The sequence below is a fragment of the Aethalodelphis obliquidens genome, unplaced genomic scaffold (assembly GCF_003676395.1).
Source record: "Aethalodelphis obliquidens isolate GAN/ISIS:26980383/991018 unplaced genomic scaffold, ASM367639v1 scaffold8, whole genome shotgun sequence".
Taxonomy (NCBI): domain Eukaryota; kingdom Metazoa; phylum Chordata; class Mammalia; order Artiodactyla; family Delphinidae; genus Aethalodelphis; species Aethalodelphis obliquidens.
In genome coordinates this window covers 64548556-64612954 of record NW_020837952.1, presented here as the reverse complement: position 1 = coordinate 64612954, position 64399 = coordinate 64548556, and the positions used below count along the sequence as shown (strand labels likewise).

General features: G+C 59.8%; 8 protein-coding genes across 23 annotated transcripts in view; 5 read left to right on the top strand and 3 right to left on the bottom strand.

The window, feature by feature from the left end:
- Nucleotides 1-4007: 4007 nt before the first annotated feature.
- CIMAP1B (ciliary microtubule associated protein 1B) lies at nt 4008-5987 on the top strand. The gene is made up of 5 exons (XM_027108159.1): nt 4008-4731; nt 4997-5101; nt 5411-5532; nt 5624-5764; nt 5907-5987. Exons 1-5 carry the CDS (start codon nt 4344-4346, stop codon nt 5985-5987), a joined length of 837 nt encoding a protein of 278 aa, XP_026963960.1. The 5' UTR covers nt 4008-4343.
- An 867-nt stretch (nt 5988-6854) lies between these two features.
- Nucleotides 6855-9280, top strand: TYMP (thymidine phosphorylase). Its single transcript, XM_027108160.1, is given in 5 exon segments — nt 6855-6993; nt 6995-7037; nt 7487-7528; nt 7530-7589; nt 7984-9280. Coding segments are annotated over 5 exon segments (447 nt in total). The 5' UTR covers nt 6855-6874; the 3' UTR covers nt 8167-9280.
- A 275-nt stretch (nt 9281-9555) lies between these two features.
- Nucleotides 9556-11474, top strand: SCO2 (synthesis of cytochrome C oxidase 2). 2 transcript variants are annotated; one of them, XM_027108157.1, is made up of 2 exons: nt 9556-9835; nt 10635-11474. In XM_027108157.1, exon 2 carries the CDS (start codon nt 10647-10649, stop codon nt 11445-11447), a length of 801 nt encoding a protein of 266 aa, XP_026963958.1. In that variant the 5' UTR covers nt 9556-9835; nt 10635-10646; the 3' UTR covers nt 11448-11474. The 2 variants fall into 2 exon arrangements, with proteins under 2 accessions (XP_026963958.1, XP_026963959.1); XM_027108158.1 differs by lacking the exon at nt 9556-9835 and adding an exon at nt 9846-9995.
- Nucleotides 11475-11618: 144 nt separating this feature from the next.
- Nucleotides 11619-22052, bottom strand: NCAPH2 (non-SMC condensin II complex subunit H2). Of its 8 annotated transcripts, none has more exons than XM_027108149.1 (20): nt 21844-22050; nt 18438-18539; nt 16026-16081; nt 15859-15943; nt 15715-15783; nt 15536-15615; nt 15315-15454; nt 15143-15229; nt 14553-14683; nt 13743-13814; nt 13475-13541; nt 13225-13332; nt 13081-13134; nt 12860-12930; nt 12686-12779; nt 12528-12599; nt 12375-12430; nt 12195-12296; nt 11951-12100; nt 11619-11885 (listed from the first exon to the last, which is right to left on the bottom strand). In XM_027108149.1, the coding sequence occupies exons 1-20, from the start codon at nt 21949-21951 to the stop codon at nt 11745-11747; spliced, it is 1845 nt and encodes a 614-aa protein (XP_026963950.1). In that variant the 5' UTR covers nt 21952-22050; the 3' UTR covers nt 11619-11744. The 8 variants fall into 8 exon arrangements, 7 of the variants coding, with proteins under 7 accessions (XP_026963950.1, XP_026963951.1, XP_026963952.1 ...); XM_027108150.1 differs by having other exon boundaries at nt 12528-12596; XM_027108151.1 differs by having other exon boundaries at nt 15321-15454.
- A 185-nt stretch (nt 22053-22237) lies between these two features.
- Nucleotides 22238-28126, top strand: LMF2 (lipase maturation factor 2). 3 transcript variants are annotated; one of them, XM_027108147.1, is made up of 14 exons: nt 22238-22386; nt 22943-23196; nt 23348-23376; nt 23519-23733; nt 23808-23986; nt 24466-24607; nt 24761-24886; nt 25015-25120; nt 25194-25290; nt 25373-25555; nt 25692-25860; nt 26023-26134; nt 26207-26303; nt 26382-28126. In XM_027108147.1, the coding sequence occupies exons 1-14, from the start codon at nt 22293-22295 to the stop codon at nt 26670-26672; spliced, it is 2094 nt and encodes a 697-aa protein (XP_026963948.1). In that variant the 5' UTR covers nt 22238-22292; the 3' UTR covers nt 26673-28126. The 3 variants fall into 3 exon arrangements, with proteins under 3 accessions (XP_026963948.1, XP_026963949.1, XP_026963947.1); XM_027108148.1 differs by having other exon boundaries at nt 22252-22386; nt 25689-25860; nt 26995-27150; XM_027108146.1 differs by having other exon boundaries at nt 22253-22386; nt 25689-25860; nt 26382-26942.
- A 7140-nt stretch (nt 28127-35266) lies between these two features.
- MIOX (myo-inositol oxygenase) lies at nt 35267-37801 on the bottom strand (the record flags this gene model as incomplete). The annotated part of the gene is made up of 9 exons (XM_027106033.1): nt 35267-36079; nt 36157-36269; nt 36454-36503; nt 36591-36658; nt 36736-36845; nt 36974-37041; nt 37195-37357; nt 37435-37515; nt 37709-37801. Coding segments are annotated over 9 exons (855 nt in total), but the record flags the coding sequence as incomplete, so codon positions are not given.
- A 644-nt stretch (nt 37802-38445) lies between these two features.
- Nucleotides 38446-42710, bottom strand: ADM2 (adrenomedullin 2). Of its 2 annotated transcripts, none has more exons than XR_003433111.1 (2): nt 42374-42483; nt 38446-41308 (listed from the first exon to the last, which is right to left on the bottom strand). XR_003433111.1 is itself a non-coding variant. In XM_027108145.1 (2 exons), the coding sequence occupies exons 1-2, from the start codon at nt 42481-42483 to the stop codon at nt 41479-41481; spliced, it is 429 nt and encodes a 142-aa protein (XP_026963946.1). In that variant the 5' UTR covers nt 42484-42710; the 3' UTR covers nt 41366-41478. The 2 variants fall into 2 exon arrangements, 1 of the variants encoding a protein (XP_026963946.1); XM_027108145.1 differs by lacking the exon at nt 38446-41308 and adding an exon at nt 41366-41797 and having other exon boundaries at nt 42374-42710.
- A 4152-nt stretch (nt 42711-46862) lies between these two features.
- Nucleotides 46863-64399, top strand: part of SBF1 (SET binding factor 1) — a 28074-nt gene continuing 10537 nt past the window's right edge. For 2 of the 5 annotated variants that reach the window (XM_027108129.1, XM_027108127.1), the window contains exons 1-28: nt 46863-47061; nt 53746-53831; nt 54259-54396; nt 54601-54759; nt 54844-54954; nt 55585-55690; nt 55822-55954; nt 56044-56152; nt 56259-56372; nt 56503-56580; nt 56821-56934; nt 57007-57135; nt 57221-57319; nt 57402-57606; nt 57687-57799; nt 58650-58799; nt 59116-59184; nt 59260-59418; nt 59491-59756; nt 59842-60014; nt 60092-60165; nt 60240-60435; nt 60689-60816; nt 61441-61619; nt 61738-61874; nt 61984-62191; nt 62299-62495; nt 62603-62740. In XM_027108129.1, coding sequence (XP_026963930.1) covers nt 47007-47061; nt 53746-53831; nt 54259-54396; nt 54601-54759; nt 54844-54954; nt 55585-55690; nt 55822-55954; nt 56044-56152; nt 56259-56372; nt 56503-56580; nt 56821-56934; nt 57007-57135; nt 57221-57319; nt 57402-57606; nt 57687-57799; nt 58650-58799; nt 59116-59184; nt 59260-59418; nt 59491-59756; nt 59842-60014; nt 60092-60165; nt 60240-60435; nt 60689-60816; nt 61441-61619; nt 61738-61874; nt 61984-62191; nt 62299-62495; nt 62603-62740 — 3823 coding nt within the window. In that variant the 5' untranslated portion in view covers nt 46863-47006. Of the gene's footprint in view, nt 47062-49040; nt 49558-53745; nt 53832-54258; nt 54397-54600; nt 54760-54843; nt 54955-55584; nt 55691-55821; nt 55955-56043; nt 56153-56258; nt 56373-56502; nt 56581-56820; nt 56935-57006; nt 57136-57220; nt 57320-57401; nt 57607-57686; nt 57800-58649; nt 58800-59115; nt 59185-59259; nt 59419-59490; nt 59757-59841; nt 60015-60091; nt 60166-60239; nt 60436-60688; nt 60817-61440; nt 61620-61737; nt 61875-61983; nt 62192-62298; nt 62496-62602; nt 62741-64399 lie in introns of those variants that run through there. The other 3 variants (XM_027108130.1, XM_027108126.1, XM_027108128.1) reach the window with 3 other exon arrangements.

The window sequence follows — 64399 nt, the reverse complement described above, 5'->3', positions numbered from 1 at the left end:
AAAACAATAGCAAAGATCAATAAAACTAAAAGCTGGTTTTGTGAGAAGATAAACAAAACTGATAAACCATTAGTCAGACTCATCAAGAAAAAGAGGGAGAGGACTCAAATCAATAAAATTAGAAATGAAAACGGAGAAGTTACAACAGACACTGCAGAAATACAAAGAACCCTAAGAGACTGCTACAAGCAAATCTATGCCAACAAAATGGACAACCTGGAAGAAATGGACAAATTCTTAGAAAGGTACAACCTCCCAAGACTGAACCACGAAGAAATAGAAAATATGAACAGACCAATCACAAGTAATGAAATTGAAACTGTGATTTAAAATCTTCCAACAGGGGGCTTCCCTGGTGGCACAGTGGCTGAGAGTCGCCTGCCGATGCAGGGGACACGGGTTCGTGCCCCGGTCCGGGAGGATCCCACGTGCTGCGGAGCGGCTGGGCCCATGAGCCTCCGCATCCGGAGCCTGTGCTCCGCAACGGGAGAGGCCACAACAGTGAGAGGGCCGCGTACTGCAAAAAAAAAAAAAAAAAAATCTTCCAACAAACAAAAGTCCAGGACCAGATGGCTTCACAGGTGAATTCTATCAAACATTTAGAGAAGAGCTAACACCCATCCTTCTCAAACTCTTCCAAAAATTTTCAGAGGAAGGAACACTCCAAAACTCATTCTATGAGGCCAACATCACCCTGACACCAAAACCAGACAAAGACACTACAAAAAAAGAAAATTACAGACCAATATCACTGATGAATATAGATGCAAAACTCCTCAACAAAATACTAGCAAACAGAATCCAACAACACATTAAGAGGATCATACACCATGATCAAGTGGGATTTATCCCAGGGATGCAAGGATTCTTCGATAATATGCACTCAATCAACGTGATACACCATATTAACAAATTGAAGAATAAAAACCATATGATCATCTCAATAGATGCAGAAAAAGCTTTTGACAAAATTCAACACCCATTTATGATAAAAACTCTCCAGAAAGTAGGCATAGAGGGAACCTACCTCAACATAATAAAGGCCATATACGACAAACCCACAGCAAACATCATTCTCAATGGTGAAAAACTGAAAGCATTTCCTCTAAGATCAGGAACAAGACAAGGATGTCCATTCTCACCACTATTATTCAACATAGTCTTGGAAGTTCTAGCCACGGCAGTCAGAGAAGAAAAGGAAATAAAAGGAATACAAATTGGAAAAAAAAAAAAACCTGTCACTGTTTGCAGATGACATGATACTATACATAGAGAATCCTAAAGATGCCACCAGAAAACTACTAGAGCTAATCAATGAATTTGGTAAAGCTTTACAGACAAGCAAGAATTAAGAAAATTCAGCACCACCAAACCAGGATACAAAATTAATGCACAGAAATCTCTTGCATTCCTATATACTAATGATGAAAAATCTGAAAGAGAAATTAAGGAAACACTCCCATTTACCATTGCAACAAAAAGAATAAAATACCTAGGAATAAACCTACCTAGGGACACAAAAGACCTGTATGCAGAAAACTATAAGACACTGAAGAAAGAAATCAAAGATGATACCAACAGATGGAGAGATATATCATGTTCTTGGATTGGAAGAATCAATATTGTGAAAATGACTATACTACACAAAGCAATCTACAGATTCAATGCAATCCCTATTAAATTACCAATGGTATTTTTTACAGAACTAGAACCAAAAATCTTAAAATTTGTATGGAGACACAAAAGACCCCAAACAGCCAAAGCAGTCTTGAGGGAAAAAAGCGGAGCTGGAAGAATGAGATTCCCTGACTTCAGACAATACTACAAAGCTACAGTAATCAAAACAGTATGGCACTGGCACAAAAACAGAAATATAGATCAATGAAACAAGATAGAAAGCCCAGCGATAAACCCACGCACTTATGGTCACCTAATGTATGACAAAGGAGGCAAAGATGTACAATGGAGAAAAGACAGTCTCTTCAATAAGTGGTGCTGGGAAAACTGGAAAGCTATATGTAAAAGAATGAAATTGGAACACTCCCTAACACCATACACAAAATAAATTCAAAATGGATTAGAGACCTAAATGTAAGACTGGACACTATAAAAATCTAAGAGGAAAATATAGGAAGAGCACCCTTTGAAATAAATCACAGCAAGATCTTTTTTGATACACCTCCTAGAGTAATGGAAATAAAAACAAAAATAAACAAATCATACCTAATGAAACTTAAAAGCGTTTGCACAGCAAAGGCAACCATAAACAAGACGAAAAGACAGCCCTCAGAATGGGAGAAAATATTTGCAAACGAATCAACGGACAAAGGGTTAATCTCCAAAATATACAAGCAGCTCATGCAGCTCAGTATTAAAGAAACAAACAACCCAATCCAAAAATGGGCAGAAGACCTAAATAGACATTTCTCCAAAGAAGACATACAGATGGCCAAGAAGCACATGAAAAGCTGCTCAACATCACTAATTATTAGAGAAATGCAAATCAAAACTACAATGAGGCATCACCTCACATCAGTTAGAACGGGCATCATCAGAAAATCTACAAACTACAAATGCTGGAGAGGGTGTGGAGAAAAGGGAACCCTCTTGCACTGTTGGTGGGAATGTAAATTGGTGCAGCCACTATGGAGAACAGTATGGAGGTTCCTTAAAAAACTACAAATAGAACTACCATATGACCCAGCAATCCCACTACTGGGCATATACCCTGAGAAAACCATAATTCAAAAAGACACATGCACCCCAATATTCATTGCAGCACTATTTACAACAGCCAGGTCATGGAAGCAACCTAAATGCTCATCGACAGATGAATGGATAAAGATGTGGTACATATTTACAATGGAATATTACTCAGCCATAAAAAGGAACGAAATTGGGTCATTTGTAGAGACGTGGATGAATCTAGAGACTGTCATACAGAGTGAAGTAAATCAGAAAGAGAAAATCAAATATCGTATATTAACGCATATATGTGGAACCTAGAAAAATGGTACAGATGAACCGGTTTGCAGGGCAGAAATAGAGACACCGATGTAGAGAACAAACGTATGGACACCAAGGGGGGAAAGCAGCGGTGGGGTGGGGTGGCAGTGGGATGAATCGGGAGATTGGGATTAACATGTATACACTGATGTGTATAAAATGGATGACTAATAAGAACCTGCTGCATTAAAAAAATAAATAAAATTCAAAAAAACCCACATTTTACTGTTTGCTAAGAATTATTTTGAATTGTGATCAATCATGTGTCCTATTATATCTCTTTATTCAACTCGTATGGGCGTCTTTTTAAAATTGAAGTAGAGTTGAGTTGCAATGTTGTGTCAATCTCTGCTGTGCAGCAGTGACTCAGTTATACACACACAGACGCTTTTTTTTCATATTCTTTTCCATCATGGTTTATCACAGGATATTGAATGTAGTTCCCTGTGCTATACGGTAGAACCTTGTTGTTTATCCATCCTATATATAATAGTTTACATCTGCTAATTGTATGGACGTTCTTGTGGCCCAGTACATGATTATTTTCTGCAAATATTCCATGGGTTTAAATAGATGCAAAGTTCTCTCCCCTACACATAACAATTAAATTAAGCTTGATTTCTTTATTCTCGCACTTGTTTTTTGTCTGCATATCTGTCCATTTCTGGAATGGGTGTATTGAAGCCTGGGGAAGGGTGAGGACAGAGTTCTGGTCTGTGGCACAGCCTGCAGGACGCCTGCCATTGCCATGGACTCCAAGGAGGAGAGGCAAGGGGAGGGGAGGGGCGGAGCCAGGTGGGACGGTCAGTCTGGTTGCCTGGAGGCGCGACCTGGACACAATGGGGTCTGGGAGCTGGGCCGGGCAGGGGCAGAAATCCAGACACCCAACCCTACCTTCCCAGCCAGGAGACACAGGAGCAGGTCAGTGCATCAACTTCGGGGGCCCCCCTCCGGCACCAGGTCCCCCACGCCGCTCCCTCGCCCCGGTATCCTCCCCCAAATATCCCTAAAATATCCCAGTTCTCCAGAACCCCGGGGAATTCCTCTCCCGCAGTGTTGAGTCCAACCTTGGAGCGCGCACACACACCTCCACTGAACTCATTTTGTGGGTGGGGGACAAGAGACGGCCTCGAAGCTCTGTCCCTGACCCGCGCCTCTCTGGAGCTGGGAAAGCTACCGTTTGTTTCCCTGGTACTTGGGATAGGCGCGGGCCCCGCCCCGGAGTCCGGCCTGTCTGGAGGGGATAGGGAGTGCGGCCTCGCGAGTCTGGGTGGGGGGGCCGGGGCCGCCACCTTGTGTCCGCAGGTGTTGCCGGCAGCAAGCGCTCCCACCGTACCATGGGCTCGGAAGTCTGGGTCGGCCCGTGGCGGCCGCACCGGCCCCGCGGCCCCATCGCAGCGCTCTACAGCGGTCCGGGGCCCAAGTACAAGCTGCCAGCCAGCACTGGTACCAGCGGTGGGCCGGGGGAGGGGGGCACACAGGGGCTAACCCTAACCCTGGTGATGCTGGGGCGCCCCGCAGGTTACATCCTGCACGACCCGTCGCGACCCCGCGCCCCCGCCTTCACCTTCGGCGCACGCCTCCCCACGCAGCAGACTTCGTGCGGCCCAGGGCCAGGTCACCTGGTGCCCGCTCGCATGACAGTGCGCGGCCGCGACGGCGCTCCCGCCTACTCCATCTTCGGCCGCCCGCGCCACGCAGCGCCCTTCCTCACTCCCGGACCGGGTCAGGACCCTGGGACCCCGGCCTCCCCAACGCCGAGCCGCCTCCAGGGACGCCCACTCGGGAACACCCCCACTGAGCCCGAGTCCCCCTCGGGCACCCTAACACTCCAAATTCGGTCCCCCCATCTCCGGATCTCAAAAGAGCTCCAAGCCTCACCAGGCTTTGACAAATCGTGGTTCGAATTCCCCCTAATCCCTGGACTCCAGCCCGGGCACCCACCAGGCCCCCAGTGCAGTTCCGGCCCACACCCCGGTCCGCCCCGCAGGCAGGTACTTCCCGGAGCGAGCGGAGAAGGCGTCGTACCCCAGCGCGCCTCGGCACACCATCGCTCCCCGAAACTGGGGCCTCCGCGCAGAGTCGCAGACCCCAGGTGAGCCCAGGAAGGCCCACCCTGCACTGGCTGCGGCGGGCAGACCGGCCGGTCCTCAAAGACCCACCCTCGGGCTTCCCTGGTGGCGCAGTGGTTGGGAGTCCGCCTGCCGATGCAGGGGACGCGGGTTCGTGCCCCGGTCTGGGAGGATCCCGCATGCCGCGGAGCGGCTGCGCCCGTGGACCATGGCCGCTGAGCCTGCGCGTCTGGAGCCTGGGCTCCGCAGCGGGAGAGGCCACAACAGTGAGAGGCCCGCGTACCACAAAAAAAAAAAAAAAAAAAAAGACCCACCCTCGCTGGCTCCCCCAGGCCCCGGGACCTACACTGTGCCCTCGCTCCTGGGCCCGCGCGTCGTCGGTAAAGTCTCGGCGCCGATTTACTCCATCTACGGCCGCAGCGCGGTGGGCAGCGTCTGCGAGGACCTCAGTAAGGTGGGGAAGGGGCTGCCCGCACCGCGCGGCGAGGGGTCAGCGGTCGACGGTCCTGGAAGCCGGACACAGCGCCCCTCCCGCCCTCCCGCAGACCCCCGGGCCCTGCGCCTACCATGTGGTGAGCCCTGGGATCTACAAGCCCCGGGCCCCCCAGTTCTCGATGCTGGCGCGGACTTCGCTCCCCCAAGGCAACAGCCTGAATCCCGGGCCTGCAGCCTACAACGTGGACCAGGTGCTCTGCAGTTCAGGGTCAAGGGTCAGAGGCGGGGTAAAGGGGTCCGGGTCTGGATCGAGGGTCTGAGGTGCGAGGTTGGGACCCGGGAGCCCTGGGCCGGCTGGCAGCGCCAGGCCAGCGACGTCTCCTGGGTCCGCAGCACCGGAAGCCTCGCGGCTGGAGCTTCGGGATCCGGCACTCGGACTACCTGGCCCCGATGGTGATCGACGTGGATGACTGACCAGCCGGCCGGGCGCGGCCCCACGAATGTTTCTTAAAATCTCTGGATCCAGCAGCCTGTCGGCCTCTCTGTGCTTGCGGCGAGGCAGGCGGGCAAAACGGACAGGTGGGCGGGCCCGCGAAGTCCCGGACTTCTCAAGCTCCCGCAGGCCCTCGTGATTGGCCAGGACAGAAGTGAGCCGGGTCGTCCTGCCCCTCCGAGGCGGCGATTGGCCTAAAACCCTGCCTGTCGGGAGGCCCCGCCCCTCCGCGGCTCCGGCCAGGCGCGCAGTCCCACTGTTCCCACCCTGTGGCCTCCCGCAAGACGGAACGGAAACCGGCTGGGATCCGAAGAGGACCGGCGAGCGCCGCTGTGCAGGACAGGTACGGCCCCGGATCAAGTTGTGAGACCGAGACGTGAGAGCCAGACACGGAGACATGCACACGGGCGACACAGACACGGGACTGAGGGGCGGACACGGGAGAGAAACGAGAATGGGGTCGGGACAAGGGCACTTCGCCTCAGTGACACGGACACAGGACGGCGACAGGTTCCAGATGTGTGTCGCAGCCCGGAGTGGTGGCGGCCCCACCTACCCCTGTCGCACCTGCTGATCTCTCCCGGGGCGGGAACCAGAGCCCAAGCAGCTGCCGGGGCTGATCAGCCTGAAGCAAGGGTACCTCAGAGGCTTCGTGCGCGCTGTGCTGGACCGGACGCGCAGGGCGCACACATCCGTGCGTGGGGACGGCTGGCTGCCCCTGACCCCGACCCAGAGGTCAGGCCCAGAGACCGCCTGCCCCCAGGGACGCCACAGCGCCCCACCACTGTCACTGACACTGAGGATAACCCATTGCTGTGGGAACGCCCCCTTTGTGCTGTCTACACCACCTTACCCATGCCGAGGGGCCATGCTCTTGGCCATCTGGCGAAGCATGAATCTGGAGGAGACCGCGGCCCTGGCCAAGTCTGGGCAGCAGCTGGAGTGGCCGGAAGCCTGGTGCCAATACCTTGGGGACAAACATGCCCTGAGGCAGAGTCCTGGCACCTGCCCTGGCTGCCTGTGGCTGCAAGGTTAGAAGACACCTCCTCTCCAGACCAGAACCTCTGACCTCAAAAAGGCCAGCAGCCACAGGCAGCTCCTAACCTCACGCCTGACCCAGACAGAGCCCCCAAAGGCCCAGGCTTCTCAGCCCCAGGACAGAACTTGGATCTCCCTTCCCATCAGCCCCCAATAACAGGACCAAATCATCCAGCTGCCCCTTCCCCTTCGGTTCCCAAGGGAAGAGCTGCTCTCCCTCCATCCCCCAGACTTGTACCCCCAGCAATAGGTACCAGCCTCATCCCCCCACTGACACCCCCCATCCCAAACGAGGACAATTTATTTTCCATTCCCTCTCCAGCTGGACACCCACTACACTGCTCAGTAAATACTTAACTCCAGATGAGCCCTAACCAAGGAAGGTGAGGAAAAATGTGGGGGTGGGGAGGTGACTGTGCAGGTGAACAGCATCCTTGCCTAGCATGTACCAATAGTCAGCAGACGTGGTCTGGGGCACGTGGGAGGGCACTTGGGGTAAACTGGAGTCTATTCATGGATTCACTGTCACCCAGAGCCCAGAGCATGTATAGGTGGGCCACTGATTGGTCACTGATCTGGGTTTGGTAGAAACATTGGCCAGAATCTCTGAAGGGTCACTAGGGAGGATACTGATCAGTTATTCATGGGTCATTGGACTTTGGTCAAGATCATCAACGGAAATTTGATTGGAGTCATTAATAGGGACTTGGTCAAAATAACTGATGGGCCTCTGATCAATCATTAATGGGCCATAGGACATTGATCCATATCTTTGATGGGTCATTAGTGAGGACTTACCAGAATTGTTCACGTCACTGGTCATTATTTTGGACATTTGTCAAGGTTGCTGATGAGTCCTTGGTCAGGGTCAGTGATGAGATCACTGATCAGAGGCCACTGAGGGTCACTGGGAGTCCTGATGCAGGGGAGGTTGGCCAGATGCAAGGGCTGCCAGGGCAAGTGGGCCGCTGTATTGTGGGTCAGAGCAGGAAGCTTGTTCTTGCGGACGGAATCCTGCATGAAGCAAGAGATGTGACAGCCACTGTTGACAGCCTGCCACTCATCACGTGTGACCTGACCCCACACTCTGGGGTCCACCTCCTGCATGTGAAAGACCCCTGACCTATGAACACACACAACCACAGGTGATCTGACCCAAACCCAGGGTCAGTGTCCCACATCACAGGATGCCTGACCACCCACTCGAGAAGGTGACCTGACTGATGCACCTGTCATCCCATCACATAGAGAACTTGACCTTCCATGCTCAGGGTCCCTGACCTCTCATGACTGACCCGAGAGTCAGCATCCCCCGCATCTCACAGGAAGCTGCAGGATCTCCATCACCTTAGCCTCCCCCACACAGCCTTCATCCTCAGTAAGAAGGCAGAGAACAGCCTGTCTGCTCTGATCGTAGGCAGGAGGTTGAGAGAGGCCGCAGTCCTCCCCAGCCAGGACAGGCCCCGGAGCGCCTGGAGCCTGTGTGGCCTCTCCGTAGGGGTCCCCATGTGGCTGTGGCATGTCTGTTGGCGTGGATCTCCTTATGCGGCCCCAACCTCCCGTTCATAACTCCCGCAGCCTTGGTCCTCAAGTACCTCAGCAGCCCTGTCTCACCCTGCCTCTGCTGGGACCGGCCTCACCGCTGGCAGTCCCCGCCCCACTTCTTCAACTCCCACCCAGTGACCTTATCCAAGCAAGGCTGACCTGGCCTCGGGTCTGGGGAAACCCTCACGGCCCTCCCGCCCAGGCCGAATACAAGGACTTCCTGACCTCCACCGCTGAAGTCAGGCACACTGCCGCTTCACGTCTCCCCCGTCCCCTCACTCCAGGGGAACTGGCAACCAAGGGTGCATCAGGGGCTGGAGTTTGACTGCACGCGAGACGCGGGGTGGGTCCACGCTGAACCGTGTCTCCGCAGTTTGGCATGGGGCAGCCGCTCTGACCGCCAGTAACAACCCCGCCGTAGGCCACGCTTTGGAGTGGAGGAAGCGCTGCTGTGCTTGGACGGCCTGGGGCCACCGGGCCGGCGGACCCGGTCACCCATCACCAGGCTCGGTGAGGGGACAGGAAAAGGGGCACCCGCTCTGGCTCAGCCCTACGCCCAGAGACGCCCTCCCCTCCTGAGCCCGGCTCCTCACTCCCCGCCCCACCGCGCGGGCAGGCCGACACGCAGCAACGAAGCCCGAGAGGCGCGCAGCCGTGCAGATACCTGGTGCGCCGGGGCCGTAAGCGAGAGGGCGGGTAGAGCCAGCGACTAGCTACAGCGCCGAACAAGGAGCCGCCGCCGCGGGGGGCGGGGCGCAGGGAAGCCCCGCCTCTGACACGTGACCTCTGGCTGACCCGCCACCTTCGGCGCACGCGCACGGCCCAGCGCCGGCCAGCTCCATGTCAGTGTGCGCGAGCGGGGCGCCGTTGACGCATGCGCGCTGGCGTGGTGCGAGGCGGATGGTCTCCGCAGCTTGCCAGGTCGCGTCCCCGGACTCCTGGCACCGACCCCGGCGCGCCGGGGTCTTGGAAAACTGGCCCGCGAGGCGCGTTCCGAGAGGGCGCCCTGAACGGGGCTCCTGGAGGAAAAGGGCCTCCCGGAGAGGGGCCCTGGAAACGTTCGCAGGCTGCCTCCGTTTGCAGGTCCATCTTGTGCACCGCTTAGAACACATTTGGTAAAGGAGGAAGCTGATGTCAGCAGGCTGAGGGGCGTATCCAAGGTCTTTCAGCCCAGGAATCGTCGGACGGGGCGGAGGCCGGACGTTTAGGAGTCTTCTAGAGGGTCCTCCCAGCAGCAGCTGAACAGGTGAGGCGTGGGGGGGGGGGGCGGGGTCCTAAGACCTCCGCCTAGCAAACCTCCATAGGGCCCTGAGAAAGGCGCAGAGGTCACCGAAGCAACAGCAGGGCGTGGGCCACGAGCTCAGAGCTGCTGTCGGGTACTCGGCTGTGAAGAGAGTGGGCTCGAGGCAAGTGGAAACCTTGTTTCTCTTACAGGGTGACTGCCGGCCGGAAGGTTCTACGTGCGAGGGGCTCGTGGGGAGGGGGGCGGGAAGGCGCTGCAGGCTGCGGTGCGGGTGGCACAGGATTTCCGCGGGGCTGGAGGCCAAAGCACCACGATTGAAGCGGCCTCAGAGGGGAGAGGCTGCAAAAGGGCCGGAGGAGTCAGTCTTGGGGGGCGGGGGTTGAAGCCAGAGACTCACCTACCTCCTTTCAAGAAATGGGAGTTTATTGCAAACAGATAAATATGCTCAGGAATCCGGGCGAGGCATGCGCTTGGAATGCTCTTGGTCAGCTCAGACGCTCAGGTGCAGGCGAGGGCTGGGCTGGTTAGAGCTGCAGGCACACGACGGGGGGCAGGGTCCGGGTGGGATGCGATAGACTGAGGCTCTCGGGCTAAAGGACAGGACGGACAGGGGTGGACGCTTGATGACACCTAAGCTGGAGTTTGAGGTTTCAGAGGTGAAGCAGTTCTGACGCCAGGTGAGCAGCTGCTGCTAGCAGAGCCTGTGTAGGGCTGGTCCCTCAGATGGCAGCATCTCCAGGATGGGGTATGACCCGGGAGGCCGAGGCACCTTCTGGCTCCTGACACCCTTGCTCTTTTCCAGGAGCGTTAGGCCATGCTGTTGCTGGCTCAGGCACCCAAGGCTTGGCACAGGCTCTTTCAGCTCAAGCCTCCAGCTCTCCCTAGGACCCCAGGAGGAAAGGCCCAGCATGTGCGGTACCGGCTCCTATCAAGGCGGGGCCCTGCAGAGACGGGAAGGCAGGACCAGCCCCAGGGCCCTGGGCTACGAACTAGGTTGCTGATCACAGCCTTGATTGGGGCTGGGCTGGGTGGGGTCTGGCTGGCCATGAGAGCCGAGAAGGAGCGGTGGCAGCAGCAACGACGGACAGAGGCCCTGCGCCAAGCTGCCGTGGGCCAGGGTGACTTCAGCCTGCTGGATCACCGGGGCCAGGCTCGCTGCAAAGCTGACTTCCGGGGCCAGTGGGTGCTGATGTACTTCGGCTTCACTCACTGCCCTGACATCTGCCCCGAGGAACTGGAGAAGCTGGTGCAGGTGGTGCGGCAGCTGGAGGCGGAGCCTGGCCTGCCCCCCGTGCAGCCCATCTTCATTACGGTGGACCCCGAGCGGGATGACGTGGCGGCCATGGCCCACTATGTGCAGGACTTCCACCCCAGGCTGCTGGGCCTGACCGGCTCTGCTGAGCAGGTTGCCCAGGTGAGCCGCAGCTACCGCGTGTACTACAGCGCTGGCCCCAAGGACGAGGACCAGGATTACATCGTGGACCATTCCATCGCCATCTACCTGCTCAGCCCTGACGGCCTCTTCACAGACTACTACGGCAGGGCCAGGTCGGCCGAGCAGGTCGCAGACAGTGTGCGGCGCCACATGGCTGCCTTCCGCAGCGTCCTGCACTGAGCTGGGTCATTAAAAGGATGTGGTGGAGCTGTGTGTGCCTGAGATCTATACCAGCAGCCCCTGGAGGCCACGGCAGGAAAGGGGCTGGAGACGTGGTAGCTTCCTGGGGTGCAGAGGATGGACAGCCCTTTCCTCCACACGGAACAGTTTTGTAAAGGTTTTTTAAAGGGATTGGCGGGGTGGCAACACTTTATTGGGCTGGGCGAGCCAGGAAGCAAAGTGGAGTGAGCAGATGCATGCCCAGCACCTGCTGGGGACAGGGCTCCAGGGCCCAACCCCAGTCTCAGTGCTCCCCACTCAGGGCTGGACCATGGAGGGGGCAGTGTAGGTCTGGAAGCGCTTGTGGGCCCGCTGGTACGTGAGCAGTCTCAGGGACATGGTATCCACCGCCGCCTCCAGCCCCGGCTGCTGGGTGATCTCCACTGTGTAGTCATTAGCCTGTAGAGACAGATCGTCAGCAGAGACCAGAGACCGCTTCCCTCCCAGGCTCCCAGGCCACTCACCAGCTGCAGGGAGGCCAGCATGGAACGACACACCTCAAAGGCAGGCTGGCCAGCCACCAACTCCGCAAAGGGACACCACTGGTTGAGCTGGCTGAACCTTGAGACTACCTGATCCCCGTAAGTGTGGATGTCAAAGGGCACATGCTGCTCCTGCAAAGGGGAGGGGCAGGTCCTGGGGCTGGCCCAAGGCAGGCAGCGGGACGCTCCAGCTCTCCACCAGAGGCCCTGGCCCAGCCCACCTCACCTGCTCCTGGAGCAGGGGCTGGATGACGTCCTCCCAGTCCCTGATGCGCTGGCTCAGCTCTGTCTCCTGGACGAACTTCTGCGAGGTGGCGATGAAGAGCTCCTGGGGGAGGAGCAGGGGCTATCACCTCTGTGCAGGGCCCACCGCCCGGCTCCCCCACCCACTCTGACCTGGGCCTACCACGTTCCTTCGGACCAGCTCCTCGTAGCTTAGGGAGGCCGGCATGGCTTCCGCTTCTGGAAAAGGGCAGCCATGAGGTGCTGCGGCCGCGAGCCTCACCTTCTCTTTCCTCCCCTCAGGGTCCCCTGGCCAGCAGCCCACTCCCAGACCTACCCAGGTCTGCGTCTTCCCCAGGCTCGGCCCCCTCAGGCTCTGCATACTCCTCGGGCTCTAGAAAGTCACCTGCTGGGAGGGGAGGACCCGAGCAGAAGGCAGGTTAGCCCACAGCCGGCGCTGAGCCCCGACCCAGCCTGGCCCCCGTAGGCACCCACCTGCCGCTCCCAGGTCCTCCAGGGAGTCCTCCAGCCGGTCCTCCTCCGCGGGCCACGGTTCCTCCTGAGCCCTCGGCAGCCACCGCTCAGCCGCCTGCGCAAAGAGAGCATCTGAGGGCCACTGCCATCTCCCACCAAGGGCCAAGCGGGGTCCAGGCGGTGGCCGGTACTTGCCTCCCTCCTCTGCAGCTTCCGGAGGGTCTCCAGCTGCTCCTTCACGTGTCTCCAGTACAGGACCTCCATGTCTGCACACGAAAGCCTTGTGAGAAGGGCTCCCTCATCCTGCCCAGGCCCACCCGAATCCACCCCGGGCCCTAGGTGTCCCCAGGCTGAGGGGAGGTGGCAGAGCGTGCTGCCATCAACCCTCAGAAGAGCCCACCAGGCCCCGGCCGCACCTGCAAAGGAAGGGCCCTTTCGCCGGGGCCTCCTGCTGTCAGCGTGGTCAGCATCTGCAAGAGGACTGGGTCAGCAGGCGCCAAACCCAGTCCCGCAGCCACACCCGGGCCCTCTGGGCCTGGCCCACCCCCCGGCCCACGCACAGGCAGCCAGGTACCACTGGTGGAAGTCCTGCAGCTTGACGGTACCCTTCCTCTTACGCTTCTGTCCTGGAGCCTCCTCCACACTGGGGGGCACAGAGTAGGGCCTACCTGGGGGCAAACAGACGATCTCGGAGCACAACCGTGGCCCAGGGCAGATCACCGTGCCCACGGGCCCTGGAGCCCCAGCCTCCACTCAAGCCAGGTGAGCCCAGCCCCGGATGCCCAGGGGCAGTGCCCCTCCCCCAGTTACCTTTCCTGAAGGGCTTAGCGTCCAGGGAGTCGAAGGGGTCCAGGCCCTGCCAGGGGTCTGGGGTCTCCTGAGCACAGAGCACAAGCAGACACAGGAGAGTGGAGGACGTGCACCCTCCCCCCAGTTGAGAGACATAGGGAGGGAGGTGCCCTGGGGCTGCAGGAGAGAGGTCCAATTCTAGGGAAGAAGATTGCTCGAAAGACAGCCACTGCAGAGGGGCCTCAAGCATACCCTCCCTGCCGGGGGTCCAGGCCCCACCAGCCCTCACCTTCAGCCGGGACGCAGGCTCCAGGGCCTCCCTTCGCTCCCGTAGTGCACACCTCCTGGGCTGGGCCGCACTCTGCAAAAAAACGTTGAGGGTTCCCCTCTCCTCCTCCACCCAAGGCTCCAGGCACCCCAGCAGCCCTGCTCCGGGGCTAGACACCAAGAACCCTGCAGGGACCTTCTCTGGGGGCAGAAAGTTCAAATAGTTTAATGACTAAAAAGTAAAACAGAAGTTCTAGGAAAAACTTTAGGAGAACGTACAAATCAGTAAACTAGTGGTCACGGGGTACTTTTTCTTCTTTAAAAAACAGAAAAAAGAATAGAACGATACGATATCCAAGTATCTACCAGCCAAAATTGACAAATGTTAATATTTTTTCCCATATGTCAGGATTTTTTCTTACAAAAAAAGATTTCTTAGCTCTAGGCTGGAGCACAGAGCTGAACCTCGGGGGTGAGGGAGGCCGGCCTGTCCACTCCTGCCAGCCTGGCCTTGGGAGAGTCAGCTCTGGAGACCAGCTGCCATTCTGGGTAGTAACCCTGAGCACCGTGGGCCTTGGACTCTTGGACACCAGCCGCTCCGCCTGGAGAGCAGCAGCTGCTCTGCTCGGAGAGGGGAGAGACATGAAAGCTGCTGCCCAAACGGGCAGGGTGCAGGGCCAGGTCTAGGGCTGGCTGGGGGACGCACCCACTGCCCTGGTGTGCAAGGACCAGAGAGGGAGCAAAGACCAGGGGACTGCCTTCCCTGTGTAAGCGAGACTGTCCCCGCCAGGGCTGAGGGCTAGAGCTTTGCAGGCCGGACTGTGGGTCCCACCTGCTCTGGGCTCCTGGGCTCCTGCGGCTCCATCGGGACCTCAGGGGCCGAGGCCTCGGGGGGCTCTGCTGCCCACTCTGTATCCTCTTCTTCACCCCCACCTCCGGGCACTGGGCCTTCTGGAGTGGTGCCTGGGCAGGGAAGGAAGAAACCAGCCAGCCCCAAGGAGCCTGAAGACCAGTCAGCAGAAGGGGGGCTGCCCCTCGGGGATGAGGGCCGACCCCAAGGAGAGCCTGAGAGGCCACTCCTCTCTCAGCTTGTTTGTTGGAACCAGAGGATGCAGCAGGGCGTTTTACATGCTCATCGTACTGCTGCTTTGGTTGGTTCATTTTATTTCTTAGTAATTTTTCTCTTTAAATGCTGCCACCTCTGTCTGCCCAGAGAGGAGGGGGTGGGCCCAAACCTCAGAGCCCCAGAATGGTCAGGGGGTGGTCACTGGACCAAGACAGCACGGCTGGCCAAGGTGGGCCCTGAGCACAGAGGCCTGCTCCCCATGCCTCACCCCCCCACAGGCTGCAGAGCGGCAGAGGAGTGCAGGGCCCCGTCCCCCCACCCCACCCTGCAGCTCCACGCGGCAGCTCTCTCCTCACCTGGCTCCTGGGAGGCGCTGAGCAGCGGGACTGGACTCCTGCGCACAGAGACTTCCACTGGCTGCTCCTCAGCCCTCCCAGAGGCCTCTGGGAGAGACGGGGGATTGAACGGGGTCAGCCCCACTTCCCCCGCAAAAGGCCCCTTCCTTCCCACCAGCATCCGAGCCCTCACCCTCACCCTTCTGGTTCCTCGGCAGCAGTGCCCCCGTGGGGGACATGCCCACCGGCTCCAACATGAAGGCTCCTCTGGGGTGGGGGGTGCACGTATTCATCCTAAAATCCTTCCGGCTGGCCAGGACCTCCCCCCGACAGCTGTGCTGGCACAAACACAGGTGCTACAGTGACCCTTCCCCAGCACACCCAACCCTCCACCCACCAGGCTAAGGCCCGCACCTGTACAGGGGGTTATTATACTTCTCCATCTCATCAGGGGCTACCAGGGCCATCGGCAGGAGGGGGACGATGAGGGTCTCCTGAACAGAGGCCAAGAGTGGGTGAACCGTGAGAACCCACATGGCATGACACCGCCTTCCAACACCCCCATCAGCTAAACACAGGAGAGGGGCTCTCACACTAGAGGCCTGGTCACTCCTCAGATCCACGTTAGCACGGGAATCAGAGAGGTCATCCAACGACAGGAACTGCGGGGGAATGGAGAGCTCAGGAGGGTGCCTGGTGAGCACAGGGGGCAATGCCAGGCACCCAGGAAACCTCACCTCATACTCCACTTCCTGGGGGGCCCTGGAGCCGGCATCCCCAATGGGCCCGTCTTCCCGCTCACAGGAGAGCTGCTTGGCCCGCCTGAGACAGAATCAGTGCAAGGGCGTCACGGGAGGCCACGGGGCCTCCGGAGCCGCATGCAGGCCCCACCTCCAGTACTCACTTCTTGCCAGAGATGAAATCAAGAGCCTGGTAGACCAGCGAGTAGAGATATTCCACCTGGCAACCAGAAGCGGGCAGTGAGGATGCAGAAGGGAGGGGCCCTCCCCAGAGCCTTTCCAGCTAGTCGTCCAAGTACACAGAGAAGCCCAGATGTCCTGTCCAGAACCCCCAGCACAATTCCTGCCAACATGGCTGCCAGAAATACTTGTCCAATCAAACTAGTATGTTTCCCCAGAATTACCTAACAGCCGCAGCTCCCACCCCGCTCTGCGTCCTCACACCACACCGCGGCAGGTGTGGCCACCTCCGCACTGTGGCACCCCAGCCTGTGCCCCACGCAGCCCTGTCTGCCTTCACTGCTGGCACACCAACCAGCCTGCCTGCAGCCCATGTCCCTGCTGCTGCAATTAGTGCCCAACCTGCAGGAGCACCTGGGGGTCTCTGCCGGCCCGTCACAGCTCCAGCCACAACCCGTGGGGCCCCACTGTTAGGGTGAGGGTTGGGATCTTCCAGATACCACAAAGCACCCACCAGGAGGGTACATACACGCGCTGCCCCTGGGCCATTTCCTCTGGGGTGACAGCACCCGATAGAAGGCAGTGGTGAGCAAAACAGGTGGTGGCCCCGATCGCATGGATCCCACTCCCCGGGAATAATAAACATTAACCTTCTTAAGTGTCTGTCACACACACAGGACTGTGCTTCATGCTTCGTCTCATCTACTCTGTCGGAATTAGGTACCATCACTATTCTCACTGTATACGAGATAAACTGAGACTCAGAGAATCAAAGTAACCTCAGTCAGTGGCGGGTCCAGGACTTGCGCCAGGGATATAGAAATCCAGTGCTGCGCCGTCTAACACGGCAGCCATGAGCCGCAGCTGGCGCGATCAATTTAAATGTAAGTAAAAGTTAATACAACGCAAGATGCCTCAGTCACGCCTGCCACATTTCAAGGGCTCAGGAGCCGCACGTCTTGGACAGCACAGATCATAGAACGTTCCCATCACCTCGGAAGGTCCGGCTGGACGGCGCTGACTACAGCCAATGCTCCCCTCACACCTTCCAGACTTCGTGCTAACATTCTGCTACACCTGCTTTATCACGTATCTACCCGTCCACGTATTTGTGTATCGGTTCACCTTAGGTTTTGTGCTTTCAAAGTCAGTTGCAGATATTCCTTCTTAGGACAAATGCAGGACAAAAGAATCCAATTTAATTGGATCATCTAGGACAAAAACCAATGAAATCTCAGACCATCTTAATAACTTACAGTGCCCAGAGGTAGGTCCACTGTACCCTGCGCCCGTTAACCTGCATGTAGGTTACTCCCCCTCCTCTGTCTGGTTGGGACCCCATTACTGAGCTCCTCAACACACTTCTTCTGAATTCTTACCTCCTGTGCACTTTTTGTTTTCCCCCCTCCCGCTAAACCACCAATTTGGGATCAGTGCTGTGGTCCACTTTTCCACGCTCCTCCACTAGGGGACAACTATTACTGCTAGAGAAGAATTTCCAGCATTTAATCTTCATTAGACTACCAATGCTTTCAATTAATCTTTTATTTTGCATTCCCCTCAGCAAATATTTTGAACTTTCGCCAAACCTCACTCTCCAAATTTCCAATCCAGTAGCTGATTCTCAGTAGCTGACTTACATGCTCCATTGTGAAAACTGGGGCCTTAGGTGTGAACTCTGCAAACCGTTGGGCCCACCTTCTCTGCATCAGCGTTTCTCCCTGCAGTCTCCTGAGATGAGCTGTCTTTTCTTTTTTTCAAGGCAAGCCCGTCAGCCCATGTTTCTGACCCATTCCTTACCTATTTCTTCTGGTTCTCTGTTTCATCCATTTTCCTCCCCCAGCTCCCCTTTCCCCTCCCCCCACCCCAGCTGGCCACCCCAGCTCCGTGGTTTTCAATTCTGGTTGTCAGAGGGTAGTTCAGAAAATCCTGTGACCTGCCTGCCCCTCCACCCCACCACCTGGGGATCCTGATTTAATCAGTCTGGGTTAGGCCGAGGCACTGGTGATTAACTGGAGTGTAGCCTGGGTTGAGAGCCACCGATTTAATATTTGACCAATCTCTTTCCTTCTCTTTACAATAAAATGTTTTTCTTTCTTTTTCTTCTTCTTCTTCTTTTTTTTGGCCACATTGCACAGCATGTGGGATCTTAGTTCCCCAACCAGGAATCAAACCCATGCCCCCTGGAAGCGTGGAGTCCTAACCGCAGGACGGCCAGGGAAGTCCCAACCCTGCAATTATTAAATCCACGTTTGTTCTTTGGTGTTAAAAGGTGGCGAGGAATTGGCGGAGGAGGTGGGAGGCGCTGGTGAGCCTGCCACCTGCCCCGGCAGGACAGCAGACCTCGGTCTCACGAGACACTACAACTCCAAGACCAGTAGTCAGGAGGGGCCCACCTTCTTACTGTAGACACAAGCGGAGCCCTGGATCAGCAGTGCTGCCTCAATGAAGTTCATTGTGGTTTTGCCTTCGTCAAAAGAAATGCAGATCTGGTCCAGCTGCAAGACACAACGCAGGGCAGTGGGAAGTCTATGCACCCTTCTCGCCGGCAGCCCACCCACCACCCCACCTTCTCCCAGTGCCACTGGCCCAAAGTACCATCACCACAAGCAGCCCCTCAGAATGACAGCTCTGACTCTGCTTAGGGCTCACCGGTTGTGCATTTTTTTAGAGGCAAAAAACAGGTCTTTGTGATTTTCCCTACTTCCTGTAACCTCTGAGACCTAGTGTTTTGGAAGAGGGAGGCCCCTAGAGTGTATCATCCACGAACGGCCAGAACTACACACCACCTCCTCTCCGCAGGTGCTCACACCTCACCCATCCTAGTCGGGGCCAACTCAGCCAGACTCCAGCAGGAAGACGCCCACCCCGAGAGAAGGACTGAGGACCCTCAGGGGTGGGGGAGACAGAGACAAAATGCTGGGGTCTCAATCCTTTGAGCAGGAAAGTCAGGAAACACTTCCAAGTACATCCTCCTCCTTCCTCTGCAACCACCAACCCCACAGCCCCTCATGAGCCCCAATTCCTACCACCCCTTAAATCTGTGTCCACCAACCATATGCCAACAGTCCCCAAACCCATCTAGACCAGCTCTCTCTCCTAAGCTGCAGAACTGTGTTTATAGCTGCCCACTAGGTATGTCCACCAAGACATCCAAAGTCCCCAAACTCTATCTCCATACTTAACTCAGGATCTTCCCCACAACCCGGCGCCTCCCCTGCTCCTCTCAGGGAACAGTACTCTGAAGCCTCCACATGGTTTTCAAGCTCCTTGCCTTCGCTTTCCATCTGCCTGGAACGTCCAGCCCCAACGCGCTCAGACTGGCCTCTGCAGCAGTCTCCCTAGGACGTGCCTTGGGCCTCACCACCGCTAGGGTGGTCTTGTCACACCGAGGCTCTCCTCCCCCAGTAGACTGTGATCAACGTTAGGGTGATTCCAGCCGTCAGCTCAGTGCCCGACACCAGTGCTCAGCAAATGCATGATGAGCAAGCTGGTGACAACGGAGCTACGCCTGAAGACAGATCGATGCTCCCAGACAGATGAAGGGAACGGCATTTTAGGAAAGCACAGGCACCCACACAGAGGCAGCTAGCAGACACAGGTTTCAACGACTCAGGGAGATGAGCACTGTGCAAACATGTCCAAAGCAGAGGGTGTGCTGGGGAATAAGGCGAGACATTAGGTACTATGGTGGCACAACAAAGGGGGAGAGTCTGAGAGGAGCCACCATGCCACCACTTCTGCTAATTCCTGAAAAGACAGAGGAAGTTTGTGAAGAGGACAGCAACATAAAACGTGTTTAAAAGAAAGAAAGAATGTTCTGGTAGCTATGTGGAAATGAAAGGAGAAAGACAAAACTAGAGGCAGAGAAATCAGAACTTCAGGGGGCAGAGAAGGTTTGGAAAAGCAGACACATGGAGCAGGAGGGGAGCTGACCGAGCAAGCAGGTTTCCCAGGCATCCACAAGCACCCTGCTCAGTGTGGAAGCCTGAATCCACAGCAGCCCCACCTAGCATAGTTCTCTGCATGTTCTCAGGAGACTCCACGTCCAAGCAGAGATCAATTGTCAGATCAAGTGTGCATTTCACAAACAGTTATTCTGCACCTACTACGTGTCAGGCATTGTATTAAGCAAAGGGGAGAGAGCATGAACATAGTCCCTGCCCTCACAGAACTTACATTCTAGGGTGTAAACAGACCATAAACAAGTTAGAGAACAGCTTACGATGAACATTCTAAACTACAGAAGGTACTATGACAGAGACCTGTTTTAGACCTGGTAATCAGCTGATATTTCAACTGAGAGATACAGGATGAGAAAGAATTAGTCATAAAAAGAACTAGGCAAAGAATTTTTGCCACTGAGTGCAGAAAATATAAACTCTCAGTGAAGAATGAACTTGGGTGTTGTCGACAGACAGGTTCAAAAGAACAGGTGGACCCAAAAGAAAAAAAAAAAAAGAACAGGTGGAGAGCCTGCCACAAGGCTAAGACAGTGGGCAGGACCCGGTTCAGAGAAGGAAATGTGGATTTTCTTCTGGGAGCAATGGAAAGCCACTGAGGGGTTTCAGGCAGGGCAGTGCTGCAGCCTGACTTTAATCTTTAAGCATCACACTTGCTGCTGGGTGGAGCATGAATTGGATGGGGCCAAAAACAACAGTAGGGAGGCCAGGAAGGAAGGTTTTAGCGTGAATGGGAGCCAGATTGTGGCCTGGATCAGAGAAAATGGAAAATAGATGAATTGAAATGAAATTCTGGTGGCATGATAGAATCCACGGGTGAACCGGTGTGCAGTGTGGGGTTTCACTAGCTCTTAGCTTTCACCTTGGTTGAACAGTAGTGCCATATGCCAAGATCAGGAAGGCTGGGATTCGAGCAGGAAAACAAGGAGCTCCCCTTTATAATATAGTAAACCTGAGCTGCTTGTGTGAAATCTTAGCGGGTTGTCAAGATGAGCAGCTGGATACACAAAACTGATTGAGAAAAAAGACCTGGAACGGAAATATAAATCGAGGGAGGGGGGAATAAATAAATAAACCTAGGGGTTGTTCTCATACAAGTGATACTTAAAATCAGGGAAATAAATGAAATGGTTTAGGGGAAATGTGTAAAAAGATGGCTCAGGCCACACCCTGAGGAGCTCAACACTGAGACTGGATAGGAGAGAAAAAGTAGGTAACGAAATCGGAAGAAAATCAGAACACCAAAACCTGTTTCAAAAAAGAGGATGTGCTCAACCCACCAAATGCTGCTGAGTTGAATAAGATGACACTTCTGGTGACCCTTGGATTTGGTAAGAGGGATATCATTATTGATCAAGACAAGAGCAGTCCAAGCGGGCTGAGGAGTGAAAGTGAAGTGCAGAAATGGAGCGGACAGCTCCTTAAAGACGTCTAGACACAGCTGTCAAACACTGAAAAAAGGTTAAATGCTGACGAGATGGAACATGGCAGTCACTTGAAACTGGTTTGAAAATCTAACATAAGAGATCCCTCTTACGTCGTGATCCAGACCTCTCACACACCCACACATGCACACAAATCGTATTCTACTCTATCAGAGGAAAATGCTGGTCGCCACTAAGTCGATTTCAAGGCTCGCTAACGGGTAGTTTACAGGAGCTGTAAGGACAGCTCCAGGCTAATCTAATAAAGGAGGATTTCGAGGGGCAGAGACGGGGCTGGGAAAAAAGAAACGAGCCTGAGGATGAGTGCGATCAGAGCGCCAGATGGATACACACCGGGAGGCGGCGGGGCCCCCGGCAGCCCCCGCCCCGCGCCACTCCCCGGGGGCCGCCCTCACCTCCTCAAGATATTCGCCCAGCTGGGCCGCCACATCCACCTCCCAGTTCTTGGTGAGGTCGCGGATGGGCTGCAGGAGGTGAGCGAAGCGCGCCTCCACGTCCTCCATGTCCGGGAGGGGCCGGGTCGGCCCGGGGACCGCAGGGCCAGCTTCGAACGACCCAGTGTGCTCAGCCCGCCACTAGTTCTGGCGCCATTTTACTGTCCCCGCCCAGGAAAATACGTAGCGCGCAGCGACGCGCGCACATCTCTGACGTGAGGCTGCCGAATCGCGCCGGAAGGGTCTCAGGACGCCCCGGAGGCGGGGCATGCGTGGGGACGGGGCCTGCGTCTGCGTGGGGCGGGGTGGGGCTTGCAGCTGCCGCCGGCTGGGCGGGGCTGGGCGGGGCGGGGCGGGGCGGACTGGACCGGACCCTGGGATCCAGTCCATCCCGCAGCAGCGTAGCGGATATGGCTGGCTCCCGGCTCCCGCGGCAGCTCTTTCTCCAGGGCGTGGCCGCCGTCTTCATGTTCGCCTTCGCTTCTCTCTACATGCAGATTCCGGGTGAGGGCGCCGAAGGCGGACCCCCCCACCAACCCGCGCCCTGTGACCCCTCATCTCCCCACCCGACACTCCAATGCCTGGGGGCGGGAGTGAGGTCCAGGCCTTGATGCACGGGGTAGGCGGCTGCGGTTTGTGTCCTGCGGGCCGCGGGGGTGTGGGCAGTGGGAAGGCGTGCAAGGGTCCATTTTCAGTAGAGTTCTGGGTTCTGACCTGGGTCGGGGGGGGCAGAGCCCTGAGGGGGGTGGGCCCAGACCTGGTGGGCAGGTAAGAGAACAGGCTCTGGCGTGGAGGAAGGGGGAACAGGGCCCTGCCGGGTGGAAGATCCTGACCTGGGGGAGTCGGGTAGGCCTGGGGCCTGACCTGGGTGGGGGGGTCTGGAGGGTCAGCAGGCCTTGACCTGTGAGTGGGTAGAGTCAGTAGGTCCTGACCTAGATTTGGGGGGCGGGGGTCTGCAGGGCTTGACCTGGGGAGGCGGGCCTGAAGGCCCTGACTGGTGGGAGGAGTCAAGCCTTGGAGGGCAGTGTCCAGTGCCTGGCCCTGACGTGCCCTCTCACAGGCCTGTACGGCCCTGAGGGCATCCTGCCTGCACGGAGGACACTGCGGCCGCAGGGAAAGGGACGCTGGCCGCAGCTGTGGGAGACCCCAACGCTGCTGTGGGAGACTCCGCTACTGGGGCTGGACACAGCACAGGGCCTGGAGCTGCTGAGCCTGCTGGGCACCCTGCTGGCCCTGGGAGCCCTGCTGCTGCACCAGCTGCGCCACCTCCTTGTCTACCTGCTGCTCTGGGCTGCCTACCTGTCTGCCTACCAGGCAAGTGAGGGCTGCCTGCTGCCCCCTGCACCACTGGGACCCTTATCTCCAGCTCGCTCCAGGCCCGTGCGCTCTCCACCCCACCCGTGCCTCTGCCTTGCCTGCCTTTGCAGACACACCCCCTGTTCCCTGACAGCCCTTCTCCCTGCAGGTGGGCCAGGTGTTTCTTTATTTCCAGTGGTGAGTGACTATTGGGTGTGGGGCTGCAGGAGGCTGGGTGGGTGGGATGGGGTGGGGTGTGTTTGTCTCTCCCGGGAGGACCCCCTTAGGGGGGCAGCCTTGATGGGGAGGAGGTCCTTTGTGCTATTTTTTCTCCCCACAGGGATTCCCTTCTGCTGGAGACTGGCTTCCTGGCCTTGCTGGTGGCGGCTCTGAGGCTGCCCCCACGCCACAAGCAGGCCCAGGGCAGGCTGGCAGGGGTCCCGCCCCACGAGGACCTCCCCTTCTGGCTCGTGCGCTGGCTGCTCTTTCGCCTCATGTTTGCCTCGGGTGTGGTCAAGCTGACCAGCCGTTGCCCCGCGTGGTGGGGGCTCACCGGTGAGGTCCCTGTCTGGACGTGGGGCAGTCTTGGGGGCTCTGCCCAGCCCTGACCACCCGCCTGTCACCCGCAGCCCTCACCTACCACTTCGAGACTCAGTGCTTGCCCACGCCCGCCTCCTGGTTTGCCCACCATCTGCCCGTCTGGCTGCACAAGCTCGGCGTGGTGGCCACTTTCCTCATCGAGATTGCAGTGCCCCCTCTGTTCTTCGCTCCAGTTCGCCGCCTGCGCTTGGCTGCCTTCTACTCCCAGGTGAGTGGGGTCCTTAGCCGTCAGGAAGCCAGGCAGGATGTGGCCTTCCTCTGCACTGCCCAGAGGGTCCCACTGGGGATGGGGTATCTGCTGCCAGCAGTCAGAAAGGCCTCATGGGCAGAGGAGCGAGTCAGCCTGAGGTTGAGGGTATGCCTGTGGGGCGGGGCTGCAGCCTCGCTGGAGGATGTCCATCTTGGGTCAGCAGGGGAAGGTGGGGAAGGGCCACCGCACGAGGCATGCCGAGCTCGGGTTTTCTCCAGGTGGTGGTGGGGAGCCGTGGAAGTTGTGAGCCCAGGGGGAGGACAGGCGGAGTGGGAAAACAGAGGTCTGCGTGCAGTGACGAGGAGGGCACAGGGGCCTGCAGGAGAGATCTAGGTGGGGCGGGGCGGGGGGGATGGTGCAGAGGGGCCTGGAAGTAGGCTCTGAAGGGCCCGGGAAGGGGGCGGCGCCTGCAAGCTCTGAGTCCAGCCCCTCCCCAGGTCTTGCTGCAAGTCTTGATTATCGTCACTGGCAATTATAACTTCTTCAACTTGCTCACGCTGGTGCTCACCACTGCCCTCCTGGATGATGCACACCTGGCCGCCGCGTCTGGCAACAGCCGCCGCAAGAAGACGCCCACCTGTGAGTGCCAGCTTGTCCCAGACAGACAGCCATCCTCACCCCTGCTGCCTGCCAGCCCCCCGCAAGTGACCCTGCTCTAGCTCCGCCCCAGCCCCCTGGCCGTAGACCCTCCAGCCCTGTTCCCGACCGACCCATGACCTCCTTGCCCTGCAGCCTGGCCCAAGGCCCTGCTGGCCCTGCTGCTGGAGCTGGCCGTCTATGGGCTGCTGGCCTGCGGCGTGGTGCACTGCTTTGGCCTGGAGGTGGACTGGAAGCAGCGCACTGTTCACTCCAAGACCAGTGAGTGCCAGCTGGGGGCTCAGAGGGCAGAGGCTGGGCCATCCCTCCTCATGTCCCCTTCCTTCCTTCCACAGCCTTCGCCTTCCACCAGTTCTCCCATCCCTCCTCACGCCCCCTTCCTTCCACAGCCTTCACCTTCCACCAGTTCTCCCAGTGGCTGAAGATGGTGACCCTACCCACCATGTGGCTGGGTGCAGCCTCCCTTGCCTGGGAACTGCTGACCGCCCTCTGGAGGTACATGGTCTAAGGGGGTGGGGTAGGGCTGTGCAGAGCAGGCCTGACTGCGCTTCTGTCCCCTGCCCCCCAGGTGGACCCAAGTGCGAGGGTGGCTGCAGAAATTCTGTGCTGCAGTCCAGCTGTCCATCTTCGGCACTGCCACGGTGGCCCTGTTCACGATCAGCCTGGTGAGTAGTCCCTTGCGGCCGGGGTAGGGGGTCGGGAGAGGGCTGGAAGGTCATTGCTGAGCCTCTGCCTACCTGTGTCTAGGTGCCGTACTCCTACATGGAGCCCTCGACCCATGGGCGCCTCTGGACTGGGGCCCACCGCCTGTTTGGCACCGTGGAGCACCTGCAGCTGGCCCACTCCTATGGCCTCTTCCGCCGGATGACTGGTCTGGGTGGACGGCCCGAGGTGGTGCTCGAGGGCAGCTATGACGGGCACCACTGGACGGTGAGAGCTCCCTGGGGCCCCTGTCTGGGGCACCTGGCGGGCTCCACAGGGCTGGGGAGCCCACTGGCGTGGCGTTGGGGGGAAGAGCCGGGAACCAGGTCCTGCTGACAATGCTAAACCTCACTCTGCCCAGCAGGAAATCGAGTTCATGTACAAGCCGGGTAACGTGAGCCGGGCGCCCCCCATTGTGGTGCCCCACCAGCCGCGCCTCGATTGGCAGATGTGGTTCGCGGCCCTGGGCCCGCACACGCACAGTCCCTGGTTCACAAGCCTGGTCCTCCGCCTGCTGCAGGGCAAAGAGCCAGGTGAGGCTGGGCCGTGGGGCGGAACCTATAGGGAGGTCTGGGGGGACCTGCGGGGGCAGGGCTGCTGGAGGTGTCGCCGGGAGGGGCGGGGCCTGGGGGGGGCGGGGGGGGGGCGGGGCCGCGGGGAGGGCCCGGGCTGAGCGAGCTCCCCGCCCCTCGCAGTGATCCGCCTCATCCAGAACCACGCGCCCAGGTACCCCTTCCACAAGCAGCCGCCCACTTACGTGCGAGCCCAGCGCTACAAGTACTGGTTCTCGAAGCCCGGGGAGCAGGGGTAAGGCCGGGCGCCAGGCGGGGGTGCGGGGCCTGCGCGCTGGCGCCGCCTGAGTGCCCCGTGCTGTTGCAGCCGGTGGTGGCGACGCCAGTGGGTGGAGGAATTTTTCCCGTCCGTGTCCCTGGGGGACCCGACGCTGGACACGCTGCTCCGCCAGTTTGGCCTTCAGGTGGGAAGGCGTCACCCAGCCTGGGGTGGGCGGCAGGGATGGGCCCAGGCCTTACTCCCCCCCCCCCCCGCCCCCCAGGACAAGAGCCCGCCCCGGGCCCGCAGCTCCAGCAGCACCCTGGCTCAGGCGCTGCGCTGGATGCGGAAACAGCTGTCTGCCCTGGAGGCCCCTGCCCTGCTCTGGGGGCTCCTCGGAACCGTGGGGGCCATTAGGGTCATGCAGGCCCTACTGGGCCCCCAGTCCTCCCCTCGGGCCAAGGAGGAGAAGCACAGGCCAGCCCCCGCAGAGGACTCGGTGGCCGCCAGCAAACAAGCTTCCCCAGCCCCCGACGTAAGCAGCGGTTCCCAGACCCCTCGGCGGAAAAAGTAGGCCCATTCTGTCAGCCACACGTCCGGAGAGGGTCAGGGTCCCGGCTCGTCTCTGGCCTTCTGCATCAGGGTGTGGCCCAGCCACCGTGCCTTAGCCAGCTGCCACGCAGACGCAGGTTGGGGTGCTGCCCTGTGGGGCAGGCGCTGGCTGCCCTTTTGCTTCGAGGGCCCATTCGTCCACCCATGCTAACCACGTCCCATCCCAGGGCATTCTCTGGCCTGATGGATGGCCCAGGAGGCCCGTGTGTGACTTGACCCAGGGTCCTTCCCAGGACATTGTAATCAGGGCTGTGGGAGGTCCTTCCCTTTTGCTCCCACCGTAGGGGTCCGAGCCTGATGCCGCTGACGCGAGCTCCTGCATAGGAAGGGATGAGGCTGCCCTGCTGTGGGAGAGGAGGAAAGACGACCCTGAGGTTACCTCCACAGCAGCCTGTCCTGTCATTTGGATCCGTGAATGAATAAAGGCAGTTCGTGTTTGATCCTGCGCCTGCCATTTCCTTCCCACTGGGGAGCCTGAGGGCAGTGGGCCGTCCCTGCCCTTGACAGTGGACACGGGCCAGATACTGTCTGGCTGATCGCTGACCAGTCTTCCTGGGTGCCTTTGCTGTGCAGTCCTCAACATTCTCGTTTATAAAATGGACGCAAGTGTGTGAGCTGGTGCTGCCTGAGGCCCTGAGCCTCAGTGCCGCACAGCCTGGCCGGCCTGTCAGCTCTACATGTCAAGGCCGCGAGGTTGGTGCTGGAATGTGGGGGCCTGAAACCATCTTGAGGACTGGAGAATTCACCAGAACGCAGCCCCTTCCCACTCTCCTGCTCCTGCTTCCTCATCTCAGGGCAGAACTGAAGGGTCAGCACACTGGCCCTTGCCTAGGCAGGGGTGGAGGAGACATGAGGGAGGGAACTCGTCAGGCCCGTGACAGCGGAATGGGGCGTGGGTTGGGAGAGCAAGGAGGAACAGGCCCTGGACCGGGGGCGGAAGAGGGAGGCTGCGTATGACCACCTGTGTTCTGACCACTTCCTGGGAGCAGCAGATGAAGGCACTGTCCAGGTTTTGGTTTGGAGATCGGTTGTCAATCAGGAAGTCACTGCCTCCCCTGTGTCTGGCTCTGCCCTCAGCCCCTACCCCTCATGCTCTCACCTCACAGACCCCTGGAGAGCCCCCCAGTGTGCCCAACCCCTCCCCCCAAGTCACTGAGCCCCCCCGACTGACCCAGGTAGACAGTGCTCCACGCTCAGCCCGTGCCCACTGTCACACGTGGCTCAAGGGGACCTGTGACCTGAGCCTTCGGATGCTCCTAGACACAATTAAATGACCTGTAAGTTGACCTTTGGCTTAAGACGGTACATAACAGCCCACGGACTTCCCTGGTGGTCAGATAGTTGAGAATCCGCCTTCCAACGCAGGGGGTTCAGGTTCAACCCCTGGTCCGGACACTAAGATCCCACATGCCACGGGGCAACTAAGCCCGCACACTGCAACTAGAGAGCCTGCACGCCACGGCAAAAGATCCCGCATGCCGCAACTGAGACCCGACAGAGCCATAAATGAATATTTTTTAAAACGAGCAAAAATCAACGGAATAGAAAGCAATAAAGAAAACAAAACAAAACAAAGACAGTACAGTTGGCCCTCTGTATCCTCAACTTCCGCATCCACAGACTCAACCACCCTCGGGTTGAAAATAATCGAAAAAAATTCCGGAAAGTTCCAGAACACAAAACTTGAATTGGCTGCACAATCAACAACTGTTTACATAGCACTTCCCTTGTATTAGGTATTATAAGTAATCTAGAGACTATTTAGAGTGTATGGAGGATGTGTGTAGGTTTACGCAAACACTACACCATTTTATGTAAGGGAATTGAGCATCCGTGGATTTTGGTATCTGGGGGGATTCCTGGAACCAATCCCCCTTGGATACGGAGGGACAGCTGTAATATAACAGTTTCAACTATATATATATGTAAACTGTAATATATTTAAAATTTAAAAATCTGTTCTTTAGGCTTTTAAGCTCAGTGTATGAATGTCTGTTGGAGTGGGGTGGGGGAGGTGTTTTGTTTTCCATAACAGCTTTGAGATGAAATTCACGTGCCATACAACTCACCCACTTCAAGGACACAGTTCAGTGGCTTTCAGTAGATTCCGACTTGTGCATCAATCACCACAGTCAATTTTAAAACCTTTTAATCATCTCAAGAAGGAACCCTGTTCTGCCTAGCTGGCGTCTTCCAACCCCTCCTTCCCATGACCTCAGCAACCACTGATCTACTTTTTGTCTTCGTGGAGTTAGCTATTCTGGACACCATGTAAATAGAGTCATACAATTTGCGCCCTTATATGTCTGGCTTCTTTCACGTAGCATAATATTTTCAAGGTATATCTGTGCAGTAGCCTGTGTCAGAACTTCATTCCTTTTTACGGCTGAATAATATTCCATTGTATGTTTATGCCACATTTTGTCCGTTGATCCATCACTAGACATTTGGGTTATTCTCACATTTCGGCTGTTGTGAATAATGTTGCTGTGAACGTGGGTGCACAATATCTGTTTGAGTCCCTGCTTTCGGTTCTTTTGGGTGTATACCTAGAAGTAGAATTGCAGGATCGCGTGGCAGTTTTATGGTTAACTTTTTGGGGAGCCACCAGCCTTCATCACAGCGGCTGCATCTTTTAAATTTTACGTTCCCTCTGGCAGTGTACCAAGGTTCCCGTTTCTCCACATCCTCACTAACACTTGTTATTTTCCCGTTTTTGATAAAAGCCGTCCTCATGGGTAAGAAATAGTATCTCAAAGTGATTTGTTTTTGTTTTGTTTTGTCTTCTTTATTTTTGGCTGCGTTGGGTCTTCGTTGCTGCGTGCGGGCTTTCTCTAGTTGCGGCGAGCGGGGGCTACTCTTCGTTGTGGTGCACGGGCTTCTCGTTGCGGTGGCCTCTCTTGTTGCCGAGTGCGGGCTGTAGGCGCGTGGGCTTCAGTAGCTGTGGCACATGGGCTCAGTAGTTGTGGCTCACGGGCTGTATAACGCAGGCTCAGTAGTTGTGGTGCACGGGTTTAGTTGCTCCGCGGCACGTGGGATCTTCCTGGACCAGGGCTCGAACCCGTGTCTCCGGCATTGGCAGGTGGATTCTTAACCACTGCACCACCAGGGAAGCCCTCAAAGTGGTTTTGATTTGCATTTGCCCGATGGCTAATGACGTTGAGCATATTTTCATGTGCTTATTGGCCATTTGTATATCTCCTTTGGAGAACTGTCTATCCAAGTCCTTTGGCCCCCACCCCTTTTCTTTTTTGGCCTCGCCATGTGGTGCGCTGGATCATTATTCCCAGATCAGGGATCAAAGCCACTCCCCCTGCCGTGGAATTGTGGAGTTTTAACCACTGGACTGCCAGGGGAGTCCCTCACACTGTTTTGATTACTGTAGGTTTATAGTGAGTTTTGAGATTGGGAAGTGTGAGTCCTTCAGCTTTATTGTTTTTCAAGATTTTTTTGCTATTTGGGATCCCTTGAAATTTTAGAATGGATGTTTTTATTTCTGCAAAAAAAAAAGTGCCATTGGAATTTTGATAGAGATTGCATGGAATCTGTAGATCACTTTGATAGTAGTTTGACCCTTAAACAGCGCTGAGGTTAGGAACACCAACACTAACCAATTGAAAATCCGAGGATAACCTCACAGTTTGCCGTCCATATCCGAGGTTCCAAATCCACAGGTTCAACCTACCGAGGGTCATGTGGTGCTGTAATATGTATTTAGTGAAAAAAAATCCACATACCAGTGGACCGTGCAGCTCAAGCCGGAGTTGTTCGAGGGTTAACTGTATTGTCTTCTTAACAGTAGTGAGTCTCCCAATCCATGTACTTTCATTTTCTCTCTTCTATCTAACTCTAGCAGGTTTTAGCAACAACTCTGAAGGGTTCCATTTATAAATTTTAAATGCCTAAAATATTCTAAGTGCTTTATAAATTTAATTTATTTTCTAACTGTTCAGTCATCTGACGCAACACAATCTTCCCAAGCTTCAAAAAAACCCCATAAATGAATAAACATACAAATGCAATGAGCCAGTAATTCACGTGAACTTCCCTTTACCAAGAGTAAACTTACTGAGATTGACCAGAGGCAAAACCTTACCATAGCCTGGCCTGGTGAGGACACACAGTGCCGGGTCCCAGGGCTGACTCCGGAGTCCAGTGGGGCTGGGTTGTGGGCCCCATGGCTCCTGGGCGAGCACCAAGTTTCTCCCCTTCTTGGCTTCCAAAAGGAAAGGTGGGAGAGGAAGTGCAGCCCAGCCTCCCACCCAGACTCGTGGAAAGGCAGAGCCTCTGTCCACAGGAAGAGTTCCGACACCCACCCGCTTGGGTACCCAGGCCCCTGATGAGTCCATCTTTCTGATTCACACTCCCTCCCCACACCCACACAACGTTCCACTAACGCAAGGCAGCCACTCTACATCTCACTCGAAACCCCTCGCTCATGCCAGGTGGGGAGGCACCCACATCACTTCCAGGCTCCAGCTGGACACCCACCCATGAGCTCAGTACAGTCGCATCTCGAAATTCTACATCTCACATCTCATTGAACGGTGAAGTTAGCCTCCAGAAGATGTTTGAAGGACAGCAAGGAAAAAATACAGCTTGTGCTTGTCCTGCAACAATCACGAGGCAGGGCTGGTCGGGCCTCCACGCCCACCGTCTTGAGGCAGCTGAGCCCTCGGGCCCGTCTGCAGAGGGCGCTGCCGTCTTCCACTAAGCTGGCTGCTGGACTCAGCACTGCACCTCTATGGGTCTCCAGGAGCTTGTTCCCAGTCCTCCTGGCCTCTCAGCCCTGCACCAGCAGCCCTTTCCCAGTGGAGGTCAGCCCTGGTCACGCCCCTCAGCCTTCTGCTCATTCTGCTGCCGAGGTGCTCAGAAGGGCCACGTGGCTGGCCTTGCCCAGCTCAGAGGGCTGTCTGTGGGAGGAAGCACTGCTTCCTTGAGAAGTGCATTCCACATGCAGCATCACCCGGTCACTGGGACAGGCATCAGCGCTTCTCCAGGTGTCGCGGGTGCAGGAGTGAGAGCCACGTGCACCAGATGGCTCCCAGACACAGGGCATTTTCCACAGCCCGACTCCCAGCGGCGCCGTCTCCAAGCTGGCACCATGGCTAGGGCTTCGACTGGGGGCTCACCATTCCATCAGACCGCTGATTTGGGGTCGTGGGGTGCGAGTGGTAGTTTCTTGGGGGTTATTGCAATTTGGAATCTGAAACCTTACCAGTGAGCTTTCTGTCCTCTCCCACGTGAAAATCCATGTGTGCCTCTTGTACTCTGAATGGATATTTTTACTCAGGTGTGATTTTGGTGGGTCACATATTGGTCATTTGGAAAATCTTGGCTCAGTGAGTTATGCAAATCTTCCAGATGTTGACACATTCCATCGTACAGTCTAAAAAAATCACACTCATTAATTTCACCATCCACCTTATCAGACAAATCTTTAAGTATGAGGAAGCTGTCAAGTTCACGGTGGTGGACACAAGTTTTCCCAAATCCCAATTGTTTCTTGAAAGCTAAATGTTATCATTGGCAATAAATGCTGTCATCGTTTTCCTTTGTCCATTTTTTTAAACAATAAATTTATTTACTTATTTATTTTTGGCTGTGTTGGGTCTTCATTGTTGCGCGGGGGCTTTCTCTAGTTGCAGCAAGCGGGGGCTACTCTTCAGTGCGGCACGCGGGCTTCAGTAGTTGTGGCTCACGGGCTTAGTTGCTCCACAGCATGTGGGATCTTCCCGGACCAGGGCTCGAACCCATGTCCCCCGCGTTGGCAGGTGGATTCTTAACCACTGCGCCACCAGGGAAGCCCTCAGTTTGTCCATTTTTGAGGAAATGATCACCAAATCCCCAAGGCTGAGTGACTCGGGTGTGTTTGTCAGTTGTTCTCCCGAGTAAGACTGACCCGCTGAGCTGGCAGCTGGGGCCACACCCGCTCTCCCTAGGCAGCCGTCCTGCTGTTGCCCGCACAGAACTTCCTGTCCCCCCCCCAGCTTAAAAAAAAGCTGCACTCAAGGGGGAGACTTAACAGTATCGATAGCTTTTACTACTTCATCAAAGACATTCTTGGGAATTCCCTGGCCGTCCAGTGGTTAGGACTCAGCATTTTCACTGCCGAGGGCCTGGGTTCAATCCCTGGTTGGGGAACTAAGATCCCGCAAGCCACATGGCGCCGCCCAAAAGATAAAAAAAGATATTCTTAAGTAAAACTTACCTTTTTTTAAACTGCAAGAGTGAGGACTAGACGGACAGGGCCACGACCGTTGCCCCCATTGTGACATTCTGTCACCATGGGAATGTGGGCTCAGTGAAAAGGCAATGACGGCTCTGGGTGAAAATAGCAGTGACCTCACAGGCCCCTGACAGCCTAGAGTTTCGGGGGCCGCCAGGCAGCTGCCTGCCAAGCCCTAAGGGCTGCGGTCTGGGTATAGCCACAGACTGTTTCTCTTTCAGTCCAGGCTTGAGCCTGAAATGTAGGGGTTTGAACTTACCGTTGTATTTTCTTAGGCCATCAGTGCCCTTGGAAGCAGCCACCTTCCTCTATGGTCACAGTCCCCTCGGCCTGGCCAGAGTAACAAGGCCATAATCAGCCGCTACGTGGCTAGTTAGAAGGGTGCTGGAAGGCCTGACCCAGGCCGTGGGAGTCGGCGGGCTGCAGGAGGGGCGGGTGCAGTGGTCCGGTGACAGAAAGCAGAGCAGGCTGGAGGGAAGGCCAAGCCCCTCCTCCTCTCTGCGGGCTCCTCAGCTGCCCCAGTGCCCTGAGGCTCCCAGCGGGGCCCTGGTAGACAGAAATACGGGAGCCCTGGCCCCCGCTGCCCTTCCCCCACGCTGGGGCCTTTTTGGAGGTGGCCAGGTTAGGGTCTGCAGGGCCACAGAGAGGCCTGGGGACCCAGGAGCAGGGGCAAAGGTGGCCACTCCTGCTCTGCACTGGGGAGGCTCCCCCGGGGGGTTTCAGGTCCCAGAGGGGCATCTGTCCAACATCCCCCTGCCCAGCTCTGGGGCTCATGCTTCTCTTCCCCACCCCAGCCTCTTCCCTGCTCCCAGGAAGGCTGAGAGGCCCCGTTGCCCACACCCAGTCTAGGCTCAGAGCCCCCTGCACCCCACAAGCAACTCTAGGGAGGGACCCCCTTGGCACCCTGCACCGGCCCTGCCTGAGCTCAAAGGCTGAGAGGGGGCCACGGCTGGGAAGGCTGCCCAGGGACGGTGCGAGGGAGCCCAGGGCAGGCAGGAATTCTCCAGAAGGAAGCACAGCGAGTGGAGGAGAGCTTGGGCAAAGCCTCTTGACGCACTCGAGCCCGTCCTCTCCTGACACCAGCGCACAGAGGGGCTGGGGTACACAGGGAGGGCCTGGGTGGGGTTTGAGCGGAACGGGAGGGTCTGACCGTGCAGCAGCCTGGACAAGGCAGGGGGGGCAGCGGGCAGTGCCACCTTTCGTGGCTACAACCAGTGGACATTCAAGAAGTGACTGGGTCTTCAGCCCCAGCACGTGGATTTGTAATACCACCTCCCACTCAGCAAAATCAAGGCTCCTTGGAGAAAGGGCCAATTCTACGTCTAGGGCAGCCTCTGTGGTAAACTGGAAAATGGCCCCCAAAGATGTCCACATCCGATCCCTGGAACTTGTGAGTGTAACCTTACTTGGAAAAAGCATCTTGCAGATATAATTATGGACGTTGAGATGAGGAGGTCATCCTGGATAGTCTGGGTGGGCACTAAATACCATCACAGGTGTCTTTATAAGAGGGGCAGAGGGAGACAGACACACCGAAACGGAGCTGCGTGAAGACAGAGAAGAGACAGCCATCCACCAGCCAGGGTGCGCTGGTGTCACCTGAGGCTGGATCTTCCCGGAGCCTCCGGCGGGGGCACTGCTGACACATTGATCTCAGGCTTCTGGCTTCCTTCCAGCACTTGAGAGAATAAACTTCTGTTGTTTTAAGTCACCAAGCTTGTGATAATTTGTTACAGCAGACACAGGAAACAGTCGGGCGTCTTGTTACACCAGACGCGGCAAGACATCCCAGAGACCCTTGCGATGGTCAGAAGCAGCCAGGGGCCCACAGGAAAGACCCTCCCCAACCCTGTCTGAGCACCAGTAAGAATAACTCACTGAGGCGCAAATATGCTGAAATCTACGCGTTCTTGATTCAAAAACAGACAACTTGATCATGTTTGAAGGATGCTAGGGAACCAGCTCTTGCAGAACGGTAAATTAAGAGAGAGACAGGAGCATTTACTTCCCTTTCCTCCATAAACAGGAACCAGACAGCACCAGGGGAGCTGCTCTTCACTGCGGGGCTCTACCAGGTGAGTGAGGATGGAACTGGAGCCTTGCTGTTCTCACTCTATCCGGTGGAGGGTGTTCTTAGACCTGAACTGCCGCACAGCAGCTTCTGACAACACGGGAAACAGCGGGGCTTCCTGATAAAGCACAGCCCCCGCCTCTAGGGCACCCCTGCCCTCAACAAGTCAAACCTGAATCTGACTAAGCCTCTAAATTTATTTACCAGTTAGCAAGAAAGACCGAGGAAAGTATACTGATAGATACCATGGGGACGCAACCAGCAAATCCCAACAGGAAGTCCCTAGACACATGAGCCACTTTCTTCAAAGGAATAAACCGCTAGTAGAGGGAAGGCTGACGCTGAACTGCAGCATGAGGGGTGCACACTTGGGGGACGAAACCACAAGGAAAAGAAGGTGATTGTCGGCCAAGGTGAGGGCTGCACCCTGGGGCCCACGGAGGGTTTCTTGGCGTGTTTTCGTGGGTCGTGTTCATGGCAGTTAACCTGAGCATTTATCATGATGTTTCCTGTAGTGCGTTCTTCTAGCTATCAGGTATTTTGTATTGTCATCTTTAAGGGGACTGAGCCCAGAGGACTCAGTGGCTGTTTTCAGAATGTGGAGGTGGGCAGGGTGACCCCAGGTTCTGACGCCAGAGCTGGAGGACGAGCAAGATGCTTATGGCGGCAGAAATGGCCGGGCACGCGTGTCCATGAGATCGCGGACTTGCCTGTCCCGCCCCCCGCCCCCCCAAGTGACTGCCCTGCCACGACACGCCTCGGTCTCAGTGAGGGTTTGAGGGTCAGACTCACGAGCTGCTTCAAAGTCTTTATTGCAACCGGGGAGAGGGGCCAACGGGGCAGGGAATGCAGGTGGGTATGTGGGGTACCCTAGAAAGGCCAGGGTGGGTCGTCACTGTGCCTGACAGTGGCTGTCACCCCAGGGCACCCAGCTGGGTGTGGGCAGGGTGGGCAGGCCGGTCACCAGTGGAGGACACCGGGGCAGTACTTGTCAATGAGCCCCTGGTAGTAGGGCCGCAGCTTGTCCACATCTGGCAGGTCAGAGCTCTTGGTGTAGAGATCGAACTTGCTGCAGCGCAGAGGGACAGTGCCTCATGAAGCCCCGGGTCCCCTCCCCCGCCTCCCCCCCCACGGGCACGAGCATACTTGAACTCCTGCACCCAGGGCAGCATGGCCAAGTCCTGCTCGTCGCACAGCTGCTGGTAGTCGCCGCCCGTATGCCACGGGTAGAAGGAGTGGAACCGCACGATGTAGAAGGCCTGGGGCAGGAGGAGCCGCACCCCACGCTCCAGGCGGGGCTGGGCTGGGCTGCACTGGGCTGGACTGGACTAGGCTGGGCCAGGCTGGGCTGGGCTGGGGTGACCTGGGCTAGGCTGGGCCAGGCCGGGCTGGACTGGGCTAGGCTGGGCGGGGTTCTTGGTTTGGTTCCTCCCCCACACCTACCTCCGGTGGGAGGGAGAATTTGTTGAACTTCATCATCTGGTACATGTACTCTGGGGGAGAGAGGGTGTCACCACCAGGCACCCAGAGGCGTGGCCCCCACCGCAGTCCCCACTGTTGCTGTCTCTAACTGGCCTCACCGTCATGGCCCCAGGACATGAGGACGTTCTCGAGCCCACAGTGGGGCTGGTACATGCCAAGCTCTGTGCTGCAGGGAGAGACAGAGGGTGAGGGGGGCTCAGAAACACCCTGCAGAGGGGAGGGCCAATGGCGAGGGAAGCATACCTGTACAGAGGGTCCTGGAGGTCAGGATTGTCCTGGAAGGTAGAGTCCCAGAAAAGCACAGAGCTTTGGGGACGGCAGCCAACTGGGAAGGTGTCTCCAACGACTGCCCACTGGGGAGGGACAGGCAACGGTGGGTGGGCCTGACTGGCCTGCCCACCAAGTGGGTGTCCAGAGCAGAGCCCAGAGCCGAGGCTGCCCTGGGCCCCGCCCTGCCCACCCCCTCCACCCCTCTCCTCACCTGGGGCTCCCCTGCCAGAGCCAGGACCTTCCCCAGGTCATGCAGGAGCCCGGCGAGGTGGAACCAGTCTGGGGGAGAGAGAGGGGCAGGGCAGGCTAGAGGGGGTGCAGGGGCCAGGGCAGAGGGACAGCCTTGGGGCTGGGGTGGGGGGCAGGGCCTGCTGGGAGAGGGCCGGACCTCCACCCTCCCCCACCACCAGCCGGGGCGGGTGGGGAGCACACCCTTGTCGGGATGGGCCTTCCGGATGCCCTCGGCCGTCTGGAAGGCGTGGAAGGAGTTGGGGAAGTCCACGTCGGGGTCCGACTCGTCCACCAGCGCATCCAGCATGTCCACAGCCTCCATGACAGTCATTCTCTTATAGGAGAAGCTCCCAAACTGGGCATGCTGGGCCAGTAAGGGAGAGGTCAGCGTAGCCCCAGCGTCGGCCCTCGGGGGGTTCGGGTTGGGAGTCTTCCAGCTACCTTCCTCCTGACGAAGTCCACGGTCTGCCACGTGTGCATAAGCTTGTAGGTGGTGAAGACACGGTCCAGGAGAGGGCCGGACTGTAAGGCAGAAGGTCAGCCAGGCGGCTCGCCAACCCCTGCCCGTCACACCCAGGGGGCCACTGCCTCCCAATCCCAGGCCTGGCCCCGCGAGACGTGAACGGGGTATCCCCAGGGTGGCCCCTGGAGCTGTGCAAGGGGACAGGTGCTGCCCTTCCCAGGGGAGCAGTTAGGGGCGGCCGCAGGTGCTCACCATGTAGTTTCGGAAGCTGCCCCTGTCTTTGGCCGCCTCTGGCCCCATATCAGGCCGGTAGACCAGGGAAGGGTCTGGGTCCTGGTTGGGTGGGGGAGTGAACCCATTTCACCACAATGCCAGCCCCGTGAGGGAGGGAGGACATCCCCAAGGGGGTACGAGGCTGTCAGACGCAGTGGGCGCCCCAGGGCACAGCCCCTCCCAGCACAGGCGCGTGGGTGCTCCAGGCTCCTGGTGTCCTTATCTGCAGGGTGGATGCCGAGGATGCCTGCTTCCCCAGTGATGCACGGCTCTGGCAGCACCCCTACCCGGCATCTCCTTCTCAAGACCTGGGTCCGCAGGGAGCCCAGGGGTTGGGCCGACGACCCTTGCCCCAGCTAGACCACGACAGGAAGGAGGGAGACCTTTGACCCAGATGAGCGGGCGGCAGAAACCCGCTGGGAGAGGGCATGGTGCTGCTGCCTCTTCCCCGGGGGAGCAGCCCGTGCGGGGTCCGGGGTACTCACCACAGCCACCTTCATCCTGAGAGGGGGCAGAGCTCCACAGGCCCGGGTGCCCGTATATATGCCCACAGGTTACATAAGTGACCGGACACCACCCAGCCCCTTGGCCTTGGCCCTCGGTAATGAGTGACCATCCACCCTCCTCCTGGCCTCTGAGAGTTAATGTGTCAGCACAGAAGCAGCCCCAGCGGCCCGGTCCCCCCCACCCCCCCCCCCACCGCCAGCCAACCTCAGCGTCCCTGGAGCAACTGACCTGCCTGGGGGGTCGAGGCTGCTCTGTAGCCAGACTCCCACTCCTGCTTCCCAAGCTTTAAACACCTCCATGCCCCAGGCGGTAGGCCCCTCCCAACACCCTATCATCCCCAGGCACCTGGGATTTGGGGCGGGGCGGGGCGGGGCTTATTTCAGAAAGTCATTTTGACACTTGTTAAAATGGGATAGAAGACTTTATTCACGTTTTCCTAGAAGGGAGAGGTCGGGCTCCACTCTGAACACAGAGTAAATCCCCAGCACAGTCAGCTGGGGATTTACAGCCACCAGGCAGGGAGGGGGCCTGGGGTGGGCTGGGTGGGCAGGGGTCAGGAGGGAAGATAGCCAGAGGAGAGACATCAAGGGTGGGGGCGCTCTTGCTAAACCCCAGGATTCTGTCAAGGGTGTGATTCTTGCTAATACTGGGCGAGGCTGGAGTCTTGGGCTCACGTTTGGTCCAGGGGGTCTTTGTCAGGCTCTTGGGGCGAGGGGCTCCATCTCGAGTCAGGGCAGAGATGAATTCACAGCGCTGGTCATGTGCGGGCTGAGTTAGGCAGTGAGGACACAGCAGGGACCGCACCACCTGGAGCTGACGGTCCCGTCACTGGAAAGAGGCCGGCGCTCTGGCGAAGGACGGGCACCGAGCGCCGTCAGGGTGAGTGGGAGGGGAGAGGGCAGTGGGCGAGGTGCTGGGCACTCCGCGAGGCGCCTCCTGCCCACGCTGAGAATCAACCAGGCCCCACTTAAAACGGCAAAGTGATTTCGGCCCGTGTGAGCCCATAGCGCCTCCAGCTTCCCAGGTGCACGTGCATCCCTCACGCACTTTTGAGGTTGGTTTCCTCTGCCTCCTCCCGCTGGAATCTCGGTCCCTGGGGGCGGGGGACAGGGTTTATTCGCTGTTTCCACAAGTGCTCAGAAAATACTGGCTGCAAGGATGGAGAGGGGCCTGGGGAGGTGGGATGCGCGCTGGAACCATGACCCCAAAGCAGGTGGTGGCTTGCAAGGATGGAGAGGGGCCTGGGGAGGTGGGGTGGGGGCTGGAACCATGACCCCAAAGCAGGTGGTGGCTTGGACCAAGAGAAGGGACAAAGGGCCGGCCGGTGGATCCAGATGAGGCAGGAGAGGGGCAGCGGGTGGGGGAGCTGGGGGGCTGCCACCAGGCCTCCAAGTGGGGTGTCAGATAGGCAGCCAGGACACGGTCTGGAGCTCAGGGGCCATGTGGACCACAGTGCGATGCTGTGACCATGGCGGGCGACCCTAAGGAAAAACAGCCCAAGGCTCAGGCAGCACCTGGGCAAGGGCACCAGGTGGTGCAATCCTGGGGGCCTCCTGGCAGTCTGCGTTGCCACAAGGAGGGTGCAGTGTGGGGTGGTGTTCTGGCAGGGGGAGCATCCCGCGTGGAGAACCAGACCGCAAGGGACTTTACCCCAGGGCCGAGGCCAGGGAGGATCTGGGCCGAGCTGAGCTCCTGACTCTCCCTGACTCGGCCCTCCCGGAGCCCTCCTCTTCCTTACCCCCCAGTCCCCCTGGCCCTGTGCCATAGCCCACCCTCCCTGCCTGCTCTACACCCCTCGGTGGCCACAGGCTCCCAGCTCTGAGGCCCAGCCTGCCGCCCATCCAGCCCCCACGCACACACCTGTTCCAGCCTCCCCCCAACATCCACGCCTCCCCTGGGCTCAGGGCCTGGGCGCTCTCGGCTCCTCCCCCGGGGCCCCTGCTGTCCTCAATTCATCTCCCCAGCCTGAACTATTCCCACGGGGCCTGGTGGAAGGAAGGGGAGCCCTGAGCTGGAAGAGCAAGCGCAAGGGTGGGAGGCCAGATGGCGCGTCCAGGAGCCTCCCGCCCTTAGGGGGCCCCCGGGGGTCTGAGGGGCAGGCCTGCCAGCGACCCAGGGTATGGGCTCTGTGGGTGGGCACTGCAGGGACCGCAGGTGCCTTCCTGATCTCTGGCTGCAGAGCTGGGATAAAGGCATGCTCTCTTCACAGGGTGGCTGAGAGGGTGACATGGCAAACATCGACAAATTAAGTGCTGTATGAACATTTGTTAAATAACGGAAACCACATTTCTGAACCCGTGAGGCATTGGGCGCCAGTACTACAGGACTAGCAAAAGGCTCTGGTGTCACAGCACTTAAAGCCCCTCCCCCTCCCCCGTGGCGGGTGGGGGGTGGGGGCAGACACACACCAAGAACTCCGCCCCCTGGCTGTGGACTTGTTCTTCAGATAATTTGAGGCCAGTCCCCTCCCCCAGGCTCCTGGCAAGCCTGCTCCAGCCTCCTGTTGTCCCCACGCCGGGCAGGATGGGGCCCAGGGAGCCCCTGTGGCCCGCGGGGCCCCAACCCCTGTTCGGCCATCCCTACCCACCTTGAGGTGGTGGTGCTTCCGCCTTAACTGAGAGATTTGGGCTGGGAGATTTGCCCCGCCCCACTCCCACCCTGCCCTAAGGAGTGGGAAGGGTGTTCTGCCCTGCTCTGCCCCAGAACCCCTGCACCCTTTCCCCAGCTGCCCTCAGGGCACCCAGGCAGGGAGTCTGCATCGTGACCTTGGGTCCAGCTGGAACAGGGCAGTCCAGCCTTAACCCTACCATGTCAGGACCAGCAGGGAAGAGGCCATGCTGGGCCACCTCTGGGCCCCTCCTCTCTCCTGCTTGCCCAGAGGTGGCCCAGGGTGTTCAGGTCCCTGGCATCTGCCCTACGTCCTTGGGCAGACCCTGTCCTCTAATGCTGCCAACCGCCTCCAAGTGTTATACTCCCCAGGGGCAGAGCCCCTGGGTGTTCAGGATCTGCTGGGTCCACACACGTGCACTGGCTTCTGTGTCCACAGTCATTCGAGGTTGGCTGCTGCAGAACCTGGGGGGGGGGGGGGGGGGGGGGGGTGTCCTCAGGGGCCTGCACCGCTGTTCCAGTGACTGCTCTTTGCAGGAGCTTCGGGGCTAGTTCTGGGCTGGGGGCTCAGCTGCAGCTCTGGGATTAGGGCGCGGCATCCCAGCTGGGACAGGCAGGGTATGGCCTGCCGCGCCTCAGCCGTAGCTGTGCGGGCTGCTGGGGTCCACAGGGGCCGAGTCGTGTGGGCCGGCGGAGCCGATAAGCTGCCACAGGCGGTGGCTGAGGTTCTGCACCTGGCAGGTGCCCAGCACACAGCCCACACGCAGGAGCTGGGCTCGGGGCCTGCGGGGACCCAAGTGTCGGCGGGGGCCATTCCGGAGAGGCTGACCCATAGCAGGGGCCAGGCTGGCACTCCTCTGGGGCTGGAGGGCCTGGTGCAGCTTCCAGACCACAGGCCGGGCTGCAGGGTGCCGGGACTGCAAGCCACTGTAAGGAGTCTGGGCTGGGGGCTCCCTGCAGAGGGAGATGGAGGAAGTAAGCCCGGCAGGCCAGCCTTTCAGGGACCCATAAACCCACCCACTTTCCCTTCCACACAGGCCTGGGGTCACGGGCAGGGGAAGCCCACTGAGCTCAGGGCTCAGGGCCTGGCCCTCAGCCACTCAGTAGCCCATTTACCTGCTCCTCCCTGGGCAAGGGGCAGCCCTGGCCTCTGTGGGCCACTAAGCTCAGGACTCAGGTGACTCCCTCTCAGCCCTTCCCTTGGGGTGGGGGGAGGTGGGCGGGCCTGAGGCCCCTCCAACCTCCCCTCCCACAGCTGACCTTTCCTTTTGAGGGGTCTGCTCTACCAGTGTCGAGGAGTGGGCATGCCTTCGGAGGACACGCAGAGAAAGAGGAACCTCTTGCCCTGCTGGTGGGTTGCTTAGAGCCTGGGGCTGGCCCTTGATCTAGGGGGTGGGCCCCAGCAGCAGGTGGGGGGTTTCCCCAACCAGGGGCTAGAGGAACTGGGGAGGGGTCGGGGTCGGAGGGAGGCCTCCCCCGAGCACCCTGGTTTCCTGCCCCGGCAGCCAGGGTGGTCTGAGACCTGCTCACCTGGGTCGCGCGGGCGGCCGGCTCCGGGCCAGGCCGAGGGACAGCGCGCCTGGGAGCTGCAGGTAGAGGAAGCTGATGCAACCGAGGGTGACCGTCAAGAGCCGGACCATGAGGGCGGGGCCGGAGGGGGCAGTGAGCCGGGCAGGTGTTGGGGGCGGCCCTCGGCTGAGCCACCGCTTCCGCCCGCACCTCGGGGCGCGCGGGCTGGCGCCGGTAGGTCGGCGAGGGTCTCCAACACAAAGCGTCACGAAGTGGTGCGTCAACCTCCTCGGTCAGCTGGCGGTCGGGGCCCTGCTGGGGCCTGAGCCTCAGCGCCTCGGGGCTAAATAGTCTTCCAGGGGGGCGGAGCCGGACGCGCCGGCGGGGCGGGGCGGGGCGGGGCGGGGTGCTCCCGAGAGAGGGCGGCGGCCGTAGGGAGCGCGGGCGGCTGGCCAGAGACCCCGGCAGGCCAGCCTCACCTCCGCCACCTTCTGGTGGGGGACACTGTCCCTGAGGCTGGAGGGGTAAAGAACTGGGTGCTGCGGCGTGCAATCGGCGGGGCTGTGTCCCGCCCACCACCTCTAGGTCCCTGGGCCTCGCCTCCTAAATGTCCGCGCCAATGAGTGGCAGGGGCCTGGACAGAGGCGATTTTGAGACCCCTCCTTAAGAGGTCCTAGCAGCTCTATTCCTAAAAACTCTACCCTCCCCCCACCCCGCACCATTACTGAAGTATTAACTGGTTTTTGTAAGAAATTTAAATAAGTAGGAAGTGAGAACCTCTCACTGCCATCCAGTGGGTTCCTCTCCCAGGTCCGGATGGGCGCCCCGTTCTTGACTTTCTCTTGTGTGCGTTTTGTTGAGGGGGGGTTGCATCCGTGTGTGTGCACTATATACAGACACCTATGCATACATAGGTAAAAATATATGTAAATATAGAGACTGCCATTCTTTCTTATGGTTGATCTTACACCAAAATGTAGGTGTTCTGTGACTTAATTGATCCTTTATTGGGAAGCAGTTAGGTGATTTCCAAGCTTTCCAAGGAACCTTCCAAGGTTCCTTCCTTCCAAGAAGGAACCCTTCTTCATGAGCCCATGGATGTGTCTCCATAGGATCCTTCTGCAGACACGGGAATTCTGGCTGAAGGTGAGCCCGTGTTTGTGTTGACAGATGGAGCCAAACTGCTCTCCACAAAGCTGATGCCCTGTCCACCGATAACGGACTTGGTGCCGGGGTTCTTCATCCCTGTGTCCCTCTGGGAGGGGACAATTACCCCATCGCACGCTCACACATTCTGGTCATCTGAGCATCTCTGCATCCACTTGTGTTTCCTCTTCTGTCTTCCCTGCTCCGGTCCTGCCCCCTCTTAGCGGGTCATCATGAGTGACCTGGTCACTCTCCGTCCCTCCTTCTGCACACGCCGTGGGAGCTCAGCAAACATAGCTGGATGAATAAATCAACAAGTGGTGAGCACCTGCCATGTGAAAGAGCGGAAGGGAAGCATCAGCAGGTATTCCCGTTTCTATTTATTTATTTTTGCTGGAAGGAGGGTGGGTGATGTGATCACATTTATACTAGAAAAGTGGAATTCAGCAGGGAGGTGGGTGCTGAAGGGCTGGCAGGAAGGGTGCAGTGGGGACAGAGAGAATGGGTCAGAGAAACAGAGCAGAGCAGGGGGGCAGATGAGGAGGGTCAGCCCACCCATCTGTTTGCTGATGCAGGGAGAGTGGGGGGAGGGGTTAGCTACCTGGGGGACATCCCGGTAGGGATGTCTTGCTGGCCTCCAGCGTCCTGGGCCTGGGGCTGAAGAGAAGGCAGCCCTGGAACACAGTCTGGGTAGTTTTGGAGCTGGCAAGGCTCTGAGAGGTGAGGAGTGTGGTGACCATCACCCACAGAGAGTGAAGAGAGAGGACAGAACCCGGCGTGGGAAGAGGGGCAGGCAAGGGACCCCAAGGCAAGGGACCAAGGGGCAGGCAAGTGGACCCGGTTCTGCAGCTGCTGCTTCTCCCACCAGCACCCCCGTCCTCCCTCAATCTGCCTTCCACAGTGCTGCCAGTACCGTCTTTCCAAAACACATGTGACCGTATCACTCACCCCACCAATAAAGAAGAAATAGATAAAAATTCACAGTCTCTTAGGCCCTCGGCCACTGCACTCTTTCTCTCAGAACACTGGCTGCCACCACAGGCCTAGGGGCTCATTCCCCCGACAGCCCACGGGCAGGGTGTCCTCTGGCCTCAGGCTTCAGCTGGGAGCTTATTTCACCCCTATCCCTCTTGACTGGATCAGAGACCCCCTGTGATCCCACAGCCCCTGCACAGCGGCTCGTGGCACTTGTGTTCTGTAACTGTCCACGTGCCCCCCAAGGGGAAATCCATGGGCTTCCCCCACTGATCCTCAGTGGAGGAGCCGCTTCTGCGGAGCCACTCAGAGCACCGTTCACCCATGGAAACACACAAGAAGCAGACCAGAGGTTCCCCTGGAGGAATGCTTTAGAGAGAAACCATCGTGGAGCAGGAAAAGCGAGGGTGGCAATTGGCTGGGCAGACAGCATCTAGGGAGGTTTTGCTTGAGTGTTTTAAGGTGGGAAAGACCGAGTTTAATCCCGATGGCGAGAATCCACAGAGAGGGGAAGATTGAGGATGCGGGTACCTAGCAAACAGCCAGAGGCGGGGAAGGGGCAGGAGGGGCAGAGCCTCTGTGGTCGCTGTGGAGGGGGAGGCGGGGGTGAGGGGGGCAGACTTGGGGTGATGCAAGTCTGTTTTCTCTGTGAAGGAGGGCAGTGGGGTCATTTCTGAGACACGGGAAGGGGGTCAGAGGAGACTGCAGAGAGAACAGAGCTGACCAGATGTCAGCAGGCTGGGCAGTGGCGAGAGTGCATCCACAGCTGGGGCCGCGGTGTCACTGTGGCCACTCTGCACCAGCTGGCGCTGCAGGCCTCGAGGAGACGGATGGGCAGGACTGTGCGTGGCTGGGGTTTGCCCGGTGAGGACAGTGAAAACTGTCCGGGGGGGAGCAACGATGTTGGCAGGATGACAGGTGACTGGAGCCACACTGAGAGGAAGCGGGCAGCAGCGAGTGCCTCTGAGGGTAACATGGACAGTGTGGTAGCAAGGAACTTGAGTGGGGCTATCATGGTCTAGAAGTGACCCCAAACCTACCCTTGACCCTAAGGTGCTCAAGGAATGGGCTCCTTGCAAGGAGGGCATGAGAGTGGAAGAAAATGGAGTGCAGGGTCCCCACCATCTCTGTGGAAGAGCCAGTCCTGGGCTCATGTGCTAGGCCAGAGGGCTTCCCTGGGACACTGCCTGCCCGTGCACAAGCTCAGTGGTGTGGTAATGTGGTGGTGAGGACCTTTTTGGGTGTAAGTGACAAAAGCTAACTCAAGACAGCCGGGGCAAAAAGGAGGGGTTCTCAGCCTATCTACCCAGTACCGTCCAGAAGCAGAGGAGGCTGTGGCTGGGCATGTGCCCAGAGGCAGGGAGGGGAGCCTGGTGGTCTTCCCCCTCAGCGCTTGTCTCTGGGTTGTGTTCCACTCATTCTCCAGGCGGGCCCCTGCGAGGGGATGGAGGAGGAACGCCAGCAGTTTGTTCCTTCGTAGGTTCTTGAAGCAGCCAAAGTCACCCCAAAACAAGTTCAACCCTGCCTTCCCCTCCCAGCCTGTCAGCGAGCAGCCCTGAGGCTGCCCCGCCCCCCACCCCATCTCCTCTCCTAGCGTGTTCTGCTCTAGACTCTGTGTCCCCCTTGCCCATCCCTGTGTCACTGCGGGGGAGGCCCTGGCCGGCCCCCGCGCTGAGGGTGGTGGGCACTGTCAGGGACCCTGAGTGGTGCAGCCTTCTCCCAAGCAGCGCACCCGGGCCCCGGCGCCTCACGGCCTAGTACGCAGCTCTTTACAGCAGGACGTGCAGCGCGCCTTTTAAAAAGTACATGTGTTAAAAATAAATAAATGAATGAATGAATGAACGAATAAATAAATAGAAATTAAAAAAATAAAAGTACATGTGTTAAGCGTTTCACCTCACTTAGACTGGGCTTCCAAGTGGGGCCAGAGCCCTCTTCAGGCTGGGAACCCCAAGGGTAGGGCCTGGGTGGGTACTCCCCCCTATCACCAGGCTGGCAGCCCCAGGGGATGGCTTAGGGCCCCAGTTTGGGAGACCTGTGGGTAGGGCCGGGCCTTCCAGCCTTCCTGCAGACTGACAGCGCCGGGGTAGAGAGCCCCGGGAGCCGCGCGGACCCCAGACAGAGCTCCCAGAGGCGGGGCCCGACCCCTCTCCGCCCTGCGTGGGAGCCGCAACGGCGAGGCACGCTCTGACCCGGCCCGCGCCTGCCGCTGACCCGCCCGCGCCGCCGTCGCTGTCACCGCTTGAGGGTGGTGAGCGGCTGAATCCCGCCCCCGGGAACCGAGCCCGCGCCGCTGGTCCAATGAGGGAGCTTCGCTCCGGACCCCGCCCGCGGGGGGGGGGCGGAGCGAGGCCGCGCAGGCGCACGGCGCGGCCGGGCGGGCCGGCTGGCTGGGAAGATGGCGGCTGGAGCCCTGGCCGCCGCCGTGGAGCGGGCCCGAGGCGTCCGGGGTGCGCGGGCCAGGGCCGGGGCCGGGCCATGAGAGCGCCGTCCTCGCGTCCCCGAGCCGCGGAGCCCGCCCGCGCCCGTCGCCATGGCGCGGCTCGCGGACTACTTCGTGCTGGTGGCGTTCGGGCCGCACCCGCGCGGTGAGTGCCGGCGCGCGGCCGAGGGCTGAGGGCCGGGGACCGGGAGCCGGGGAGGGTCAGCCGGGGCGGCGGGGCAGCCCCAGGGTCAGCCGGGCACCTGCCGCCCTGGTTTGGGGTCCGGGGTCGTGGGTCACGGAGGGCCGACCTCCCCGAGGTGGGCAGCGCGGCGAGACGGGGCGGGCCGAGATTGCCCACCCCAGTCAGGGCAGAACCGGGCCGACAGCGTCTCGGCGTCGCCCCGGAGGTGGGAGGGCCCTGGGGCGGCTCGGCCTCCCGACTCCCAGTTGGGTGGGATGGGCTCTCTCTGCTTTGGCGGACTGCCGGGCGGCTCTGCTTCCAGGGGCACGGAACGTTCACTTGCAAGCCCCTCCTCTGACCCCCAGTGCCTCTGTGCCGTGTCTCAGGTACAGGAGGCTGGGGAGCATGCAGAAAAGGGGTGGGGTTCAGGGACTACTGCTTGAAGAGGTGGTGTTTGAGTTGGAACTCGGAGGACTTCAGAGGGAACTGTGGAGAGGAGAGAGAAGAGTGTTCCTGGCAGAGGGCCTGCCGACTTCATGCCTGCAGCCAAGCCCTGGGTGGGAGAGTGGTGTGGTGACTGGTGCCGATGGCCAGGAGGTCCGTGTCTAGGGTCAGCGCCCGTGTCCGAGAGCCCTTCAGCCCAGGGGGTAGGAGAAAACAGCCTGACAGTGACATCAGCAACAGCCGTGGAGACAACGGCGTTGGGGTGTGCACTCAGCGTGCCAGGCCCTGCACAGCCCTTTGTGTGTGTGATCTCACTTCTTCCTCCCAGCAGCCCACCGAGGTTTCCCTGTCGTTGCCCCCATGTGTAGAGTGCAGTCAGGGCAGAGAGGTTGAGTGCCTGGTCTGAGCCCCCAGAGGGGCTGGGACTCGCACCCAGCCTACCCCAGAGCTAAGCTGGGGTCTCAGATCCCAAACTGCAGGAGGGCACGCGTGTCACTGGGGGGTGGGGTGGCTGTGTGGTCAGGCTGGGGCTGAACCTTGAGCCTGAGAGTGGGGTCGAGACCCCCAGTCTACCCTGCTTCTTGTCACCCCAGCTGCCTCTGTCACCATCCAGGACCCGGACTTGCACTCCTCTTTGCTTTTCTTCTGGCTGAGCCTATACCTTCTGGACTCCACACTCTCCAGACTCTCCTCGCGCCCTTTCGCTCAACACTCGCTCCTCCTCTCCACTCCTCCTGTCGTATCCATCCCGACACCCTCAGTCATGAGCATGTCTCTCCCTTCAGGGAGGGCATTCTTGTAGGCAAGGACCAGTTGTCCTCGTCCTGCAGTCTGCACGTGGCAGGCTCACTGTCAGTGTTGAACAGGCCCAGAGGGAGAGCTGTCTGCTCCAAGGCATGTGGGGAGGGGGCAGTGAGGAGGACATGCCAGCTGCAGCAGCGGGGTGCACTGGATCCAGGGAGACAAGGCTGGCCGAGGTGCTGCCCCAGCGTGAGGGCCCCCAGGCTGCGTGCCAGGGCAGGGGCTGCCTGCAGAGTGAGCTTGGAGGCTGAGGACGCCGAGGGCAGTGTGGGAGGCATGCTGATGGTGGTGGCAGCTGGAGCAAATGTGAGGAAGGTGAGAGGAGGCATGGGTAGGCTCCGTGACAGGCGGGCTGGAGCCACACGGGCGGCGGGCACCCCAGGTGTGTGTGGCCTCTGGGCAGAGCAGGGGAGAAGGCTGGCGCCCACCAGTGAGGAGTGCCTGCTCACCCCAAGTGACCGGAAGGAGTGATTCTCAAGATGTCCCTTCAGTAGGGCTGGGGGGCCACGGAGCCCCCTAACCACTGTCTTCCGGGGTTGGAGCTGGTCAGCAGCTGGCTGGCTACCCAGCCTCAGGGCCTCCCTTGGCATGACTGGTCCATCCCTGTGAGGAACAAGCCCACGAGCTGGAGTCCCGGCTGTGGGACTGAGGGCAGAGCGAGGTGGTGGGGGAGTCTGAAGCAGAGGAGCACCGCATGAGGCTCAGTGGTCCCTGCTTTGCCACTTGATACCTCTGTGACCTTGGACCAGTCTTTCGGCCCTCCGCACCTCACCTTCCTCATCTGGGGGTCGGGTGAGTGACACAGACCTCCCAGGCTGCTCTGAGCACAAGGTGGACATACACACATGGAGCTGTTCACACAGAAGGCTCCAGGAAGTGATGGGTGTCTTGTTAACGCTGAGCAGCCAGTGTGTGGACAGCACTTGGCACAGACAGTGGGCACCTCTGCGGGAGGTGGCACGCAGGCACCCGTGCGTGCTGGCAGGCCTAGGACGCTAGGGCAAGACATAGTCTTTTGGGTTGAGTGGAGAGCGCCGAGTGGTGGAAGGCTTGTCCGTGGCCTGGATCTGCACACCCTGTGCGGACCTTCTGGGCGCTGAGTCCCGGAGTCCTACCTGAGGAAGCACCCTGCTTTCATGGTTACTACCTGGCAGACCGCTCCAGGCAGGAGGGCAGGGAGGGGACTGGGTGGTTCCCTGCCATTCATCTCAGAAGGTGTAGCCTCCTCCCTTGGTGAGTTGGGGGAGCTCCTTCACTAAGGACATGGGTTTAGCCTGTATTGCACCCTGGCCCAGCCCTGGGGACTTCGTGGGGGCCAGTTCCTGGCCAGGGAGTGCCCTGATGGTGGTCAGCTGACTTTACACAGTGTGACCAGTGCCGGGGTGTGACTTTGATCTGACCAGATGGCCGAGTGCATATCTGCCAGGGAGGAGGGGCTGGACCCCTCCTGCTGCTGGGGGTTCCACCCCCAAACATCTGAGAAGAAGACTTTCCACCCCTGGCCTGGCCTCTTTTGGTCCTGACCATGTTGAGCTGGCCACATTCCTCGGCCCCATCTACTCTCCCCACCCATGTTCCTGCCCTCTCTCTGGAGCAGGTTGGGGCTGTTTGGGATGGCCTTGGCTGGCTCCCAGCCCCACCCTGGGAGCCCGAGGGTCCAAGTCCTTGGGTCAGAGCCAGTCGGGTCTGACCGGGGAGGTTGGAGAGGTTGCAGCCCCTCTGCACTTGTCCTGTGCTGTGGCCAGCTGGGAGCGGCCTGTGTGTGGAGGTTTGTGTTGAGGTGGGAGGTTGGGTTTGCAGCAGGACGCTGCCGTCCTTCGTACGGCCCGGCTAGTCTCAGGGTGTGTGTGCTGGGTGTGGGGAGGGGCGGGCAGAGGAGGGTGCCATCCTCCCTCGCCTCTGCCCACAGCACATGCTGGCCTGGGCCGGCCCAGGCATCGGAGCCTGGCACTGGTGATGGCGTTGCCAGCAGATGACGGACGTGAGCTCTGTGTTCCCTGCCCCGGGGCTGGCTGTGGGGACACAGCTCTTGTCCCCATCTGTGTCTCAGGGGATCTCTGTGCCCTTCCTCCTAGGGCCCCCCCAAGTCCCGCCCTGTGACGCACAGCTGTGCTGGTTGGATTAGTCCTGTCACCATGGGGTGGAGGTGTCCTCTCTCTTGTCTACCCCAAGGTGGGGCAGGGGACTCAGCTGCTGTAGGTCCCCTTCACGGCCTCAAGAGCTCGACTGGGTGGGGGACACTGGGAGATGTGGCAGAGCCCTACCCCCACCCCCAGGATTCAGGCCAGCAGCCAGATTGCAGCCCGGCCCCTGTTGGCACAGAGCTGAGGCATGGGCTGGGGTCTCAGGGAAGGGTGAGGGAGTCAGGACACATCCACGGTGCGCCCTTCCAGGGAGGGCCGGCGAGCGCTGGTGTGCCTTGGGGCTCCGGAAGCTGCCCTGGACTTCCTACTGAGGAACCTGTTTGCCTGTGGTGTGTGAGCGGGGCTGATCGTGGCGGGAGGGTGGTGCAGCGGCTGTCTGTGATCAGCAAGCCCTAATTAGGCCGAGGGCTGTGCAGCGCTGGACGCGGAGATGTAGCTTCTTGCTCGTGGAGCTCCTGTCTGGCTCAGCTGGCCAACAGGTGCACCAGGAATCCCAGAAGGCTGTGTTAGAGGGTGGGAGGTTCTTGGGGTCCCACTGCAGGCCCCAGACTTGGGCAGGGTGCAGAGAGCTGGCTAGAGGAGGTGACGCTCTTTGGGCTGAGACCTGAGGGCCAAGTTTGGGACCATCATGGCCCAGAGGAGGAGCTGGCGGGGGAATGCTCACCTGCCCAGCCTAGTGCCATCCTCCCCGCCCCCCCTCCACCCTCTGTAGGCGGCCTGGACACCTCCAGGAAAGCCTGCGCTCAGTTCTTTGGAGGGTGGAGCCCTGCACGTGGGAGTAGACGTTCCCCACGATGAATGGGGTAGGGAGGGTGGGCAGTGGCCGGTGGCCAGCCACTCTGCCCACTTCCCTGGGGGAGAGGCTGTGGAAAGCAGCCCCCTGAAGGCCACCTGCCCACTGGCTTCGGGAGGGAGATGGGGCAGAGGCTACTGTCCCCGTCCGCACACACCTCCCTTCCTTCCTCCTCCTGCTGCCTCGTGGCAAGAACTGGGTGAGCCCTGGGTGCCAGCCAGGGCTGAGCTGAGATGGTGGTTTGGGGCTGCGCACACGTTGGCCCTGGGGGAGGAGCCACAGTTTAGGGTGAGCCAGCCTGGGCCTGTTGAGGGTGGCCCTTGGGAGTGGGCCTGGATGGACCCTGGGGGCTTCGGGGTGTGTGTGTGTGTGCGTGTGTGTGTGCGCGCGCGCGCGTGCGTAGGTAGGTGAGGCACCAGCAGACACCTGTCCTCCCCCACCCTGTCTTGTCTGCCACCTCCTCTCAGTGTCAGTGGTGGGAGGGGGAGGGGAGCAGGAAGCTGAGGTTTGGTGAGTCAGAGTCACAGCCCCTCACTACCCCTGCTCCCCCAGCCAGCAGCGACCTGCCTGCTGCTGACCTTTTTGGTATTGCCTCCGTGATCCTGGAGAGTGGCGGGTTCCTAAGATTGCAGCCCAGCTCCTCTGCCTCTGGGGGCCTGGGCAGTGTGTGCTCTTGGGGCTGCTGGGGTCCGTTTGCCAGTGCCCTTGGGTCCAGGCCTGTGCCCAGGCCCCCAGCTCGGTCTGAGGCTCCTGTGCCCACTCAGGTCACAGGTGGACCAGGCAGGCTGGACGTGGGACTGCATCTCACAGGTCCTCAGAGGCTGCACACGGGGGCTTTCTGGGCCTTCCCTATCCGCCCCTGCTCTTCTGCTGGTGTGGGCAGTAGTGTTGAGGCTGGTCTGAGCGGAGGGCTGGACCTGCTTGTCGAGTGTGGGAGGTGAAGGTGGAGAGCTTTTGTCTTTCTTGCTTCAAGCTGCTGCCATGCTGGGTGGGAGCTGGGGGCAGAACAGGGACCCCCGTCCTTCCTCCACGACGCCCGGGTGAGTGCTTCCCTGACTTGACTCTCATCATGCCTCCAGGTTTGTTTCCACAAAGGGTGGGCAAGAGGCAGGGGCCTCCAGCTGGCCCTGCCAGTGTGGACTGGACCTGGCAGCACTGCCCTGGGCATGGAGTGGGGGAGGCAGACCGGAGGGGGTGCTTTGGGAGTGGAGGGGGTTCTCTGGGGAACACATGGGGAGCTAGCAGGCTGGGGGTGCAGGGCCATGCCCTTCTCCCTGGTCTGGAGGACCCTCAGGGCTGCACAGGGCAACCTGGTCTGTGGCTGTGTGCAAGGCGGCCTTTGCAGGCAGGGAGCAGGCCTGTGTGCCACCACCTTCAGGGCTCCGGAGAGCGCTCCTGTCCTTCCTGCCAGCCCCACCCCTCCTTGGCTGTCTTCTGGGACCTTTGCTTGTCGCGTCTGCCTCTTGAGGTAGCAGGGACAAGCCGCAGTTTGGGGCTGTAGGCACGGGTGGTCCTTCCGCTGGCACAGGTGGCAGGTGTGAGACCCTTGCACCTCTCAAGTGGGCCCAGGGCTGGCAGGTGAGGCGGAGGCAGGGAGCAGGGCTGTGGGCCGAGTGCCTAAGCTGGGCACTGGCTGTGGAACAGTGGGGAACAGCGCTCCCCTTGCTGGAGGGGCAGGTGCTATGCAGTTGGGCAGGCACGCTGGCCTGTGGCAGGCTGGGTGTGGGTTCTGGCTGGGGGTGTTGACACAGTGGGCGGGACCCAGGAAGGGGGTAGTGGGAGTGGGAGTAGGGAGTATCTCCCCCTACTCCCCTGGGCTGGGGCTCCTGGGCCCTTTTTTTTTTTTTTTTTTTGAGGCTCTCACAGTTTATTTTATTTTACTTTATTTTTTTAAATTTCCAGGTCATTTAAAAAAAAATTTTCTTATTAGAGTAGAGTTGATTTACAATGTTGTGTTAGTTTCTGCCGTACAGCAAAGTAAACCAGTTATACATATACGTATACCCACTCTTTTTTAGATTCTTTTCCCGTTAAGTTCATTATAGAGTATTGATTGGAGGTCCCTGTGTTATACGGTAGGTCTTTATTAGTTACCTGTTTTATATACAGTGGTGTGTATATGTCAGTCCCAATCTCCCAATTTATCCCCCCCCCCCCCCCCCCTAACCACAAGTTTGTTTTTTTCATCTGTGACGGGCCTCCTGTGCTCTTGGTGCCTGGCCCAGCCAGAGGCTTGCAGGGACCCCGACCCCACAGCAGGGGCTTCTCTCCATGCCCTCTGGTGGTCCTGGGGTCTGTGGCTGCCTAGGGGCCCCTCCTCACAGGACTGTCTTTAGGGAAACCATAGGTTTGGGAGCTGGGGCTGGTCTGGTGCCACCTGAGGGCCAGGATGGGTGAGATGTTTCCACTCGGACCCTCGAGGCTCCTGACCGGGTGCAGGTGTGGGAGGTGGGAGGTGCTCTGACCCCTGGCTCCTGTCCTCAGGGAGTGCGGAAGGCCAGGGCCAGATCCTGCAGCGCTTCCCAGAGAAGGACTGGGAGGACAACCCGTTCCCCCAGGGCATCGAGCTGGTGAGTGTGGGCGCTCCCCCAGGGCCTGGAGCCGAGGGCTGGGGCGCTGAGACGGTGGGGGGCAGGCACCGTGAGGACCCCGCTGGGTACAAGGAGACATCAGCTGCATTGGAGAACGTAGGGCGGGGGTGCAGGCTTGGCTGGTCGGACGCTTGGTGCCCACATCACGTCTTGTTGTCCCTCCCTCTTGATGGTGGGGACCATGCCCTGCATCACAGGGTTCTCGCCCCGCACAGTGAGGCCGGAGGCTCTTACTCCCTTTTGTGTGGGAGAAGGCCGAGGTCCAGGAGGCAAGGCATGTGGGTCACAGAGCAGGGTGCTGCTGGCTGCACTGGAACCCGGCCTCCAGGCCCTGGCTGTGCAGTCCCTCGCAGGCAGGGGACTAGAGGGAACTGACTGCTGACCCCCATCCCCTTCCTCCCGATAGTTTTGCCAGCCCAGTGGGTGGCAGCTGTGTCCCGAGAGGAACCCACCGACCTTCTTTGTTGCTGTCCTCACCGATATCAATTCCGAGCGGCACTACTGCGCATGCTTGACTTTCTGGGAGCCCGTGGAGCCCACACAGGTAACCCTGCGTGGGCCGAGCCTCTGACTGTGGCCGACTCCCTCTGTCCTGTGTGTGTCTGGTCCTGGTGACCCAATCCCACAAAGGCTGAAGTTTCCAGAGGGCCAGTCCTGTCTGAGTCACCTGTGTCCCGTGTCCCGTCCCCCCCCCCCAGGCCTCAGGAGACCTGCCTGAGAGCCTGGCATATGGGGCTTCTGTCCACAGGAAGGGCTGTGCACCGAGGACACTGCCGAGAGGGAAGAGGAGGCAGGTGAGGGAGGCCCAGTGGGACTGTCAACCGCAGCTCCTGGCCCGCCCGGCCAGCTGTTTGCTCCAAAGACGCTGGTACTGGTGTCTCGATTGGACCATGCGGAGGTGTTCAGGGTGAGGCGGGCAGCCGGGCACAGGGCAGGATGCGGGGTGCTCCCGCTGGCTGGGTCGTCATTCCCCGATCTGTGGTCCCTGCAGAACAGCCTGGGTCTCATCTACACCATCCATGTGGAGGGCCTGAACGTGGGCCTGGAGAACGTGGTTGGGAACCTGCTGACGTGCATCATCCCTCTGGCCGGGGGCTCACAGGTGGGTCAGGAGGCAGCTGCTGTCCACCTGCAGCCACAGGACCCGCTGGTGCCTGAGGCCACGGGGTGGGGCCTGGTAGGCGTTCGGAGTCCAGCCTGGGCGGAGTGCGGCCCTAGCCTCGGACACTGTCCTGCGTCTTGGTGCCGCCGCCTGTCCTCTTTTCTTGGCCCTGCCTGTCTCGTGTCCCATGTCGCATCTGGCTCTCCACCTGGCACCCTTTGGTTCCTCTGTCCTCTCCCTCCTTGGGTGTGCCTGTCTCTGGGTGTCAGTGTTGGCTTATCTGTCCAGCCCCCCGGTCTGTGTCCCCGCGTGTGGGTGTGTCTAACTGTGTCTCTCTGCCTGTCTGTCCCGTGCAGCTGGACTCTGTTGAGGACGGAGTGGTACGGATTCTTTGTTTCTTCTGCCCACTCAGGCCCCGTCCCCACCCCAGGTCAGAGGCCCAGAGTTTTCTCTGCAGCACTGCTTGGGCCGACAGAGGCCAGACGTGGCCTTTCCCTTGTGCCGTGCTGCCCGTCCTGGCCAGTCCCACCTCGGGGTCTGTCATTCCCCCAGGCCCGCCTGAGGCTGTGAAGCTGGGGGTGACCCAGGTCTGGGTGGAGCAGCTGAGCACTGGTCCCTCTCTCTCCACAGAGAACCATCTCTTTGGGGGCTGGGGACCGGCAGGTCATCCAGACCCCACTCACCGACTCGCTGCCCATCAGCCGCTGCAGCGTGGCCCTGCTTTTCCGCCAGCTGGGTGAGCCTGGTGCCCGCAGCCCCACAGCCCCCACACAGTCCTTCGTCTCCCCTCCCGGGGCTGGCGGACAGACATCGAGGTTTCACCGCAGGGCGGGCGCCTGCGCCCTCTAAGCCTGTCCTCCTCCTCAGGCATCACCAACGTGCTGTCTCTGTTCTGTGCGGCGCTCACGGAGCACAAGGTGCTCTTCCTGTCCCGGAGCTACCAGCGCCTCTCGGACGCCTGCCGGGGACTCCTGGCGCTGCTCTTCCCTCTCAGATACAGGTGCTGACCTTACCGTTGCCCACTGCCCCGCAGTCCCTCCGCCCCACCCCGGCCCTCGGGCTGTCGCGCTGAGCCTTGGCCCATTGCAGTTTCACGTACGTGCCCATCCTGCCGGCGCAGCTCCTGGAGGTGCTCAGCACGCCCACACCCTTCATCATCGGAGTCAACGCTGCTTTCCAGGCAGAGGCCCAGGAGCTGGTGAGGGCCCTGCTCAGCGTCTGCCTCGCTGCTCCAGGCTGGGCTGACCCCAGGCCCTGCTGACCGGCCCGTGGCTCTCTGACCTCTCGCTCCCTTTGGTCCGCAGCTGGATGTGATTGTAGCTGATCTTGATGGAGGGACGGTGACTGTGCCCGAGTGTGTGCACATTCCACCCCTGCCAGAGCCACTGCAGAGCCAGACGCACAGTATTCTGAGCATGGTGAGGCAGGACCAGGGGCCTCGGGGAGGCTGGTGCCTCGGGCAGGCTGGGGTGGGGTCACTTGGTGGCCAGAGGAAGCCAGAGCGTGGGGCTGGTGTGCAGCTGACCCTGCTCCCCGCTGCTTCCACAGGTCCTGGATCCAGAGCTGGAGCTGGCAGATCTCGCCTTCCCTCCACCTACGACGTCCACTTCCTCCCTGAAGATGCAGGTGGGGGTCGCTGCCCCTCTGGGGGCCCAGGCCCACCCGGTGCTGAGCGCTCCTCCAGGGGGTCGCCAGGGCCGCGTGGGGTGGGTGTGAGCCTCGGAGGGTCCTGCACAGGAGTGGCCATCGGCACCGAGTCTTAGAGGAGGCACTGTGGCTTGTGTGGAGGAAGCTTGGAGGGTCAGGAGGGTGAGGTGCCTGGAAGGCTCAGGGCCTGGCACTCACCTGCCCTCACGTATGCCCCAGGATAAGGAGCTGCGCGCCGTCTTCCTGCGGCTCTTTGCTCAGCTCCTGCAAGGCTACCGCTGGTGTCTGCACATGGTCCGCATCCACCCGGAGCCTGTCATCCGCTTCCATAAGGTGGGCGCCAGGCGGGGGCGGGGCTGGGCAGAAGGTGAGTGCCCGAGGGGCTGACCTCTTTGTGCACCGCAGGCAGCCTTCCTGGGCCAGCGTGGGCTGGTGGAGGATGACTTCCTGATGAAGGTGTTGGAGGGCATGGCCTTTGCAGGCTTTGTGTCGGAGCGCGGGGTCCCCTACCGTCCTACGGACCTATTTGATGAGGTGCACCCCGACCCCACCTGGGAGGAGCCGCCATCACCCCCCTCCCTGCCCCAGCCAGCCCGCCTGACCCTGCTTCCTCCCCCAGCTGGTGGCCCACGAGGTGGCACGGATGCGGGCGGATGACAGCCACCCCCAGCGTGTCCTGCGTCATGTCAAGGAACTGGCAGAGCAGCTCTACAAGAACGTAAGGCAGGTGGCACGAGGGGGCGGGTCACTGTGCTGCCCTGGCCCGGGCTGCTCGCCCATCCTGCCTGTGTCCCCCCCAGGAGAACCCGTACCCTGCTGTGGCTATGCACAAGGTGCAGAGGCCAGGGGAGGCCAGCCACCTGCGGCGGGCGCCCCGGCCCTTCCCCCGGCTAGACGAGGGCATGGTGCAGTGGATCGTGGATCAGGCCACAGCCAAGATGCAGGGCGCACCCCCGGCCGTGAAGGCCGAGAAGAAGACCACCGTGCCCTCAGGGCCCCCCATGAGTGCGTAACCGGGAGGGGGAGCCTGAGTGTGGCCGAGGGTGGACGTGAGGTCAGAGGTGAGCACGTTCTCTGCTCCCCAGCCGCCATACTGGAGCGGAGCAGTGGGCTCCACGGCAACAGTGCGCGCCGGCTGGAGGTGGTCCGGAACTGCATCTCCTACGTGTTCGAGGGGAAGATGCTTGAGGCCAAGAAGGTGAGGGTAACCCGGGCACAGGGAGCGCTGGGGGCTCTGGGTGGGGGCGGCCTGGGCCAGGGCAGCGGCTCTCAGAGGAGCCCTGGCCCTCGTTCTCCTGCAGGCGGCTGGAGGGAGCTGGGCTGGCAAGAAGGGCAGGTGGACACCGGGTCCACCTCAGAACAGCTGGGTGCAGCCTGCTGGGGAGGCTCCGCGGGAGGAATTTCCTTCAACTTCTAGTCGTCAGAATGCTCTAAAAGTCCCTACTGTTAAGTGTCTTCTTTATCGCTCACGGAAACTAGTGTCGACTCACACGTGTCTTTTTTTTCTTACTTGCAGAAAGTGGAGTTCATTTAGCGTTCTGCCCTCTGTGATGTCCATTGACACTTTGGGTCTCTCAGGACAGCCAGTTTGAGTCTGTCTTGTGTTTCACAGCTGCGTGGTTCTTTGTGAAGCACCTAGTTCTTAAACCAGCCCTTTATCGGGTTCCTGGTTGTTTCACAGTGTGCGGGAGTATCAACAGGACAAGTGCAGCCCTTTCTGTGGCCCGCCCAGTGCTGAGCCGGCTGCTGGCTCTGCGTTAGGCTTGTGCGTTCTAGGCGCTGGGGCCCTGGCCGGCCGTGGGGTCTCGCTCAGAGCACTGGCAGTGTTGTGAGGTTCGTGTGCGGGGGGCTGGCTCCACTAGCGCGTTGGTCTCTCTTGGGCAGTGAAGCCCCAATCTGGGCACACCTGACCGGATGGCTTCCGGTCTCCTCTGTGCTGAGAGCCTGGGCTCTGGCCCCCACGTCTGGGCCAGGCCTTCCCTGTGCCTCAGGGCACGGTTGGGTCCACATAGGCTCGTGCCCTCATCCCCTTGTTTCCCCGTCCGCAGCTGCTTCCAGCTGTGCTGAGGGCCCTAAAGGGGCGTGCGGCCCGCCGCTGCCTTGCCCAGGAGCTGCACCTGCACGTGCAACAGAACCGGGCGGTCCTTGACCACCAGCAGTTCGACTTCGTGGTCCGCATGATGAACTGCTGTCTGCAGGTGAGGCCGGGCCTCACACCCTGCTGGCGCTGTGGCCACAGGGTGGGGCCGGGCAGGGCTTCCCCGGCCTACCCATAAGGGTGCATCTTCTGGCGGTGCCGACAACTGGGGAGACCCCGGTCTGCCGGTGAGGGTGGCGTGGGGAGAATACTTGTGGGAGGCTGGTGCAGGGGCCTCCTGCCCTCAACCTCCGAGCAGCCCTGGGGAGCTGGTGCAGACGGTTCAGGGACTGACGGGAGGTGCTGCTCTGTCGGCGGTGCTGGTGGGGGTGTGAATGGCACGGGGCCGGGATCCGACGCCCCCGGCCCTACTGCAGGACTGCACCTCCCTGGATGAGCACGGCATCGCAGCTGCTCTGCTGCCCCTGGTCACTGCCTTCTGCCGGGTGAGTGCTGGGGCGGACAGAGTCTCCCCAACCTCCTGCCGGCTGCACCCGCTGACACCCTCTTGGCTTCTGCAGAAGCTGAGCCCAGGGGTGACGCAGTTTGCGTACAGCTGCGTGCAGGAGCACGTAGTGTGGAGCACGCCGCAGTTCTGGGAGGCCATGTTCTATGGGGATGTGCAGACCCACATCCGGGCCCTCTACCTGGAGCCTGCCGAGGACCGAGACCCCTCCCAGGTGTGTGGGGACTCCCTGGGCCCGCGGGATGGGGCTGGCCTGGCTCTGGCTCACGTGCGGCCCCTGGGGCAGGTTGGGGAGGCACTCACACAGGAGGACGAGCGCTCTGCCCTGGACGTGGCATCTGAGCAGAGGCGCCTGTGGCCCACCCTGAGCCGCGAGAAGCAGCAGGAGCTGGTGCAGAAGGAGGAGAGCACAGTGTTCAGCCAGGCCATCCACTACGCCAGTCGCATGAGCTACCTGCTCCTGCCCCTGGACAGCAGCAAGAGCCGGCTGCTCCGGGAGCGCGCAGGGCTGGGCGACCTGGAGAGCGCCAGCAACAGCCTGGTCACCAACAGGTGGGGTGTGGCCTGGGGGCAGGACCTGAGCAGTACAGGCCTTGGGTTGTGTGGCCTGTGCCCACTGTGCCCCTCCCCGGCCCAGCATGGCAGGCAGCGTGGCGGAGAGCTATGACACAGAGAGCGGCTTCGAGGATGCAGAGACCTGTGACGTGCCCGGGGCCGTGGTCCGCTTCATCAACCGCTTCGTGGACAAGGTCTGCACAGAGAGTGGGGTCACCAGCGACCACCTCAAGGGGCTGCATGTCATGGTGCCAGGTATGGGGTCTGGGCTTGGAAACACTCCCCTTGGATGGGTGGGCGCAGGCCAGAGCATGAGAACTGCTCTCCCCCAGACATCGTCCAGATGCACATCGAGACCCTGGAGGCCGTGCAGAGAGAGAGCAAGAGGCTGCCCCCCATCCAGAAGGTGAGTAGGGGCCGGGGAGTGGCAGGCACCAGGACTGGGCTATGTTCTGAGGCACTGCTCCTGTCCCCAAACAGCCCAAACTGCTTCGGCCACGCCTGCTGCCCGGTGAGGAGTGTGTGCTGGACGGCCTGCGTGTCTACCTGCTGCCGGATGGGCGTGAGGAGGGTGCCGGGGGCAGCAGGGGTGGCCCCGCACTGCTCCCGGCTGAGGGCGCTGTCTTCCTTACCACGTACCGGGTCATCTTCACGGGGATGCCCACCGATCCCCTGGGTGAGCCTTTGGACCCCTCTGCCCCCGCTCCCCCTGCCCCCCCCCCCCCCCCCCCCCCCCCCAAGGTCTTTGGGCTAGTGGGACTTCTTCTGCCTCTCCCTCTCCCCTTCTCAGGGGTTTAGGGTCTCTGTGGGAGATAGGCTGTTGTCTTTCCTCCCCACCCTCCCGGTCTACCCCATAGCTCTGGGACCCTGAGACTCTGTGACCCTCGACCCCTCCCGTCCCCCTGACTCTGCACCCGGCTTGTTATAAGTGGGGGAACAGGTGGTGGTCCGCTCCTTCCCGGTGGCTGCGCTGACCAAGGAGGAGCGCATTAATATCCAGACCCCCAGTGACCAGTACCTGCCGGACGGGCTGCAGCTGCGCTCCTGCACCTTCCAGGTCGGCTGGGGTGTGGGCTGTGTTGGGTGGGGTCTGTGGGCCCCTGAGTCGCGGCCCTCTCCAGGATGCAGCGTCTGAGCCCTAGTCTTGTTCTCATGAGCGGCTGTTGAGCCAGCATTGAGCCCTTTGTGATTCCTGAGTTGACGGGGAAGTCGCTGTGTCTTAGCTTGGTGTCCTCTGCCTGCGCCATGTGCCAGTTTTGGGGGCTCTCCCATTTACCTTGCAAGGCCCGAACCCTAGAGGCCGTGTCTGCAGCGTGCTGCGTGAGCCCGGCCTAGCTGAAACCTACACAGATTAGATGAAACACAAAGACTGGGTTCCTGAGTCTCCGCCTACATGCAGTCTGGGGAGCAGGCCCTCCGCTCACCCTCTGTCCTTGGGGCGCTCCTTCAGGACGTGTCCGTCACCGGATGGAGAGGCGAGACTGGCCCTTCACAGTCCCACGGTAGACCTAGCCGCCTTTCTCAGGGCCGTCTGGTCGCAGGGCCCTCACCCGTCCATCCTGTTAGAAACACCCGAGTTCCAGTGATGCAGCACGGGGCGTCCCGTAGGCCTGTCCGCCTTTGTGGCCAGGGCTCAGGCCCACGGGCCTCCCAGCCTCTGAGGGCCTCATGTCTGACACAGCTGCTGAAGATGGTCTTTGACGAGGAGGTGGGGTCTGACAGCGCTGAGCTCTTCCGCAAGCAGCTGCACAAGCTGCGGTATCCACCAGATATCAGGGGCACCTTCGCGCTCACCCTGGGTTCTGCCCACACACCCGGCCGGCCGCCCCGTGCCACCAAGGACAAGGGTCCTTCCTTCAGGTAGGGAGCTGGGCCCCGAGGCCAGAACACCTTCCCTTCGCAGAACCACTGTGTGTGTCCCCTTGTCCATCTCCTCACCTTTGCTGACCCTGCAACTGTACTCCTCGGGCCCCCCCAGGACCCTGTCCCGGAACTTGATGAAGAACGCTAAGAGGACCATCGGGCGGCAGTATGTCACCCGGAAGAAGTACAGCCCCCCAAGCTGGGAGCACCGGGGCCAGCCACCCCCTGGGGACCAGGAGGACGAGATCTCAGGTCGGGGTGTGGGGAGCCGTGGGCGGTCTGGGTGAAGACCCTCACGTGGAGGGGTAAGGGACCCGGGCAGCCCCTGGGTAATGACCCCCGTGTGCCTGGCCTGCCCCAGTGTCAGAGGAGCTGGAGCCCAGCACGCTGACCCCTTCCTTGGCCCTGAAGCCCTCGGACCGCATGACCATGAGTAGCCTGGTGGAGCGGGCGTGCTGCCGGGACTACCAGCGCCTGGGGCTGGGCACGCTGAGCAGCAGCCTGAGCCGCGCGAAATCCGAGCCCTTCCGGATCTCCCCGGTCAACCGCATGTACGCCATCTGCCGCAGGTGAGCAGTGAGCGCGGCAGGTTTGGTGGCCTCCAGGAGGCCGAAGGCCCAGGGGCGCCTGGCTGTGGGTCCAGAGTGCCTTTGGCCTCACGTCCGCCTTCTCGCAGCTATCCGGGGCTGCTAATCGTCCCCCAGAGCGTCCAGGACAACGCCCTGCAGCGCGTCTCCCGCTGCTACCGCCAGAACCGCTTCCCGGTGGTCTGTTGGCGCAGCGGACGCTCCAAGGCCGTGCTGCTGCGCTCAGGGGGCCTGCACGGCAAGGGGGTCGTCGGCCTCTTCAAGGCCCAGAACGCGCCTTCTCCGGGTAGGCTCCCTGTTCACGCTGCAGCCCGCCCCGCCCCCGGCGCCCCGCGCCCCGCCCCCGGCGCCCCGCCCCCGGCGCCCCGCCCCCAGCTCCACTTCCTCCCGCAGGCCAGTCCCAGGCCGACTCCAGCAGCCTGGAGCAGGAGAAGTACCTGCAGGCCGTGGTCAGCTCCATGCCGCGCTATGCTGATGCGTCCGGTCGCAACACCCTCAGCGGCTTCTCCTCGGCCCACATGGGCAGTCACGGTGAGGGTGCTCGGGGCCGGAGGACCTGGGGGGTAGTGATGGCATTTATGGAGAGCAGACCAACAAGGGGGCAGAGTGTTTGGGGTGTGGGAGCAGGTGAGTGTCCTGAGGCCCAGCTCTGACCACTCCTTTGGGGGTTTACAGAGGAGGCAGCAGGCCCAGGAATTTGGGGCATGCGCCCAGGGGCCATCCTGGGCCCTACCCCTTGCCGTCGGGGTGCTGGTTCAGGGCGACCCTTAGAAGAGCATGCTGTCCACAAGCGGTGGTCTGGTCTCCTGGGGTGACAGGCGGGGACCCTGTTGTGGCAGGGTGAGCCATGTGGATGCCTGGCGCTGGGAGAGGGTTTTAGACAGGAGACACCCAGGAGGGCCCCAGGGCGTGCAGGCGGGGGCGGGGGGGGGGGTTGTGTCAGGATGGGCAGCCTCACCCCAGGGCCTTGCTCCAAGGCAATGGCTTCTGCACCCCGCTTACCCTCCAGCTGCCCCCATCCTGCCCCCGCATCTCCCTCATCTCCCCCCGTGACAGCCTCTCCCTTACCTGCGCGTCTCCCTCCATCTCCCCTCCTGGACCCTCCCTCACTGATCTCTGGTCCCTTCCGGTTCATCCTCTTGGCCCTCCTGAAAGCTGCTGGGCCTCCTCGGAGCTGCCACCTAGCCCACGTTGGTCCTCACGTTGGTGATCAGCGAGCTGCCTCTCAGTCCGTGCTTGGAGGTCTCGTCACCCCGCTGGAGGCACGAGGGCTGGGAGGCTGCCCGCACTGGGCCTGACCATTGCCCAGATGCTGGCCTGAGCCAACCCCTGCCTGTACCTCAGCAGGTGTGGTGACAGCGTCTACCAGGGATCTGTACACACCTGGAGCCGTCCTGGCGGTTGTGTGTGCAGAGTTGGCCGATGTCACAAGAGGGTCACTTCTCTCTGTGAGACCCTTCCCCCACCCTGGCTTGTGCAGACATCACGCCAGGGGTCACTTGTCGCTCAGGCCTTCCTGATTCCCTCCCTCCCCTCACACTTGTCTGCGTTTTCTCTGCTGCTGCTCTAGGTTCCAGATGCACTGGCTCCCAGATGCATTGCTCTAGCTCTCAGGTGGGCTTGGGGGCTGGCAGGCCACCTGTGGGGCTGAGCCTTCCAGAAGCCCGGGCATCGTCCTTGATTCTTCCCTCTCTGCCCACCCTGAGTCTGAGTTCACCACCCGAGCCTGCAGCCATCCCCATGGCCGACTGCCCCCACGCTGGCCCAGGCTGCTCCTGCCCGTGGCACAGGGCCTCCTGGTGCAGCTGCCACTCGTTCCCGTAGGGGAGGGCCTTCACCCCTCCCGAGTGAGGCCTAAGGAGCACCCCAACTGCAGCACCTCCTCTGCTGCTGGCGCACACCAGCCCCCCAGTCCCCGTGCAGCCTGTAGTCCAGTGCTCCGTCTGTAGCTGTTGTTACCACTTGCTGGGCACTGGGGCCAGGGGGGCTGGGAACAGGGTGGCCAGGCTGTCCTCGCGGTGGTTGATGGGGATGCTGCCCTAGGAAGCGCTGGGCTCGGTGCCACCTTCTGAAGCGGCACAGGCCTTACTCCTCTTGGTCCTCTACTGGGAATACCGCTCTCTAGTTTGAGTGGCTTTTAGTTTTCCAAACATCAGAGACCATCATTAAGTGTGTTTCATGGTTGCGCTG

Excerpts from the sequence above, each read along its gene's own strand:
- CIMAP1B (XM_027108159.1), top strand. The coding sequence starts at position 4,344 with ATGGGCTCGGAAGTCTGGGTCGGCCCGTGGCGGCCGCACCGGCCCCGC. Across the intron at positions 5,533-5,623 it reads TCTGCGAGGACCTCAGTAAG|ACCCCCGGGCCCTGCGCCTA; the intron begins GTGGGGAAGGGG and ends GCCCTCCCGCAG. Across the intron at positions 5,765-5,906 it reads CAGCCTACAACGTGGACCAG|CACCGGAAGCCTCGCGGCTG; the intron begins GTGCTCTGCAGT and ends CTGGGTCCGCAG.
- SCO2 (XM_027108157.1), top strand. The coding sequence starts at position 10,647 with ATGCTGTTGCTGGCTCAGGCACCCAAGGCTTGGCACAGGCTCTTTCAG.
- NCAPH2 (XM_027108149.1), bottom strand. The coding sequence starts at position 21,951 with ATGGAGGACGTGGAGGCGCGCTTCGCTCACCTCCTGCAGCCCATCCGC. Across the intron at positions 16,082-18,437 it reads CTTGTGTCTACAGTAAGAAG|GTGGAATATCTCTACTCGCT; the intron begins GTGGGCCCCTCC and ends TCTGGTTGCCAG. Across the intron at positions 13,542-13,742 it reads AGCCTGCGTCCCGGCTGAAG|GAGACCCCAGACCCCTGGCA; the intron begins GTGAGGGCTGGT and ends CTCTGTGCTCAG.
- LMF2 (XM_027108146.1), top strand. The coding sequence starts at position 22,293 with ATGGCTGGCTCCCGGCTCCCGCGGCAGCTCTTTCTCCAGGGCGTGGCC. Across the intron at positions 25,861-26,022 it reads GCTGCAGGGCAAAGAGCCAG|TGATCCGCCTCATCCAGAAC; the intron begins GTGAGGCTGGGC and ends CGCCCCTCGCAG. Across the intron at positions 26,135-26,206 it reads TCGAAGCCCGGGGAGCAGGG|CCGGTGGTGGCGACGCCAGT; the intron begins GTAAGGCCGGGC and ends GTGCTGTTGCAG.
- ADM2 (XM_027108145.1), bottom strand. The coding sequence starts at position 42,483 with ATGGTCCGGCTCTTGACGGTCACCCTCGGTTGCATCAGCTTCCTCTAC. Across the intron at positions 41,798-42,373 it reads CGGCCGCCCGCGCGACCCAG|GGAGCCCCCAGCCCAGACTC; the intron begins GTGAGCAGGTCT and ends CTCCCTCTGCAG.